The sequence below is a fragment of the Corvus brachyrhynchos genome, unplaced genomic scaffold (genome assembly GCF_000691975.1).
Source record: "Corvus brachyrhynchos isolate BGI_N302 unplaced genomic scaffold, ASM69197v1 scaffold14, whole genome shotgun sequence".
Taxonomy (NCBI): Eukaryota; Metazoa; Chordata; class Aves; order Passeriformes; family Corvidae; genus Corvus; species Corvus brachyrhynchos.
Window position 1 is genome coordinate 6,324,036 of NW_008239110.1, and position 72,089 is coordinate 6,396,124.

Here is a 72,089-nt window from a genome sequence, read left to right on the forward strand (position 1 = left end):
CAGAATTCAACTCAGTACATGCATTTATTGATACTTGTTGAATCTGCTGAAAGCCTAGAAACTTTGATGGAAAGCTTTTGCTGTTGCCTAAACTTACTGTGAGGTGAGATGTCCTTTTTGTCATAATCACCTGAGACACAATAAACTATTCATTCCCCTACAAAAAATCTATTTCATTGACAAAGTTCAATTTAAGAGAGTTTTTAGGAAAATGTTTCTCAACAGGTCAGGTACTTTTCCAGCAAAGGCAAGTTTTATGCCCTCACATATAATTATCTATTACTCAAAGTAACATTTATCCATTTTAGATTTTTAAAAAATCCATTTCTTATACATGCAATATAAATTAGTTCAAAGTTATAAATAATGATTGTACTGATTCTAAGTTTTCTTTAGATTGCCCAAGTCAGTTTACTCAAGGGAAGTAGTCTTTCAGCTATTATAGAAGTAGATATGAATGTAGTACTTGTAGACTTTGAATAATCCAGAAAATAAGGTTTTACAGGTCTGAAAATTATATCATTACCAAAATAATACTCTCACAGCATGTAAACACATTCTCCTTGGTCTCTCAGTACAGAACACTGCTCAGACAGTGTCCAACCTCTGTCAAATCTGTAAGCTCTAGTAAACAGTAGAATTGCCTGGAGTCTGCACTGTTTTCTTGGGGAAAGTGGTCAAATTAACCTAATGTGTTCATTTTCTAGAATCAGAAGGAAGTCAGGTATTTCAGAGCTAGTACAGACATGGGCAATGATGTGTTTGTGCATAGGTGCACTTACAACCAAAATATTGTTCATCAATTTTTTAATGCTCTAATGTATTTATAGAAGTTCTTCTAACGTACCACAGTCAGGATGTGACTATTTTGATTTTAAGACTATCAGAAAACATACTATATTCTGTTAAAGAGAAACATTATGCAATCACTGAAAGAGTCTCTTCTTCATCCTTAAATAAACAAAGTTTAATTACTGAACCCTTACTTAATGGACAGAAATAACTTACAGGAGCTGTAAAATACTTCCTGATCCTGCTCCTGCTCCCTGCAAGTTAAACATATTTCTTACTAAGGTGTACCTGAACACTTCCATGTGTTGAGAGCTGACAGAATGATTTCCAAGCCTTTTCTTTTTCAGATCTGCAGAAAAACAAGCAAAAGGTTTTGCCAAATCTACTTGAGGAATATGTTTGTCCCCTGATTTAAGCTGCCTGTGATCTAGAAGAGCAGCTAAAAGCAAGTCTTTCTTCTTATTGTCTACCAATTTTTGGGAAAATTGTGTTTTCTAAACAGTAGCATCAGCTGTAGAAACTGCAAGCAGAAGTAGGTCAGGTTAAGCCCCAGTCACCTGCTTGTAGTGTATTTGTTACATTTTTGTATATTCATAATGCTGTTTAAATAAGGTCTTGAATATATTCTTGTAGAGACCATATTACTCTTTTCTACCTACCCAACAATAAATGTTGGAAACACTTGGATATTTCCTAGGTTTTGAGGCATCAGTAGCCACTATCTTTAATTGTTTTCTAAATTGAAAGAGGATCATGTTATTCACAGTAAATGGAGCTCTCATTCTAAAAACTTACGCTGCTTCAGAAATGAGTAGAAAATTATATTGAATTTGTTGTCATAGTAAAGATATTTATGTGAATGGCTGCAGAGTATGATTCCTGTTTGCTGCTTTTACAATGCTGATTTTTGTTGTTCTTTGCACAAACCTATTGAGTTTTTATTGTACAAGTTATATTACAATTATTTTTTCTAATCTGTTCTGCTTGCCTGCTCCTCTACATCTGACAGTACCCCATCAGTCAAAGAAATATTTTCTGCATGTGCTGATAAGCCTTATGTCCACGCACCTAAACTGATCTGTGCAAAGTCATTCTTCCTCTCAGGAAGGTGAGAAAGAGCATCTCTTCCAACACAGGCAAGAGCAGATATATTGGGGGAAATGCTACCTTTGTACTCATGGTCCTGATCCATGGATACTGGTCAAACCAGTAACACATCACTAGTATTTCAAACTGGTCTTGTTTCACAACCAGCCACGGATCTACTCTATTTAGTTAATATTTAAATAGTGAAAAATTGAATTAAAGTCACTGCCAAATCCCAGAAGCTCGAGCAGTTAAGCATAATCACAGGTTCTAGAGTTTTATATCTATTTTAGAAATGAAAGTAAATTTAAAGTGTATTTCAATGTGGAACTAATGATGTTTCAGATCCTTTGCAATGTTAACTCTTGTTTGATCAAATTCAGAAGACTTGGTGTCTCAACAAATGGTGGGTACCCAACCTTCTGGCATTGTCTGTGACAGGAAGTCAGAGAACCTTTCTGGAGGAGTAAAATCCTTCTCTGTTGTTCGCTCAGCCGGGCTCTCCAGCCTTCAGAAGACACCCATGGAGCCTCCACTCCGGTCTTCTGAAGGCACACTGCTCCTCATGTCTTTTCAGAGTTCTCGCTCAGTTCTCCTCCCCAGTTCTGAAAGCAGTGTTTTTCTCTTTCCAGTTCCACAACCAGGTAAAGAAATCCTCATTTTATGACTTCCCTGCCTGCCCAGAAAGTGCCAGCAACCTAGTAACCCTTTACGGGGCTGGTGGTCTCACCTATTTATAGGCTGCGAAATGAATATTTCCAGAGGGCCTTGTTATGACTTCTGCACAGAAATTTCCATGCCATGCTCGAGTGAAATGGCATTCCATCACTCTCTAGCACAACACACTTTGTGAAATGCTGAACTGACTTTCCCAATAAAGCATATTATACTTACATAGTCACTAATATTAACTTTTCAGAAGTTCTCCTCCTCACAGAAGATTTCTTTACCTGGGGTACAGGCGCTTAATGTACAGTGCAATTCAGTGATTTCATGGGTAAAATCTGTCATCCTCAGCTGTGGCTTAACAGGTTTTTCTTTAGAAGACAGATTTTCTTGTTCTTATCCAAAGTCTCAGGCTCCTCACACTAAAGAAAAGCGCCTACAGAGAAAACAGATCCTACTGAAGATCGATCCTTAAACCGTAACTATGACACTCGCCCCACAACGCAGGTGGAGCAAAGGATGCTCCTGAAAATAAGCAGTAGCTGCTCACACCCCCTCAGTACACAGAAGTCCATCCCGAGCCCTTCCAGCCACATTCTCCTGATCTGCTCTCTCCACCCACAGCAACAGCTGCTGTCCACGTCCTGAGCTGGCGACACACAAAAGCACCACACGCATCTTTGCTCAGCAACGCTGTTTCTGCGAGCAAAGAAAGAAAAAGGCAGAAGAAAAACTAACCCATTCTTCAGAAGTTATGAGAAAGTGAGACTCCAGATTTTCAAAATTTTTTAGTTTCTAATTATTTCTGAAAAACACAGCTGAACCATTATAAAAGAGTCATGCAGATTCTAAGGAATGTATTTGATTACTTTAATCCAACGAAGTGTTAATCTAAGATTTAATTTATCAGGTTATTAGGGACACTTGCAAGTAGAAGAATCTGGATTTTAAGACCTGTTATTTAGAACATTAAACCAATGTACATCAGACCCTATGACTCGATGTCAGTAACATTTACCACAAGTAATTATTCATAATTCTTTTTAATAGATTTTAAGTCCCAGAGCAACCTTTATATGAATTCCAGCCTTTCCTAAACAGCAGATATTTTACTAAATTAAAGGTTTTTTTATAACCTAATAACCACACACGCTTGTGTAAGCATTTTCAATGACCTTATGCATTTTATTTCTGGTATAACTCTTCTAGTTTCAGCACTAAACTTTCTTATGACCACCTCCTAAGATGAAGAACTCTAATATAACAACTCATGTCTCCACAAGGTAATGGAAGTTTCTGGACAGCACACTTGCTTAAACCAGCATGCCAGGTGCAATGCCACCAGTAGTGTAGCCAGTAATAATGAATTACTGGGTTTTGACCAACTTCAGTAACATTATATTCTAGTTTCATCCAATTTTTGTTTCACTGCCCCCATTCTCCAAGAGCACTGATCAGCTGATGCACATCCTGACCCTTGTGTTGGAATGGATACAAAGATGTCCCCCTGCAGCATCTCCTGATGGAGGGGACCTACTGCTGAGGACTCCATGGAGATCCTTTGCTGTCAACTGGAGGACAAACTCCTCTTCCAGGAATGATGAGGGGATCTCTCTCAGCTCCCAGCACAACACCTGGAGGAGGTTCTCCAGAGCTTCCTTGTGCTGGCTTAGTGGCAAATGTCTCTTGGTCACACAATTCTGCCAGCATTCAACAGTGATAACCCTTAGAGGTCATCACAAAGGAGTCATAGAAACTCAAGCTGGGATTTTTGCTTCTGTGTCATGCCTATTTATATACCTACATGTCAGCTTCTGTTCTCATTCAAACCTATATGTTTGTTTTAATTTATATAAAGCAGCAGCTGAGGAAATAATTTTTTTTCCCTAACATCCAAAATTTAACAATTCACCCCAAAAACATACCACTTCATAAACACAATATATCTACCCAGAGATCTTCAGACTCTAATAATTAAAAACAAAAACACCCCACCAACCCCCCCACACCCCCCCCCAAGCACCCCTGCATGCAGACATATCTTCATTCCCGGTTGCATTTGGAGGCAAAACCTTCAATCAAGAAATGCTAGATTTCAGTGACACTAACCAGTCGACTTGGTGGTTCTCCTGTTACACTGTGGAATCTGTGACTATTTCTGTCTTTTGAGAGAGAAGGTACTGAATATATAAAGAAAGCTCCACAAGTGAGTAGAATGGTCTAATGATTGCAGAGCAATCTTCAAAATGTTTGTGCATGAAACAGATAACAGCATGAAAAGTGCATCACACCTATGTACCCTGGAGGTATGAAAAGATCCAGCTTTGTATGAAAGTCCTCAGTAACTGAGGACATATATACAAGTTAAGACAGGTTTGGTATTACTTACTCATCTCCTTTTCTAGCCTAAAATAAGATCCATAACACTGAACAAACATTTTCCTGACATCTTGGCACATAAGACAAACTATTCTGAGAAAAATATATTATGAACAAAGTGAAAAAATACAGATATAATCAATCATACTCAGTTATAATTTAATTCTCTAGCTCTCAGTCTTCTTTGCCTCTCCCCCAATGTTGGGATGATTATAAAAATCTCCAGCCCATTCAAAATCAACAGGAGATGCTTTGGGCTGTATCTGACCAATGTAGGATTTTCCAGGAAACAAACCCAATACACAGAATATTGTTGTTGAAACTCTAACTACAAATTCTAACTACCCCTGCTTTCTCAGGCAAAGTTGGCTCTCTAGTTGAGAATCCAGTAGACAGATTGCTTCCCCATCAAAATCTTACTTTTCCTGTGATTCCTTACTCTCTCCTGGGCCAACTGATTTGAAATCAACAAATGTTGTTTCAAAAAGTATACAAGAACCTAATTAATAGGTATATAAATCAAGAATTATGAAAAGAAATTAACAAAATTAGATAAGACCACATTTTACTGAAAATATAGAATTAGGAGACTAATGCATTTTCTTAGGTTACATCATTTAATGGATTTAAACACAGATTGAAAGCACAGTTCTTTCTGCAATTCTTTACAAGATTCCAATAAATTTTACCCCAAAGCTCACAAACTTTCCAGATTTCAAAATTTGAGTATCTAATCTTTTGAATTACTGCCACCAATAAGAGATTTGAGGACAAAATCATCTTCTGCTGGCCTTATTTGTGATATACTACTTTCTTCATATAGAAGCCATATGCTCCCATGTAACCACAGTGTGGGAGACCCACTGCCCTGCTGGCACAACACAGGAAGGCTCTGTATTTCAAACACTCTTCAGTAATAAAGAAATTCAGAGAAGTGCCATAAATGTATTATTTCCAGCCATTTCATGGCAAACTAGTTTTCTATTGCTTCCATTCAATTCTTTGCCCCAAAGTGCTTTCTTCATTAAGGTTTTGAGAAGATTACTGCATACCAAACCTTTGTCTATGCTACTCTTCCTACTTCAGAGAGATAACAAGGGAAGAAGAGGGGTGACAGAGTACCAGAAAAGTCTGTAAGATTTTCCAAAGCTTGCTGAAATTATTTCTCCCTGAAGAGAGTTTCCAACCTCATTTCACCATCCTACCAGTTTCCGATAACACTGTGTCAGCCAAGTAGAATTGCCTATTTTGCACAGGAACCACCTCTTATCTCAGTCTCCAGCACTTTTTGAGCCTGCCTTTTCATGTACTTTCAGTCAAAATATCGTTTTAATTTCAAAACGGTCAGAGACATCTTGAGAGATCAGACTCCTCTGTGCAGAAGACTTCAGCCTTTTGAAATAGTTTTGTCTCCAGCACAACTCAAAACTCTATCAGTATAAAAAATATTTAGTATCGCCACCAAATACCACCAAAGAACCTCTACTTGCCCAAGTGCCCCAGAGATAGGGGGCTTGGAAATCCCCAGGCTGTACCACTGGGTACCTAACAGAGGAACCAGTAAAACAAGTTGTCTGGAGTCAAAATAAAGACAAAAGCAAACCTGGTTCATAGACACCCAGGTGTCACAGGCACTCAGGCTTCTGGGTGTTCTCTCCAAGTCCAGCCAAACAGGGGGAAGAGGTTACTGTTTCCCAGGATTCTCCTACCTGACCACTCCCTCATTCATTTAAGCAGAATTTAAACAATCAAGCTCGTTATCCCCCATCCACCCCTTTGATTTGCCAGGATTGATTTTGCAGGACGGGCCTTAGGGAGCACTTGACCAGGAGCTCAGCTGGGGTAGCAGCCCCTGGCAGAGGAGCTGCAGCACCCCCTTTCATCAAGTACAGTGGTCCCAGGAGAAAATATCTATTTATAGCTTCCACTGAATCAGAACCATCTCTGCATAACATTTTAGTTTTGACTAAAAATCAGTAAATTCTGCTGAGTAGGTGTTGTATTGATTATTTTTTCCCTAACCAGCTGTACAATTGCTAAGAAACTGATGCACTGTCAGACATTTCAGTGACTAAGTAATGAATAATTGGCATTTAATTCAAGCAACTGTCACACTAGACAACCTCTGAAAGGCTGCTCACAGTAAATACTGGGTTTGAGTGGGAAGCTGCAGGTACAAATATTCCCAGTGTGAGTTTCTTGGTTCTTCCTGCTTTGACTACTGCCTCCAAAAAGCTCATCTCTCCTTTACCTATATTGCAGCATTTTAGTACGTGACATTTAAATCCTGTGAGATTTGCAGACTAAAATTTTAAATCCCACAACACTTGCCTGCAGAGGTCTTTATAACAATACTTAAATGTTTGATTCTGCCTAGAGAAACGTCTAGTAATAAGCTTATCATGTGATAAATGACTACCTGTCAGCTCTCTGCAGATCAAGTTGCATATGCTTATAGCCATTGATATATTCCACAGCTAGAGCCCACAACCAAATTTGTGGCATCATTTGAAACTTCCAAAGAAGAGCAAAGAGACACAGAATTAGAGTTTGGGTCTCTGAAGCCTTCAAATTCACTTTCCCAGGAATATATTGGGTTTAATATTCCTTTCCCTGGGTGCACTAGAAAAAGTGTTTCATGACAAAAAAAAATGTAGTACTGTATTGGAATATGAGTCCAAATGATTATGTGAATTATCTCTCCAGTTATGCCTAGCATGAAAGAAGATATTAAATGGTAAAGGAAAAAAAAACACCAAAACACCAGAACCAACCAACCTATATATCTTAGTTGGAATGATCAATAGTTCATATTCATGTAAAGTATTTAAAATGAAACAGTCCTTGTATGCAACAGAGCAAACTTGTTAAGGAAGAAGACTCTCCAAGTTTCTTAACCCAAGACAGTTCTCTGCCACGTATATCCAATGTATCTTAGGGCATAAAATTTGCATCCCTCCAGTTTCTGTAAGAATGAACAAACCTCACTACTAGCAAGACACTGGTCTCACTCCCCGCACACCTCCTCATCTCCATTATTTTTACTGCCAATGTTTGAAGCAGTTCATTGTAGAAAAAGCTATTAAGGAACAACTGCTCATTTCCTTTTAGCTTGTAAGATAATTAGCCTGGCAAAGCAGTTACAGTGTTAATTTATCCCTGGCAGATAAATTAAGGTTCTTTGCAGACACTAGAGGAATGACTCATATCATGAACACAGGTTTATTAACCAGTCTTTCTCTCTTTCCTACCTCCCACCTTCTCCTTTGGGCATAAAATTGAGACTGGAAGGTCAGTTTCACTGTGTTTCATAGTGTTTTCGTGGATTGCCTCTGTTTTCTATCCCCAGTCCCAGGGTTCAGCTGCACCAACACTTGGGAGCGACGTCTGCTCCCAGTGCAATTGGATCAGCTCCACTGAGAGCCTTAATCCGTTCATCATTTTCCACAGTCATAGCCATCAGCTAAATATCAGCAATACTTTCTACACCACAGCAGCAAGTCTGCCAGGAATGTTATTAGGATCTGATTTTTAGGTGTTTTTACACAAAACACAGCTAAGAAAGTTCCCTACAGACTGAAATTAGAGGGCTGGGTCCTTCAAGCAGTCATTCACACAAGCAGCCCTTACCTGCAAGCTTCATCAATGGCACTATTCACGTGAGATTTTATGGTTTAGAGGATTAGACACTGTATGTAATGTCTCAGGCTGAGACGCAGCCCCATACCCACATAAGGCTGAAAACAGGCCACACAGCACAGTTCTTCTACCCTCTCTCCATCAGCTGAGAGATTCAGAAATACGAATACATTTTTAAAAGTTGCCCTTTAAATCCTCAATTTCATCATCACTCAGAAAAATCCAACTGCTTGGGATATGTTTGCAGACTCCCTTTAAGCCCCCCGTGATGAATTCAGCCTTCAAACAGGCTTGTGTTGTAAATTGTGGTAAATGAATTGCTGCTAGCCCTACATAACCAGTGAATTCATTCTCTAGGCTTGCCAATATGACCTGTTTCAACAAGACTTACATTCAGTTTTTACAGGTATCGTGTTAATATGTTTGTATAATTTTTTCTCTTATACGAATCCTAGCATTTTTAAGGACCTCCATCATTGCAAATGCCTCTTTATCACGGGATCACTGTTTATCTGCAGGCCCTTTGGCTCAGCAAAATTAACCTCTCGCCACATCAAGAAAATGTCAGGTCTGTTGTTTTTTAGGTTAAACAAGATGCTATGGCAACTCCAAGTAGAACCTGTTATGCTGGCTCAGGTCTGCTGGCAAGGTACGCAAGTTTCAGGTGCTCACTTAAATTAACAGGGATGATGAAGGAGGCACTTGTACTTCAATTCTCTCTAATCCTTGTGGGAATAAAACTCCTAGAGCCTGCATTTTGCTGGTGATACTACCATGGCATAAATATTAATCCTTGGTAAGTTAAAATCTTGGTTACCATGTCTGTCGAATGATGTCTGCACCTCATCTGCTCTTGGACAAGCTTCTGTAATACAGACACCGCAGTGGGATTTTCTCAGTCCATACACTGCTCACTGACACCAGTGCCACGCCAGGTGCAAGGAACCTCTGACCAAACTGCCCTGCCCTAAATTAGGCCAGGGGAAAGAAACACAAAATCCCCTTCATTATTCACAGAAAAGCACTGGGTGCTGGTGTGAGCAGTATCCCGGCCAGGAGAGCCCTTTCCAGACCACCTGTGTGTGCTCTGTGGGGTCCAGCAGCAAACCAGTCCCTTCAACACATAACAGCCTAACTGCAAATCCAAACTTCCTCATACTCTCATCACTGCCCAGAAACATTGGTACAACCAGTGTTAAGGCTTTCTACCTTACCCTGATACCCAATTCCACCCCCAAATTGTAGTTCTGTTGACTTCGAATGCTAAAACAGCCCTCTTAGTCCCTGCTGTTGGTATAACCTGACTGCTAACTCAGCCTGCATGTGCTTTTTATTTGCTCATTAGCATCAACAAGAGAATTGGCAACAAACGAGAAAATCAATGACACTGACTATAATGACCTACACTTCAATTAAAAAAAAAACCCAAGCCATTAAGCTACAGGCTCCAAAAAGTCACAGTCATTTGGCATACTAGATCATGCTGGGGTAACAGGATTACTGCTTGCACTGGGATTAGGGATAGGTTAAGATTTATTGTTTAGGAGAGCAGAGAGTGAAGAGCTTGATTTGCACTAAAGAGAAGGTCATATGAATAGTGCATGGGGTGGAAGGTTTTACTTCAGCCTTGAGGTTGAGAAGGATTTAGGGTTACTGCCAGTAAAGTCCAAACTTTGCAGGTGGCTCTGAAAACTGCAAGGACTAGTGTAAGACCTGTGTGTGAGGACTAAAGGTTAACTCAGGTGTAAGCAGGTCTCATTTGCCTATGTGCTGGCAGGAGGTAACAGGGGCAGCAGGGACATAGACAGGATGAGAAGCAAGGGAAAACTGCTGCTGTTCCCAGGAGGGATGAGAGGGCTCCCCTCTTGCTAAGGAATTCGGGAAGGTTAAAAACATAGTGTGGAAGATGGGGGAGGTGATTGTATTGCCTGGCACCCTAAAGTAGCAGGAGTATCAGGGCAGAGAATGGCCATGTAGGCCATTCAGTGGTCCATGTAGGGGTTACTGAAGTCAGTCTAAGGATATTACTGTGTAAGTCTACAACAGATTTTAAAATCAGAGCTACAACATGCTTTTAAAGGTAATCCACTAATCATTCCCACATACCATGTACTGGGCTGTACCATAGGCAGCTTTGGTGCACGCAAACAAACACTTTGCAGTCAAAACAAATCTGAAAGGCCACCTCCAGGTGTATTCTCACCCTTAAAGGGGTATCTGGTTCTGTAAATCTGTTTTGCTAATGCCCCAAAGTCTGCAGGACAGTCTGTTGTTGGAGATTCCTAAACAGGTTTTAGCAGAGGGTTGCCAGCCACAATGGGAGGCATTGTTATTCACGTGTTATTGTGGGTTCCAAAACAACCTGGCTAGATAAACTGCTATGCAAGGACCTGAGAAAAAATGACCTTGTGCAAGAAAAGGTCTTACTTTTATTTAATCTAGCTCAGTAAGAACATAAACTGGATAGAGGCAGCTCAGAGACTGTAGCAAGTTAAAAGAAATAAAAATCAGAGTAAGATATCCACAGTAGATGCGATAAAACCTCTGACTGGGTGTAAAAAACAGTTTTGCATAGTGCAAAGGAACTTGTAAAGAGAAATTGATGAGAAAAGATGAGTGGTGAAGAAAACTAAGGGAAGATTATCAGCATCCAACTTCATGGACCATTGCCAGAGCCTGAGAAACAGCACAAGAACCTGGGATACTCTGTGATGATGCAAAAAAACTGATCAGCCCTCATTTATCTACAGCTTTTCTTGCTTCCAGCAGATACAAAGTTAATCTAACATGTCCTGTAGTCGTTGGTGATAAAGTTATCCCCTAGGTGATGGGTGGCTGTGTGACACTGTATTTGCACTTTGAAGTGTGATGGTGCTGCGACAGCTCTTCCTCCCTCTAGGGATTCTCTTGCCCCCTCTCCAAAGAGTTGGCAGCTTTTGGCTCATCTGCCTGGCCCAGCTGGTGAGCCACAGAGGCTGCAGCACAGATGGATGCTGATGTAGCTTTGCTTGCCCCCAGCCAGGCACCAGTTGGACTGGATACCATGAAAAGCACCATTATTTTCCAAGTACTCAAGGAAAGCAAATACCTGGATAAGTTCTTACTCATTTTCTGCTCTCATTACCCAGAAGGAGAGAGTTTGGACAACAGCTTCAGAGATCTTTAATACAAAGACTACCAGGAACTCATTGTCCTTGTCTTCTTCCTGAAACAAAATAATGTCCAGGAGGTCTGTAAGTAGTTAATCTTGGGTGTTTCCCTGCAACAGCTGCTGTATTTAAAGGATTGGACCCACCATTCTCTCACACATCTTTGACCAAAGAAAAGCTCAGAGGTAGGCAAACAACCCTTGTGTCACTTGTAGGGCAGGAAATAGAATGAGCTGGAACAGAGATAAGGCATGAACACAGGCAGCAATGGAGGCTCGTTTCTGCATGGTCCGCTGATAAGGAAAACAAATGTGGTCAAGCAAGGAACAGAATAACTTATACTTTTTTTCTTTTTTTCTTGTCCAGGTAGATATTTCTGGGTTATTGTTAGGTTTACAGCTAGAACTGGTGCTGGAGAGAGGGTTGCAACGTGCAGGTGACCAAAGATTACAGTAAACTAGAAGGCACTCTGAGTTGGAATAAGGATAAATGCTGAAAATAGATTGTTGTTGCTGTAGCAGGAATCTCTCTGGCCCTAAACAAGACTAACCTCAGAATGGACTCAGATGTGGAGCTCTGAACTGGAAGGATCAAATTTCTAGGACATTTTCTGGGTCCTGCTTCATTTTTCCTTTATTTTCCAATTTCTAGAACATTTGTGAAAAAAGGTTAGGCTACTTCTTATGATTGCAATTACTGAGAGCAGGAGCATCTTTGTCATGTCACATGCAGAGGAGTGGGATGGAATTCATGTTGTAAAGAAACTGGTTTAAAGCTAGTCATCCATTCATCTCTGTAGCTAAAATGATCTTTATATCTCCTGAAAAATTATTTACACCTAAGATTAAGACTGGAGAGGGGATGAGAGTTAAGGACAAGGGGCTGAAAGTCTCAGTTTAGTGATGCGAGGGCCACTCCTGAGGATGAGATGTGGGGCCATGTGTGTTTTCTTTGGTACTCTAAGTTTAAGGGAGAACTGCAGAGAAGAGACAGCTCTGGGCTATATAATTAAGACAAGATTCAACTGAAGAGCTAGTTGGATTCACAGATACTGAAATGCCTGTGGACTGGACTGCTACCAATAGGAAAGTATGATCTTTCTTCTTGTTTGATAAGTTGCTTATTATTATTAAGCCTGTGGCCAGGGTTTGTGGTTATGGCTCATTTACGGAGAGCAGAGACTGGAGGACTAGGATCTTGTCAGGCCTAGCAGATTAGGATGAGGACTGATACCAAAAGGAAGCACACTCCTTATACTCCTTATCCATCAGCTACTGGGATGTGTCTCTTGGTACAGCTACTATCTGGAGTGTGGTTACTGCACAACAGTGGTGGGGAAACAATTCCTCTCTACTATTCACTGTTAAAGGCTCACTGACAAGACTTTGGCTTAGACTAGCCCTGCATACTAAATGTATATAGTTCAAAATACAAAACCTTTTGACTTTATTCCCACCCATAAAGTTAGGCTTTAGTCTTAACACAGAGAGAACTATCTGGACACAAACAAACAAACAAATCCAAAGTAAGATATTTTTCCCTTCTAGCAATGGTTCTCACTGTGAGAGATAAAGCCTTGAAGACTGTAGCCATAAAACCTGAAGTCTTCAGGACCTGCTGTTAATAACTGTACCAGTCCTAGCACAGGGTAGATTATTAACCCTTTACACAAACACAGAAAATCAATTAATAAAGTATACACACACATGGATCATTTATATATGTGTGTATAACCTTCTGAAGATGTCAAAGTAATATGAAAACCATCCAAAACTACCAAGATTTTGCACAGCCCTTTGTCCTAGACAGAGTCTTCATGTTCTCAGATTAAGCCAAACTTGTAAGGACCTGGTAGCCAAAAGTCCAAATCCAGTTGGAATAGTTACAGACTGGATTAAGAGGCTATAAAGCCTATATCTGCTTGATTCCTAGACACAGCACCTCTAAGGAGTCAAAGAGTCAAACTAGTATTTCAGGCCGTAAAATTGATCATATCTTTGAAACCCTTCTGTAGACTGTAGAGAAGCATGAAATATTCTTGCCTCCTGGCACAAGCCTGTATCTTAGTCCACAGTGCCTACTGTATTGCACCTTTAAACATTGGTCTTCTGGCCCTGCTGTCTATTTCCCTATCATTATGTCTGGCCATAGTTAGAGTCCCAAGATACTTATCATAGCTTGAAAAGAGAATGAGGTCTTACCCTCTGGCTACCGGTCCCAACCATAAACTGCCACAAAAATATCTACTTTCCATCAGGCCTTGCTAGCTGTAACCTCTGCCTTAGCTGAAGGCCACAGAAAGACACAAAATAGGCTTCTCTTTTGCAACCAGCCCATAACTCAGGCCAGAGAGACATTCCTTCTACAGATGAAAGCCTGATTGTCCAACCTAGCTGTCCATCACCTTAAGGGGAGGCTAAACTTAACTATAACCCCTGAAACTGCCATTGCAACCCCACCCAAGACTCCCTTCAAAAGTAATTTTTGACACCCAGAAGTACCTAGCATTTGTATCTCTGACAGATCTGAACAGTAAGCAAAGCCAAAGCATAGCCTCAACTACACCCGAAGTGAACACTACCCCACAGATACTTTACATCATTAATCTGTCTGTTTCAGGCACCATTCCTTAGTTCAGAACATGAGTACTTGGCCAGCGATAAAATAACCTCTTCAGCACTCATCTTCCAAACCCAGACCCTGGTCTCAGCTCCAACGCTGGCACCACACAAAGCTCAGTGACTATCAACATCTTCACAAGGGTTTTCAGTATCTGCCTCCTCCTAGAGAACCACCCCTCTATACATCACTGTAAGCCTTGTAAAGTCTATCGGTGGAAACAAACTACTCTGGCCCATACATCCAGAGCCATAGACTGGCAGTATTTTTGGAATATGAAGGTGATATTAGCTATATTATGAAAGCCAGCAGATTCTAACTTGCACCAAAACCAAGCACAAATCTGTGATTCTGTCTCAGCATCACCTTCAGCAATAGTCCAGTGAGTTTTTGAGGGTAAGCAGTAAAGCTGAGCATTTGGTACTTTATAGTTAAAAACCTCAAACCCAATACTTCCATTAATGTAGTCAGAGACCCCTCACAACAGATGTGCTCCAAATGAGGCCTCCTGGAAACAAACATTTCTTGTGGGGGATGATGAGGAAACAGATGTCCAAGCAAAGAAGACTCAGCACAGCTGCTTGCTAGAGGGATTGTTTGCACTTACATGTGGTTAGCATTGACTTGGCATCGGAGGAAAAAGGGGTGTTGCAGGGTTTCACAAAGTGGCTTTGCTTCTCCTGAGTTTGCAGCGCAAATATAGGCAGTATCATAGGGCATCCCAGCACTATCACAGTTTAGGTTGTTTTGGTATTTGAACCAGGAGTGATTCCCAAACATTTTTGTTATTGTGGTTGCAGGCAAAAATTTGAAGTCACAGATGACGGAGCACAATTTACTTTAAGTCAGATCTAGATAATTACACTGCAGATGTCTAAACACTCTGGAACTCCTTTGTGTCTGATGGAGGACAACAGGTACTCAGAAGGAACAATTCCTCTTGAGCTAAATTTCAAAATCTCCTCTGTGATGCCATGAATCATATTCATCATGAACCTATTACATTTTCAACTGAATCTCTGTGAAGACAGCTGAAGGTGAGTAATTCATATGTAGACATCTACATTTAGTCAGATAAATCTTTTAAACTTTCTTACTAACCTGGAAGACCAGGATCTTGAATAATGGGCAAATTTTCATACATGCTGCCTTTATGTCATTATGATTTATTGCTTCGTGAAAAGAACTTTCAAGAGTATAGCATAACATGGGATTTCTTGTATCTGTTCTAAGGAAATTTTTTTTTATTATTATTACCATTATCTTCACTTCAGAGTTAAATCTACCTGTGAACTGAAAGAGAATTCTGTCTATGTAAGTGCTTGCAATAGTTAAAAAATTTGTTTAGGTCTGTTGGTCAGGTGGCAAAGACTGGCCTAGCGAGGCTGAAACTCAGCAGAGCAGTGAAAATTTCTAATGTATGAGCATCTGGTCTGGGTTTGTTTCCTCTCACCTCTCAAGAACCAGAGGTAGGAAACTGGGAGATTGCCACTACCAGCAGTGGTTATGTTTCCTAAAGTCACATTTGGGGAATGCTCCTCTTTTCATCTGGGAACTGTAAAATTGTTCCTCTACTCTTTGCTAGTGTTTAGTCAACTGCTGTATGTAATACACACTTCTTACACGTTGTACTTAATTACTTAGCTGAAAAGAGCCATCTGCAACACTAAGATCAGGGCTTCTCAGCTGATTACAGAAAGTAATTTTTTCTATGCTCATCCTTTCCCAGACATGGTTGATTAAATGATGAGATTCAATATAATGTATGGGGGGAGCACTGACTGCTCCTCCTTGCAGAGTGTCTGATTACAGGACATGCAGCTGTAAGAGTGAGCTATTTCTGACTGTAAACTTGGTGCCTATTCATTTGCCATGGACCATTCAAGAGGTTGATTCACAGAAATAAGTACAAGTAATGCAGCGATATTTCAACTCCATTATTCTACCAATGGCATGTAATTTCACTGTCAGTGACAATTAAGTTAGCCAACTGTATTTTTATTTAGTCCTTAGTACCCTAGCACAGCTTTTTGCTGACTTTACCACCAATTTAAAGTCCGCATCATCTCCAAAGATTGTATTCATATCGTCATACACAGTGCTCCAAGCCATACTGTCTAACTGAATATTCAAGAGGGAGGGTGTTTGTGTGAGTGATTGCCTGTCACTGAAGCCAAGAGTCACACTCCATTTAGTATCTGGGAGGCAGAATTAGCTCCCAATGAATATTCAAAATGCTACCCATAAAACAGATGCTATGTCTATGTGAGTTGCTCAAGTGCAGTTTGAGTAGATGTGCCTAAGCTGGCTGGATTAGGCAGGTGCCACATGTAAAACACCTGAAGTAGTATTGAGGACAGCACAGGCTGCAAAACCTTCTTAGGCCGGGGGTAAATGACTTTGCTTCAGTTCTGTGCTGCCTCGATTATATTATCAGCTATGCCCAGTTAACTACCCTGAAGCTGAATTTATCTTATTTCTGCCTTCCCATCCCAACCTTCTATTTTTTTTTTCTAGTTTAAGTGGATTAAATGAAGAAAATATGAACTAAAATAATTGCACTGTTGCACTGTTAAATCAGACCCAATGCTCATTGAGGAACTGATGTTCTCTATTCTAAACATCCATCTTTTTTCCTTCAGAAGAGAAATCAATCCCTTGGAGAGAAGGTGGTCTTCTCCATGTTTGCTACATACAAGAGGACTTTTCTGGCTGACAATGACAAGCAGGAAACATTTCCTCTTCCTGAACCCTTGTTAACCAACTTCAAACTACTCTCCAAAGGTAGGCAGAGACAGAGCCACTTTGAGATCACCTGTGGAGTATGGTATGGAGCTTGTGAACCTGAAAAACAGCCATTATCTTATCTTTTAAGATTGCCAGAAGGATTTTAAGAGATAATTACTTTAAAATCACTGTAAGGAAAGCAAGGTTAAAATAAAAGCAAACTAAGAAAATAAAGACATCTGTTCACAAAATACACACAAACAATACAGGTGAACAGTTTTTAGGAGAAGATACAAAGGAAGAAAATAATGTAAATATCCACCCAGAGTTTGGATGATGCTTAAGGATGCCAGGCCCTCCTAGATCTGTATGACAGCTATCAATGATGGGTAAGGAGAGGAGCCAGGGCACTTCTATGGGCCAGAGAATGAAGTGTAAACAAGGAAAGGAAAAGGACTAGAACACAAGCAACTGGCAAAGGCCTGGGCTGCAGAGGGAAATCCTGCTTCCCTTCTATAAATGGATACTGAATGATGTCAGAGTACTGAGTACTCCTCAGATAGAGCTGCTGTGAAGGTTGTCTACCATGTTACAGAGACAGTGAGACCTTTAGAGTTAGTTCCAAGTACACTGAGATGTTACACTAGTTATTTAGACTGGGATTTTTCTCTGTGTTCAAGACCCATTAGGAAACCACTTCTCTGTTTTGTTCTGCGTATAATGGAAATTAAATTACCATAATCAGGTCATGGTAACAAACATTTTGGTTTAGAGCAAGTGCTGAGGTAGAAGGTTATTATCTTCTCCAAGACAGAGTTCCCGAAACATTTATTTACAATGTATTGATTATAATTTTTTGAGGAAGTGCTGATTACAGCTTCAGCAGGTCCTCTTTATTTCATGCTGTGCTCTGAAGAGACACCTTCTATTAAATTTCCATGTGACCAGCTTTCAAACAGTCTGCCAACATCTTTAGTGAATACACCCCATTTCAATTTCCCTGCTTTGGGGAAAAACACTGAAGTGCCCGGGCACTTGTGTGGTTCAGAGATTATCATGATAACCAGGAAATAACTTGATGTTAACTTATATCTCAAAATCACTCTTATATCTCAATATCACTCTTTGCACAAGCCAGGATAAATACTTTCATTTTCTTTCATGATTAATTGCAGAAGCCAAAATTAATAAGGCAGTTCAAAGGCTTTTTAAAGTCAGAAATGAAAGAAACGTATGTTTTACACAATTAATGTCTATATATCTATCAGACAAGCTATACCTATTTGTCCTTTTCTTGCATGCCTCAAGATATGAGCTCAAGAGGGACTCTCAAGTTCTTAATCCTATTATTTTTTTTCCTTTCATTTTCCAGGTCCCTTCTTGAAGTTCCCCTGAAATTCTGTTTGCAAATCTCTCCCTTGCCCTGGAATCATATTATTCTGCACTTCATTCAAGAGGTAGCTTTGGTAATGTGTCTCCCAAACCCTCACCTTGATGATAATCAGAGAAACATCTATTTACAGCCTGATTCAAGACATATTGTCGCAGTCATACAAGGGGACACCGTTACTGGATGGCTGTGAAATCACTTATCCTGCAGTGTCTCTATTGCCAGTTGTTTGGATAAGCACAGCAGCCCATCTCCTCACAGCAGTGGGGACCATTTCTGCAGGGCCATGCTTCAGGTCTCTTACTCATATTTTTCTTTGGCCTAAGCAGTCATGGTAGGATCACCTTTCATGTGAAAGTATTTTCCCCACTTTACTATGAGCTTTATCATAGCTATTCATCTAGGTCTTTTTTACATATCATTTTAATAAAAAAAACAACTTAGTGAGTAGTATCATTTTAAAATTCAAGAAGGGTGTTGATAGAGAAAAAGCAGCACTTAAAGGCAAAGTGGCAAAATGCCATTAAAAGTTAGAATTTGCATTTACTTTCTAGAGAATATAATTTTTTAACTATACAGTTTTCGATCCTACTTTAAAATCTCTTCAAAATTTGTAGTTTTTAAAATTCTACCTATGCTTCTTTGTCTTATTTGAAGTATAAAAACTGAAACTGTTTGTGGAAACACTAACATTATTAATTTTCTTTTTTTCCCTTATGCGCTACTACATTCACATTTAAATATGAGCTTAAAACAAAAATGCATTGGAAGTGAAACAGAGCTGAACATTCACCCTTGAAAACTGAACAGAACTGCTTATAGATAATTTAAAAGTGCATGCATATTATGTTTGGCTTCCTCGGGAGTTATCAGAGAGATGCCAGCTCGTTTGCCGACTATTTCAAAGTAATTTAATACATAATGCATTCTAAATGTATGACACAATGTGTGGGAAAACTGGCACTTCAGTAGTCAGTTACTATCTAAAGGAAGAGGAAAAAGGAATTATGACAACTGCTTGTCAAGACATTTATTCCAGTGACACCTGCCAATGTGGAAATGAAAAAAGAGCAGCATCAATGGGGTGTTCTTAAGATGTGATTTGGAGTGTGGGAAGTGATGACAAGTAGTAGAAGAAATTTGCTTCCATTAATATTCCTGATATTTTTTTTATGACAAGTAGTAGAAGAAATTTGCTTCCATTAATATTCCTAATATTTTTTTTTTTAAGACCCATGATGCACTGACTTTTACTTTAAGCTTGAATCCATTTTATTGAATAAAGCCTTCTGCAGGCTTCAGATGAGATTTTCAGTCATGCACACTGCACACCAAACCGTCCTTCTGACCAGCTGCCCTGAGTTACTCCACAGAGATTGCTTGATAGGAATTTTCCAGCACGGGCCAAAAAATATCAAAAACGTTTCTGCACCATGAAGGAAAAAGACAGAATCCCACAGTATCTCCTGCCTTGTCCCTGCTTGGTGTCTATGCTGGTCCTGATGATGGCAATGACAAGGAAGAAGACTCTACCTGAAGAGGTGTCCAGGAAGTGACCGGAATAACTTGTCAAAACCTAGAATCTTCCACTGTGAAAGTAAATAGCAAATGGAATATATCAGCTTTTGCATGGCAAATACAAGAACTGACCTCTGGGAAATGATGGATGGGCGAGAGCTTTGGATGAAGTGACTGGCATGTATGAAGAGTACAGCAGTCCGTGATAGGTCTTGATGCACAGAGCCAAATCTGGCATTAGCTGTGCTGTTTATTGTGCAAGAGTGAATGCAAGTCAGCAGATAAAATGCCAAGGTAGAGGGAAATGAGAAACACTGGACCTGTTCCTACTTCTTGCTCTGTGCAAGTTCATCAACCTTTGTGCCACAATTTATTTTTATATAAAAATGGGGGGAAAGGAAAAAAAACCAAACCAGCAAAAGATCTTCTCTTACGCTTCTTTATAAACCAGTGAGATCTATATAAGATCTTAGCAGTCATCTCAGGGTAAGAATCATCTCATATAAAACACTGGAAAAGAAGAAAGGCAGGAAAAAAGGAAAAAATACATCACAAATTGATCTGTAACAAGTTGTTTTACCAGCACAGCCTGTGACTGTCATTTGCAGATGACAGCTCTGTATCAAAATCCCCATTCTCAGTTGATTTCTGCAATCTTCCTGGGTTGCTGGAAATTATGAAAACATTTGTAGTGAAAACCTTTTTTGCTTTTACGAGGAAAACTGCGCTGAATACCTAACTAGGACTCCTCTCCTTTGTTACTCCAACAGGAAAATGAGCTAGACCTCCAGTCCTGTCTTACAGTACTAAGAATCCTCCTCTATTCTCTGCAGCAAAGGTCTGAACCATCTGCCACAGCCACTGAAAATTGTGGCCCTGCTCATGAACCAGGATTTTAATCCCAGGTTGCTATTCCTGCAGCAAAGCTTGGCTGTACATGAAGACACTGAAGGGGAAAGCCTGCAGTTTTCCCCAGGATATGGCTTTTATTTACAGTTATGGGGTGCTTTTTTCAGGTTTGTTTTTCAGCCTGTGTTTAAGGCTTCCAAGAAACAGATGCCCAAGGAAGTAGTATGGGTGTAGAGTTCAACTTGATGTAGCTTGTGTGCACAGGGAGTCACTAGCTGCTGCCCCCAGAGAGGGTCTGCTGAAGATGAAATGCACATTTAGGAACTTGGAAACAGCTACCTCAGCTGTAGAGGCTGCTCCATGGAATAACTCTCACATGTAGTATGGTGGCATGTCAATTTTAAGTCCAGCTTGAGTATTGGTTGCTGTAGCTTAAAACTGGTTTAATGTAAAACAAAAGTCTGGGCTTAACTTTTTTAAGAACTGCTGGATTTTTCATTCTTCCACACCTGAAAGTATAAGAAGGCAGATCACCACAGATTTGGTGGATAAGGATAAGGTAAGGAGGGGGAGGGGGGGAAAAAACCCTTTATGATACTTCTTTATTACTCAGCTTCACATCTTACCTTCTTGTACACTCACCTATAAGCCACTTATCAGTTGAATTTGTATGCTGTGACCTTTTAGCTTTAGCAGGGAGAAAAGCAAAAGCTCTGCGCTTTCTCTGGCTCAGCTTGTGAAAACTGGTAGACATTCAAACTTAATATACTAAAATTTCAGTTCCAGAGACACGCTGCACAGTACTTGCCAAATAGAATGCCAAGATAGTCACAGGGAAATTATCTTTTTGACAGCACACTGTATAATGTCTGCTGGGGTGACTCCACTTCCAGCAAGTCATAACTAGAGGTCACACGGTCTGGATGCACTCTTGTGTCCAATGTCTGTTTTCCACCAGGTCTAATCTCCAGTGAGAAACAAAGGCAAAACACATTCATTGTTTTGGCATTTTTCATTATCTGAAGACTGGAAGAATGTTAACATAAGAACAGAAAAACAGTCACACTTGGGGACCTCACGGGTTCATATTTTCCACTGCTCTGTCTCTGTCAGTGGCCCACACTGATGTCCAAGAGCAGCTGTGTTTGCACTGAGCTTCCTTGGTACATATCCCAGTCCACCATGCAAGGGTCTCTGGGGTCAAACCTGGCACCTCTGAATATTCTTTTTCAATAATTTATCCAGTTGCATTTTGAAGAGTTATAAACCTCAGACTCTCACAAATTCCTGTGTCAGAAGTTCCACAGTTTATTTGCATGTTTCCTAAAAGTTAGCTGTTTTGTCTGTTTGGAATGTGCCACGTACAAGTTTTGTTTGAGGACTCCTAGCTATTGTGCTGCAAGAGACAACAAGCATTTCTCCCTAGCCTTGTTCTTTGTACCCACTAGCAATATTATAAATACCTTCCAGACTCTCTCTCAGTCACCTCGCTCCCAGGTTGAAAAGTGGCTATTTAGTCATTCCTTGTTTGATTTCAGCCCTTCACTCCCTCTTCTCTGCCTTTCCCAGTTCTATTATACCTTTTCTGGGAGCTGGAATGAGGTTAGTGGAATACAACAGGAGTATGCAACAAGAAAATGGCCACACCGTCCCCCCCTCCTTCCCCCCAATCTGTTTAGTTCCCACTTCCAAAGTTTCCTGGCATCGTCTGCAATAACCCCAATGTCTCTTTTCAAAAAAGGCAGCTCAGATTCCAGCAGTGTGAAATTAGAAGGGGTTTTGCCTCCCTTGATATTTATCTATGTTGGATTTTACCTGCCATTTCATCACACAGAATGAGGAGATCCTTCACATTTAGCCCTCACCTTTGCTATCCTGAATATCTTACTGCTTGTTTGATCACTTTGCCTGTTCAGACCTTTCATTGACCTTGAACACCACTCTCCCCCAACATAAAGCTGTATTAATCTCTGCTGGCTGGAATTCAGTGTGAAAACTATCCACAACTCCTGACTTCTCTTTCCTCTTCGTTTAGCTAGTTGTATATCTCAAAGATGAATGCCCACAGCAGCCTGGTTTAAAGCCTTGTTGCATGCCTTTTGTTGGCTGAGCAGCTGCGTCTCCTATACCAATATCCCCGCTGAACTCTTCAGAAAAGCAGTTCTGATATGTTTCTGAGGAAGAAGCTTTGGCAGTGTTTGCTCATCCCCTATATATCATATTTAGCCATGTGTACGCTTTTGTTTGGTGCAGGTCCTAGTGATTTGCCTGCTACAGACATAGCAGATGTATTTATCTCTTTATCTGTAGTATTCCAGATCTCTTCTGAAGCACCTTCAAAAATTGGTGTTGTAGTTAAAACCTTCAGTTCTCCAAGTACATAAACGAGAGGTCATGGATCACAGTTAACTCAGTTTTGAGCTCCTGCAGAAAACACAGTGTGTTATTAATAAACATAAGCTCCCAAATTCCCTTCTTGGAACATTCCAAAGGAATTTGAAGTTTCTGCTTTGTGCCTTACCAAACACCATTTCTGTCACTGTAGATGCCTTTCATTAGGTGTTCTTCACTCTCTGCCACTTTTGCATTGGACTACTTCAAGCTCCTATTTCATCAGAGTATTTTTCCTAGGAAATTCACCTGCATTAGCAGAATCTGAATACTGGTACTTCTGTCTTGTGCTGCCCCGTGCTTTTAGTTTCTTTTCCGCTTTCCTCTTTTTTTGGCCAAAAATCAATTAAAACATTAAAAAATATTTAGTGCTTTTGAAAACTGCCTGGCTAAGAACACCCACAGTATTTATCCACCAACAAAGATTGTATGGGCAGCACCAGTAAATCACGACTTGACCTGAAGGAACCTGGAGAGGAAAGTGAAATCCATCAAGACTTTCAGAGCCAGCATCGCAAGTTTCAAGTCAAACTCCTAGCATAGCTGATGTCAGCTGGCGTTCTGATTCACTGCAATCTTTTAATCTGAGTTTCTGCATTTAAATGCCACTTTACAGCACCAGGATGATGCCAATCAATCTGCCCTTCCTATTCTGTGTAGTCTTTGCTCTGATTCAGCAGTCACACAAGTGGGACCATGTAGTTCCCCATGTACAGGACAGCTATTGCAACTTGCTTTTTTAAAGAACCCTTTCTCAGTCCCATTTCTCATTTCCTAATCCCTGGGGATTATCTGGTATTCAGGGTTGGTGTCTGAGTTGTTACAACCTTAGAATCAAAAGCAAGATGCAGCTCTAGTAAGACCAGTGGAGCTGACAGCCCTATGGAGCAGCAGTAAGTGTGCACAGACTACTTTGCCCAAGCTAGATCCACACTTCTCATCCCAAGAAATTCTCATTTACCTCTTCCATAGTTCAAACTCGCTGGTTACTAATTCTGCACACTGGATCAATGGGACTGGATTCTGAAAATCCCATTAGAGAAAAACAAATGTCAACAACAGAATTAGGGCCCTTTCATTTCTCCCCAGAAAATAGAAAACAAACCTTGTAAATTGCCCATCAATTACTCAAATGCAAATGCTTGAAGTTCTTTTCCCTGTTGCAATTATAGAAGTTGTTCCATGCAATAAAAGGTTATTAAGGCAATACTTAATGGCCTTATTCATAATTCTAAGCAAGCTTCATTTAAAATTTAAACCTACCAGGCTGTTTGAATGTAAATCACAATGCTCTGGAGTATAAAAAAAAAGAATGAGAACACCATAAATTTCAAGTGTTTTCAGGCATGTCTCTTCCCATCATTTCTGTTTCTTCAGCTTTACCGCAAACTCTTTCCTTCTCAATTAGACCATTCAATACTCTTCTCGCAATGCTCTCAGTGTGGTTTTCCCATTCTACGTTGAATAACTCTCCAAACACTGCTGTGGCAGTGGAGGAGGGGTTGCCTTCCTGGAATCTGCTTACTTATAAGTATGGACATCTAAATGGTCTCAGAGCAAAAATTAGTGCTATCAGGCCATTACAAGAGAGCCTTCTGAGCTCATTAGGCAAAACCTGACCACAGCTCTGCATGTACAGAAGCACTTGGTTGTACAGATACTCTCAGTACAAGCACCCTTAATTCTTTCCTGTTGAAACTTTGGTTGGAATTACAAAAGAGGTTGAGGTGTTTTTCTTGGTTTTGGGTTGTTTTATTTTTTTAATGGTGTTGTGAAAGGCAGAACTCAGTTTATGATTAACTTAGCCAGACTGTAGACCTTATCTCAGCCCATAATTAGCATGGCTATTTTTTTGAATACCGCCTGGTAGCAAACCTGTGCACACAAGTAAATAATTTCTCCCACTCTGAAGACTTTGCCAACTTCGCTTGAGAAGCATCTAAATTATTTGAGCTAAGAGATACCAGCATGTGAAAAGGACATGAAAATAATAAACCTCTTAATATTTTCTTTTGATCTCAGGAGCAGAAAGGTTTCCAGGAACAGAGCACGATAGGGTTCACCAGTTTCAGTCTCACATACAGCACATCTATAGTTGGAAAAGGTCTTTTGATAGGTTCCATGACAAATCAATAAGAATTGCTCCACAGGGGGTTCACCAAGTACTGGAATAAATCCAATTAGTTGCTAGGTAAATGCATTTATTTTTGTACTCTAAATCAGTTTTTTCTTTCCTGAATGATCTTTCTGGACAAGGAGCAACATGAATGAACAAATGAATGCTATTGCAGCACGGGCAATCTTTTGATTAAGATAAGTGTGGGCTTCTTCTCACCTCTGCTGCTACATACTGATGAGGTGAACTGTGCTGTAAATATCAGTGCAAAATTACTTTATTTCTTCTGTCCATTTCAAATGAAATACAGAAACTGAAGACTGGCTGCAGAGTGTCTCCAGCGTGCATGTGAAGAGAATAATTAAGATCTTTTACTGAGGGATCCCACATTCAGGGCTCAGACTCTAAAAGAAAGGCCTCAAGGATCAGGGCTGTTGTTCTTTTTTCCCTGTTTATTAACCAGCAGAAACATACAGACAGATAGAGGACAAAACCTGCATCTCACAAAGAAAAAAAGAAGGACTGCATTATTTTTTACTACTTAGAGTAGTTATTATGCTATAACACAGAAAAATACTATTATTAGATGAGAAGTACCATGTAGGACCCAAATTAATTTAGTTTATCTCTAGACCAAGAAAAATGTCTTTAAAATAGTTTAAGAAAATTATTCTAATTCCCAAAGCAAGTACCATGAGGTCTTGTTTGGGTACAGTGATAAATATCTGGTCCTTTGCTTCAAATCATTCTACACTGAATGACAAAAGGGATATGGATTTCAGGGGTTTTTTCTGCCTGCCATAGTATTGCTACTGCAATCACATTCCTTTTGAAAAACCAAGAACTTAATTCAGTTTATATGAAGAAGGAAGCAAACATTACATGAACAAGAGCATACTTTGGTCAGGATTTTATTTTTTCTATTAATGATCCATGAGATCCATACACGCGTCCAAATGATTTTGAAAGCTAATTGAAATCACTTGTCCAGCAGGGGGCCAGAGAGATGATGAGGGATCTGGAGCATCTTTCTTATCAGGAGATACTGTGAGAGCTGGGCCTGTTTAGTCTGGAGAAGAGAAGACTGAGTGGGAATCCCATTAATGCAGATAAATATCTCCAAGGCAGGTGTCAAGAGGATGGTGCCAGATTCTTTTTGGTGGTACCCAGTGACAGGACAAGGAACACAGGGAGTTCCACCTCAACATGAGGAAGAACTTCTTTACATTGAGAGTGGCAGAGCACTGGAACAGGCTGCCCAGGGAGGTTGTGGATTCTCCCTCTCTGGAGGTATTCCAAAGCCCACCTGGATGTGTTCCTGTGTCACCTGCTCTAGGTGGCCCTGCTGTGGACTAGATGATCTCCAGATGTCCCTCCCAACCCTAACTATTCTGTGATTCTGTGTTTCTGTAAAACGAGTAAATGCCTTCAAAAAAATGTCCTGTGGAAGAGGAAAAGAACTTGCAGGATGCTACAGCCACTGTGCTACAAACCTTAAGCATGTCTTACCTTTAAGATTTTAAAAAGCCATTTTTCAGATGCAAAATTAATGGATATTCAATTCCATAGAGGGATTAGGAACATTATGCAGAGAGCTTTTCTAGTAAGTAATATTACATTTCATGAACGAAGACCTCTAAGCACTATGTTCAATTTGCTGGTTGAAATGCAGCCCCAGAGATGTGTGAGGTGTTGTCTAGCACATCTCTGATGTAGCCTCACTCCTCCCAGTTCTTTCCAAGATCTAGCCAAATTTCAGAGCTCTGTTAGTCACTATCCTCAGAGAGGTATGTTTATGTCATGTCACTCCCTGACTCCTTCGAAGGACATTGCCACATGGGCGTTGGTTTCAAAGGTCTCATTTTCAAACACCTCCACACTTGTGAGATGATGGCATTATGAGAAACAGAGCCAGAAGATGGAAAATCGAGTGACCCTCTTCCTTCCCATGACACTCCCTTTCCTTACTGCTATGTACAGTGGGCGACCCCGAGAGATCTGAGTGGTGAAAGTGTGGGGCTGACAAACATTTCTGGGAAGGTAATGTTCTCTAAAGTACCAGAAATGGTTTTTACTTTATTACACACACACACACTGGAAGATGTTACAAACCAGACACTCTAGACACAAGTTTTAAATCACAGTTTATACTGCATGTGACAGCAAAGCTGAAGATTAAGGCATCTTTCACACCTGACATATTCGCTGACTTGTGACAGTGAGAGAGGAGGAAGAGGGCTCCAGGACACAACCAGAGACCTATCTCATGCCAGGTTGCTTCAGTATGGATTTTCTTCTTGGCTGTAATGAAAATCCTTCTGTTAACTTGTCAGAGACACACGATACCCATGTGGGGGTGGTCAGAGCAGTTTGCCTGCTCTGCATGCACCAGAAACATCTTCAATATTTAGCAATAAGGGTATCCTTGCTCTTGTTTATCCCAATTACAGGACTAGCAGTCCAAAGAGTAGCATGTCTGGCAAGCTAGGTAACGGTCTCACTGCCATCCGCACTGCCATCTTGATGTGTACCCCATCATTCATGACAATTGGAAGGTCTGGTTGGCTCACAGCACACACCAGGGCAGAGGAAAGAAATACAAATGGCTCCTCCACCTCCATGTCCCTGGATAGCACTGCCATCTTGATGTACAAATGGCTCCTCCACCTCCATGTCCCTGGATGTGGGTGGGTAAGTCCTGGAAGTTTCCTTGTTTGCAGGAGAAATCTTACCAGAACTTGCCTCCAACCATTACTTACTCCACAGCTTTAATTACTCAGTTTTGCCATTAAGCCATGGGCCATCAAGTTTTAATGCAATCTTACATTGTTGATTAAAACATTGTGCTATTTCCTGAATGTCAAACAACATATGACAATAAAGTAGGCATAAAAGATCAGGAAAACAAATGTTCAGCTACTTCTGTACTGAATGAAACGCATAAATGACTGATCTTTGAATGTTTTTGTATTTGCTCGAAGCTTTATAACATTAAAATTGACAATAGTAATTAGTTTGCCTTTCAGAAAAATGAAATTTGAATATTCCTGAATTCTCCTGGGCCCAACAGCCTGCAGCTAAAGCATATTAACTTGCTTTCATTGGTTCTCCTATTACTGTTGGTAATGTATTTTTTTTTAAAACAAAGATTGAAATAGCCCCCAAACTCTTACTATTTCTTAAAGCAAGTTCAGACATGCTTAAAGAAGAGTTGTTTTTTATAACATGGACATCTTGAAGTTATCCACATCATCCTAAGCTCCACGCATACACAATAGAGAGCTAGAGATACCTCAAGAAAATGACCCACAAAGTGATGTAAATTAAGTGGGTCTGATGAATTACCTTCTCGAGGGGCCTATTTCTCTCCACTGATGTAAATAAAGCTTAGGATAACTAGCTTAGACTTAACAAGGTGATGATGTTCAGGTAGACACATTAAATTACATCTGTTTTCTGATTTTCTTATAATACGTAGGGTTTATACATTAGAGTACTTCAAATTAAGAATAGATCTTCAAAAGCATAGGAGAGGTCTCTGACTTCAAATTTATTATCTCAGTCTGTTTAAATATTTTAAGTATATTGTTATCTTTGCTCCTGATATTCTTGCAGTCATGTCTGCCCCAGGTGAATCCCTAGGTTTAGGAGGAATCAGAGGCCTGGGGGAACAAATATACCACCAATTTCCCTGACTTTGATGAATTTCTGGATATCACCTATAAACAGGATTGAGAAAGTAACCCCCCAAAGAGCAGAGCAACTCAGGTCTTCCGAAGTGCAAACATCTCTGGAAGGCTTGTGTCATACTTCTCATTTTGTGCCTGCAAGCAGCAGTCAGCAAAAAGAAAGACTGCCAGAAGACTCACCTTCTCACAGCAGCAGTTCTTTGTAAGTTTTGCTATGTATCATGCTACTACTATCAGCTTGTCAGAAACACTGCTGTCATTACAAAGCCTAATTCTCCCCTCCCCATTTCTCACGTCCCTGAGGTTATTTCTCATCTACAGCTGGGTTATTTACTCTGACCAATCACTGACCTTCCCAGAACTGAGGAAGATGTGTCAGGTTTTGAAACTCTACGAGACTCTGAGACAGCACCCAGCCTTCCCCAGGTGGGTGGTTATACATGAGCATGTTTCATTACAATATGCCGTGCCAACAAAACCTCAAATCACTACCAGTTATTCTCAATACTATGTAGAAGAGAGGAGAGATCTACAGAAGGCAATTTTGAAACAAAGAAGGACATGGGAATGCCAGAACAGACTGACCAGTATCCCAGGAAAACAAGGGAACAGTCAGTCCACATGTACCCACAAGATGACAAAGGGATCAAGCAAACAGCCCAAATAGTTCTGTTTTGTCAAAAACTTACACCAGATGAATCTAGTGTCCTTTTCTGACAAGGTAACCAGGCTGGTGGCTGAGGGGAAAGCTATATACTCGAGTTAAAATCATCTCACATGACATCCTCATAAACAAGCTTTAGCAACATGGTCTAGCTGTAACCAGACTGAGGTATGGGCAAAAAACCTGCTTTTGACACAGGGGCTATTGGTGAGTCACTGTCAGATGGGGAGAGAGACTGTCAGCTCTCCTTCACTCAATGTTTTTATTAACAACTAAATGATGGTTCGCGGAGTGGATAACAACAAACTGTAAATTGCAAACGCCTTGAAGGGCAGGGTTAGAGCTAAAAGTGACCAATAATAACTTGGGAGGAGGGTATGAAATCACTGTGAAGAGATTCAGCAAGGACAAGTGCTAATGCTACACTGCAGAAGGAGAGAAATCAAGTATAAAACAAGGACTGACAAAAGACCTGGGCTGTAAAATGTGTCCAAACTTTCTTATGTACGAGTAGCATGAAGCTGTATAAGCCTGGGGCACACTGAGAGGGTTGCCACTTGTGAGAGACAGGAGAAGGCATAATTTCATTCTTTCCAGCACTCTATTAAGTCCCTTTTGGAATGCTGCACTTAAAGGCCAAAGGGGAGGCCAATCTGGAGAGATTTAATAGGGTAATAACTAGTGCTGAGAGCATCTGATCCGTGAGGAAGGTGAATGGTGAGGCTCCATTGCCCCGGGAGAGCACGGTCTCAGGCTGCGGCAGCTGCAGGTCCCCTCAGGGACTGTCTCCTTCCAGAAGACTCAGTCTCTTTCTTTATAATTCACCTTTCAACACTGTTCCTGACTTTTAAATTGTTCCTGTTTCTCATTTGGCAAGGAAGGACACACTATATCTTCCTCCTGAGTAAGGGTTTCTAAACTCATTTGGTGTTCTCTCCTCTGGGCTTCCCACTGGCCTTTCCTTGCTCTTCTCACCCTTTGCTGGAGCACCCCACTGCCCAGAGTGAGCTCAGGTCACCTTTCATCATGTTCTTGCATCTCTGCTTCTAGGGCACCCATCACTTCTCATGTTTCCATGCCCTCCTTCTTCTGTTTTGGTACATGAAGAAAAGGATCAGCAAGCCTGTGGCAAAAGCTGGGTAAGGCAAAACATCAGCCTAAGTGACTGATGACTTGAGCTGACTTTAAAAAGTGTTTCAGTATTTGTGGGGGAACAGCTTCAACAGCATCCACAACAGCATGAGCTATTAGGAAAGGGGATAAATTTCCCACTCGAGACTGCACCAAGGACTTTTGCCTCTCAAGTGACCTATATGCTTTTGGATATTACATCTTTCTGGTCAACTTCACAAATACTTTCATGTTTCTAAATTGTGCAGTATGGGTTTTGCTCACATGTGGTCCTGTGTATCCGTAGCTCATTGACACTGCTTCCTGCACCACCTTAGAGGCAAGGGGACCTCAGGGGGCACCACCCTGGGCACCAGCTAGCTCATAGCCATGTCCCTCCCTCACCTGGCTCCAAAGGAGACCCAAACACAGCCCTGGCAAGCCCTGTGCCAAGGACATAGTAGGCGCATGGGAATTCAGCCTGCCTGTGTAGGGCAGTGCCTAGGGACCACTGCTTGCTTCATGCCACCAGTGGTTTGGCATTCCTTGATAGGGAGAGCCTGGCATTAGAGGTCTCCAAATGTGGCTGCATTGTTGTCTGTAATCCACAGCCAAAACCACCCCAGTTCCCGTGCTCGACACAGGCTGCGTATGAGGTAGGTTCCCACACCTTTCCCCCAGAGCTGACATCTCTGTGCCATCCCAAGCAGCCATGGCACTGCACTCATCACAAGAGTCCTACCTGTGATGGCTGTGCCCGGACAGAGATGTTGGGGCTGCAGGAGGCATGACACAAAGCAGAGGCAGCAAGAGGATGACATGTAAGGGTCAGTTTTCCTTAACGGACACAGTTGTTTTCTTTTTGTCGGCTTGTACTTTGAGAAAGTCACAGAGCTTCCTCATTTCCAAGGCCACTTTATCCTGGGGAGAGGACAGAAATGAAAACAGACTCACGTGTTTGTCACTAAAAGGCACCTTTACACAATGTTCCTCATACTCAGGGCATGCGTCAAGCGTTGCTCCTTGGCTGGAGCCTAAATGTACTGTTCACGCAGCTGAGCGGGATAATGGCATTCGAGTGGGGAAGGAAAGAATGAATCATTATTCACTACACAAGTCCTGACCCCACCATCTCCCCAGCAAATGAATGCAATGCTTTCCAGGGCTCTTGCAGTGATACTTTCGTGAGCCATCAATTATTTACGTACCTGGTCAATAATTTAAATGTCCTGGAATGTGCATATTACAAAATAACTGCCTTTGTTCTTCAAATTTGCAAGGATACCCTGCTGGCACTAGCACAATTAATGACTTAATAAAGTCTTAACAGCAACATTGAAATACTGGATTTTACTGCTTTGATGGTAACTAAACTGAATTCTAACTTTGAAAAAGTTATCCTTGAAAGAACACGTTAGGCATACACAGAAGTTTTAGTGAATTGGCAGTAAGGTACCTGAGGGTTTAAGTGAAGCTGCTACATCAAAATAAAGAGAAATGTCACTTTCCCTTAAATAAGTCACACAGAGAGTAAGAAAATACTTTCAATGCTGCTCTTGCTAATGAACATAGCCATTTGCATGTGAGCCTCAGTGACAGTGGAGATGCAACGAGTGCAGTGTGACCAAAGATGATGCTATTCCAATGAGGCAGCATCTGCAGCAGGTACAGGATTGCAGTAGGCTTGGGCTCAGCCCTGAGAGGGGCACAGCCCATATGGAGGGTTCCTGCAGCCCCCTCTTTCCTCCTCTCACGTCCACAGCTGGATGCAGGAGGTGTTCATGTGATATTGGTAATTCACACCAATTCACTGCCTCTGAAGAGGTGTCCAGGTGACCCTGCTGTCATTTTCACAACACGCCTGGAGAAAGGGTGGCTTGTGTTTGCTCACAGGACTTCTATAACTGCTCCATTATGATGTATAACAAATAAGTGTTTCAATGTAATTGAAGAAATAAGTCTAGGTAAGCATTTGCCCTAGAAAACGAATCAGCTTGTCTTCATGAAGGTGTTGGGGACTGGGATTCGTGTGACCTGAACTCCCTTTTCTTTTCAGGGATGCTAATGAATACTAAAAAAGAAACTGTAACACATTTGTAACAGCATCTTTTCTAAAATCTTGCAGATGGTAGATCAGCTTTCCATGAGCAAAAACAACCCTCCCACACTTCATCCCAAAAAAGGTTATCCATGGAGCAGATGAGTGACCAGCCCACCTCCCCAAGAGCTTTCAGGGTAGAGTGCTGTAGCATAAATATTAACAAGCACCAAAAATGTTTACAGACAAACTTAACTACACCCTTTCAGAAATATTTTTCAACAAAATTTCTCCTTCAATGAAAAAGGGTCAGTGCAGTTTTGTGTTCAGGTCCAGGTAAATGAAGGAATAAGCAGAAAATTGTTCCATCATTAATGTTTTAGATTAAGAATCATAGGATGTGGAATAAGCAAACAAAGCAAGACCCAGCGTACTGTGCTTCATGTCCTGAAGGTAAACAACAGTGTGGACTCTCTGATGGCTAACAAGGATGTGCATGTGCTGCACCTTCCATCAGACCTGGGATGGCACCTCACAGCAGCTCTTTTGACAAAGTCAGTAGGAGCCTAATTTCTCAAATCTTTCTGTCAGACAAGGCTGGAATTGGTCAATATGTTTAAATTATCAGGGACAAGAGGAGGAAAGGGCTGGTTTCCAGGAGGAGTCTACTTTCCTGTTTTCTGAATTTCTTTGTAAAACCATTTTTATTACAAAACCAAATTTACCTTTGGCTGCAGAGCTTTATTCCACTAGTATGCTGTTCCTGGGTAGAAAACACAAAACTGCTCTGTTGTCTGTTTTGTTGCCCAGGTGAGGAAGATGAGGTGCCATATCAGGAAGACAGCAAACCATAAAGGATCCTCTCTCTCTCTCTCTTCCTCACCGTATATTTATCCCTCTAAACTGTACACCTGACCTGCAAGAAGCGCATCTGAGGGCTTGGGAAAGATACCTACAGAGTGACATTATTCCCCTCCAGGTGCTGCATGACTTCATTTTGTGTGTTTATCACAACAGATACGTGGCGGTAGCACAGTTCCTACCCTGCTGATCCAAAGAACTGCAGGCTGCAATGCACCCTGAGGGCTTCTTGGTACTTGCAATACCATTATTCACCTTCCTTTGCAAACCTGGTTGTTCACATCATCTGCCCCTCAGCGGGAAGTCAGCCACGAGGTTGGAGTATTTCCTAATCTCCTCTCATTCCTGTCCATCAGTGCTGGGTAGGTTCCCCAGGAGTCCTTTCCCTTCCAGGCAGGAAACACTGAAGCTTCTAAACTCAAGTGCAAACTCTTCCACGCTTCTCTCCTGCTGGCACTTTTCTCCCTCTCATTGGGAACAGTATCTCACAGCAAAGAATCTCTCTGCCTTAATCCACATTTGTTATTAAGCAAGTGGGATATTTTGTATTTCCACTAACCTGATGAGGATCTTTCTGACATATAAGGCTATGTTTAAATCTTTTTAAGGGTATACAAGCAGATTTCTACTAGACGACTTTGAAAGTACAGGACTTTTGGTCACTCATTATCCCTCTATAGGTTTATACAAATATTCTGTTTATGTCTTCTATTCAGATAACTTTATTTGACTTACATCTCCATTTTCTATATTGGTTTTAAAATAGTTTTGTATCTTTTACCTAGGAAGTTAGAGTACAAAAGTTCCTTGCTCAGTTTCAATTTGAAAAAAAAACCCCTCAAAAAAAACCAGATGGTACAGTTAAACCAGAGGCTGGTAAGAAGCTTTTTTATTTCATCTGTAACTGAGAAAGATAACAAATAGTTAAATCTAAACAAAATTTAAATTTTTTTTTTTAATTCTAAACCTGAAGCAATGTACCCAAATATCAAAAAGTGTTGGTCAAGAAATTATACAAATCAGACAATATGTCAGTTTTCAATAGCTCATTGAATATTAGAGAAGTTCAAAAGGTTGGAAAGCGTGCTAATATTGTGCCAAGACTCACCAAAGGAAGTTAAAATAAATAAATACTGCATCAGCTGGGCAACATTCCTAGTCAGTATAACTGATAACCTGACAGGACAGATGGTTATTAGGATGTAAAAGTGGATGAGACAGGTAATGCCAGTAATACAGTTTTATGGAAAATCAATTTTGCCCAATAAATTTGATGACCTTTTTGTAATATTACAAGTTTGGTGGTAAAATTAATAGCACTGGTATATTAACTTCTTGTATATGTAAGGTATTTTAATATAGTAAAAAATATTGGAGGAAAAAAGAGTCAACACTGAACACCAAATTACAAGCACGGGTGCTATAAACAAGGTATCGTAATTGAGGAGGTGGGTTTCTAACAGGTTCATGAAGACATTAATTCTGCAGCATTTTTAGCAGTGAAATGGAGGTAAAAAGCTGATACTGACAAAAGTATGCAAGTGACCTGAAGAACAGAGAAAGGGAGCAACTCAGGGGACAGGGCACAAGAGTAGAGAGAATAAGATACAAATATTAAGATAAAAAAAACTTGAAGTCAAACATCTAGAAACAAAGCATGCATGCCACACTCATAGCCTGAAAGCCTCTCTTCCAGGAAGAGCATCTCTGATAAGAAATTGGGTATTGCTGGGGATGATCAGCTGAGCCGGATCCCTGATGAAACCAGCTGAAAGAGACAGCACAACCCCACAGTGAGCAACAGTAGTATAGGGCAGCATCAAAGATGGCATTTTGCCTCTGTGTTTTTAATGGGTATTAGAGATCTCTGACTAATTCTAATGCCCACAATTGTGGAAGAGGTTAATAGAGGTTAACACAACCAAAGAACTGGAAAATATACTTCAAACACAGGTATCCGTATCCAGAGATCTGTATCTTTATTGAGTAAGTCCCATCTGACTACATATCTGTAATGTATATTTGACTGTAAATACCAACCACACAGAACAAGAGGTACAGAGATACGTTCCATGTAACAGGGTGGAACCCAAGGGCACACAAAATAAAAAGATAAAAAGTTTTAATTTTACATGCTGTCAGATACTGGAGTAGACTCTCGGGTTTTCCGGTTGCTTCTCTCAAAGTTTTTTTTAAATTCTGAGCTATAATATACTGACTCAAAATGGGAATTAAGGAAGGTCCAGGGTTGGTGGTATCTGGAAGATCAGAGTAGGTGAATGCAAAAGCTTTTTGCAGTTTGATAAATATTTTGCCTCCCATAGAAGAATACACTTCTTTTTAAGCCATTGGCTCTAGAAATGCCTCCACCTCTAATCCTGAAACCTCCCTTTCTTCTCTTTCCTTCCCTGTGAGCCTGTCTGCCTTTGAGGTGGGTGCCAGCAGAGGGGTCCATTACTGCTGCAATCCAGTCTGGCCAGATGCATCAGTCCAACCAAAGGAACCAACACAAGAGAGTGACATTTTTTGGCAATTAACTGTACAGCTTTTCTATTTGATGTTATTTTTTTTTTTTCCCCCAAAGAGTTGACCACACAAATTGGAAAAAATTCTATAACTGGCTGTGGGCTCTTACTGTGAATTGCCCATCCCTGGTCCTGGATTGACAGCACTCACTGTATGTACCCCATCCCATTAAAAAGACCAGAGGGGCAGACTTCGGACTTGACATCCCAGATGCAGCCCATGTACAATGCACACAGCAAGCAGCTCTTCACAGACATTTTGACAGAAAATATTTTCTTTCTCTCCTCTCACACACACACTACAGAGAGTGAGCTCTGCAGAACTATGCTTGCAGTCTCATCAAATTGCTTAATTGGTTTTTTTAAAACTAACTACTGCCAGTCTCCTAGCTCTGTGATTAGTAATGTCTCTAAATCCTCTTAGGAACTTTGTGAATCTATTAATCTTCCTAAGAAAGTTTATTAAGCCGATTAAATGACAGTTGAAGTGTTCTGTGCAAAACATAGCAATAAGACAAAAAAACCCTCTGAAAAGTTATGATATGTATATACTCACATGTTCAGCCTCCTAGAGAAGGGAGCTAATTCTGGTACATTGAATATCTTAAGAGATTATTTCTCTCTAAAGTTCCTTTTTCATCACAGTATTTTTGTTTAAAACCTATCAGTCATGGAAGAGCAGAATGGAAACAGCTTCATTAAGGCGAACCCTCTGATAGTTCCCTTATTTCTGAAAGTTAAATTCTCTTGAAAAATTAATCACAGCGAATCTGGCAGAACTAATTTTAAAATGTGAGAACATGAGAGATGCTCTACTTCTAGCCTCAAGTGAGATGAGATCAATATGTTAAATTAAGTCTACATAAAACCATACAGGAGAATTTGTATAGGCAACATTTATTCCCATACAGGAGAGTAATTGCAATTTAGAGAGCAGTGAAGAGAGATCTTGGCAAAAATATCACTGGCTAAAATTAATGACAGAAAAAAACTGCACTGAACTCATTCATTGCCAATCAGAAGTCAGTATCAGTTGTATTCACTTTAAATCTTCTGAAAAAACCCAAACAAATACCCAAAAAAATAGGGCTGTGAAACATGACCTGGCAAGTACATTAAGAAAAATTCCCCAGACTGTGATGCTGATTCTAATTCCTAAAATATTTCTTCCTACATCCAAGAGAAAAATAATAAAAGCCACAAAGATTTTGGAAAAAAAGTACAAAATTAGTAAAATCCTTAAAATTCTATTTCATTAACATCCACCTTGTACACAAATTATTTCATTTTATACACATGAACACGCAAAGAATATACAAATTCACTATTTGGGCTTTCAAATCTTCAAGGAGAAACTAAAGGCTTGCATTATTTTTTTGTTGGGAGTGAAGAGAGCAAACAGACTCATTATTATGTTCTTCCCTGCTGCAGTTTTGCTCACATTAATTAACTATTAATTGAGCACAAGTGGCATTAACAGCAAAAAAGCCAGCAAAACCAACTCACAATGTTGCAGAAAGCAGTGGTGTTCAGGCTTCCAGAAATTCTCTTATATCAGCAGTCCAGATATTTTGATGCTTTAACCTCTGCCCCACTTCAGTGTCTGAACAAAATTTCCAAGCTTCCTGGTTAGCTCACTTTTCCTCACTGAATCTAAGTTCTTCCAACAAACTGGAGACTATGCCACGATCTGTGCCCCCCTGTAACACATCAGTTACACAGAATAACCCTACCTGGGCTGTGACTTTGTGAAGGTGAGAGGATTGCTGCATTGTAGCTCAGACCAGACTGGAGAGGTACTGCCAGGGTGAAAAATTCACTTCACTTGAGGCAGCAGAACACCACATCATCACACAGGACTCAGGATGTACACTGCACTGGTCACCAACAGGAGACCCCAAAAGGATGCTACTGATGATTTCTAGTTACACACCCAAAGACTTGAGAGGACTTTTTATGTGCGGCCAACAGATCTTCTTTTCATCAAATAGTTCATCATTATGTTGGTTAGCTATATTTGCAATTTTCAGATCATTGCAACTTAAATTGGTCATTATCTGGATACAAAATTTTTAAATGGAAGTCAGTACAGGAACCATGCATTTCACCAGAGTCTTCTGGGGCTGGTGATATGGTATTAAACAATAGCAACAGCAAAATAAGGTGGCCACAGTCATTCTCTCTTCTTTACCTCTCTGGAAGAAGACAATAATACAGGTTTCATAGACTACTTTTTCTCTAAATATCTGATATTTTTAGTAATAACATTCATTAAAAACCACTCCCTCTCTGGTTTCTAGCAAGCAAGCCAACACTGTGTCTCCATTGTGTCTCCACTGAGGACCACGCCAAGACTGCTGTTGCTGCCCATGCCACAAGTGCAGCATTTCCACAGCCTGCAGCCCCCTGTGCCAGCAGCCTTCAGCTACAAAAAAATCTAGCTACAAAATCCCTACCAATGGCTTCATGGCACTCACTTAGAAAAGCAAATCCATGTATGCCATGTAATAGTCCATGTGCAAGGTGATTTCTGGCTGATTTTGCACCCCAGAAGGCTTTAGGGAAGCTAAGCAAACCAAAACACAGGTGGGAAAAGTGAGCTAACAAGCATCGACTGCTTACTTTGCAAGAGATTTTTCTTAGGGAAACGTTCTTTAAAAGGGAAGGCGGCTTTGTTTTGAGAGAAAGTTGGAATGTAAACACTGTCTTTAGAAGTAGCATCTGCTCTTTTATTTTCTTTTAGCATATGCTCTTTCATTTGCAAAAGGATTTGTAAAACTTTTCTAAGCTTTTAAAATTCATGTATTCAAAATTTTAAGACGACCATCAAAATCAGAACAGTTTTATTTTTGTTTCCTTTTGATTACTTTCTCCTTTTTTCACAGAAAAATAATTTTTTTCTTTTATTCTAGTCAATTTAGTAACAAATAGAAGGTTTGGGAACCCTGGGATTTTCTCATAAGAGGAATAATCCAGCTCCTGCCTAGATCTAGTCATTATCGAGGAGTACAGCCTTCAGCACAGGCACAGGGGAGACGAAAGACTGAAAAAGATGTTAGGTACTCATGGTCTCAGGCTTCCTTTTGGGTTGACAGATGATACCTGTACTTTCATGACACAAGCCTTCACTTGGAACCAATTGGATGTAAAGACAACACAGAGCACTCTACAGTAAATCACATATCTCCTTCTAAAAAACAATAAAATAACAGCCCCCCTAAAGTAACACGGTTTTCCGTGCTCAGTGAAGTCAGTGAGAACATTGGCTTTTATTTTGGCGATGAATAACAGCATAAAACAGTGCTGGTATCCCTGGCCTTTCCTTTGAGGAAGAGGGCTGAAATGGGAAGGAGGCAGGCAGTGCTCGGGCTCAGATCCAAGGCAGGCAGGACAGCGGGAGGCCAGGGCTTTTGCTCCCAGGTGAACAAAAACTCTCCTACCCCACATGAAGAAAATCGATACAGGAAGAGGGGCAGGGCGAGTCAGAGCATGATGAGTAAAATTTAATCCATCCAACAGTTACAAAGACCTAAACATGGCACTGTGTTTACCCAGGCCCTTTCAGCCTATCAACCCCTCAAACCAGTAAGTGGCTGCACTGGGAAGCAGTGCAACAGCAGGCACTCTGCCTGTGTTACATTCATTGCAGGTTTTCCAGAAATCTCCATGCTGTCTGGGAAAAAGCTTGGGGCCCTTTTTCACTAGTGATGCCCATAGATGTTTATGGCTTCCTAGCACCACATCTAGCTGCATGTTCATGGATAAAACTTAGACATGATACCATAGGAAGAGCTTTCTTGTGGAGTTGCTCAGTCCTTTGGTGTTTGCAGGTTGCTTGAAATGGCCGGAAGGAAAAAAAATCTCTTTGCTTTATAAAATGCAGCTGTTCCATGAATGGGAGTAATAGTTACTGCTCACATGAGAGCATATGTCACAGTAAGACCTGGGTAGCTTATTTTCAAAAAGATATTGATAAAATACAGATAGTTCAGTGAAAAGCAACACAAATTGTGTAATGCCCTAGAGAGGGTGATTAAACAGGAAAAAAAAAATCCAGAAAAAATCTTGAGAGTATATGAGCAAGGACTGGTAACACTACAAATATCTGGGAAAGGGAAGAAATGTAATATGGTATAGTCAGGAAAACATGAAGGCAGGGAAATAGTGGTTAATAAGTCCATACCATGATCGAGCACTAAAGCTTGGGTAGCTTGTGAAATAATTCCCTTGCTTCCTCATGATGTGTCCAACAAGCTTTCTTCAAACCCTAGGAGAGCCTTCTCTCTGCCTCAAGATTTTCTAATGGGTATGAAGGGCTCACAAACATCCTAAGGTGCAAGGCTGTCCCTTCACATACTTTTTTTGTCTAAATCCCTACAAACATAGTTGACCTAATATCTCAAAGCCTAAGGGCACTGCTTACAATGTCATGCTTAGCAGATATCCCCTCTTCATACCAACTTCAGCTTTGTGAAGGATATGAAAAGTCTGTCACATTTCTATCCTGCCTAATACCACTTTGATTGCCATGCTAGTATTAAGGCATTTTACTGTATCTGGAGATTTTGGGGCTGCCTTTCTGTCAAAGTTATATTGTCTCTCTGCTGTATTTTAATCTTTGGATTAGAAAAAAGGGGAGCAAAATAACCTTAACACTTAGGCCCTAGTTGAGGAAGGAAGATTATTTACATGCACACAAACACGCAAGCAGGCAGCTCTGACTTACTGCTGCTGGCATTTTCCTAACATTTGATCATCTGGTTGCTAAGCACACTGCTACATTACCACTTGACATTTACATTTTATTTTCAGTTTATTACTAAAGGTAGGAAATGAAGCACTCTCCCACTCGCTTAAATTATAGTCATCTTGCTAATAATACTGCTAAAAGCCCCATTCCATTTCATTTAATGAATTTAGAATACCTGATAAACATTCAGATACTGCCAAGCAAACCTATTGTCTTTCCTGCCTGAGGAGGCAGGGCCTGCTGAGAGCATTTTCTCATCAGAGAGGAGGGCTCCTGAAGTAATCCTGCTCTTGCAATCTGCATGGAAACTCACTGGAGCCTTCCAGAAGAGTTAAAACCATAGAGTAAACCAAACCTACAATAGCCTCGAGTTGCAACATCAAAGAACTCAGCTCCTGTAATCCTAAAGAACTAGTAGGGTGTTGTGCAACTGAGGAAACCAAAGCAGAAATCACCATGTGTTTTCTCTGCCATCAGTCAGCAGGGCAGTAAATAGCAGAGCAGTTTAATGCAATACACTCCTGAGCACCTGACTGTGAGGCCAGCCTTCCCTGCAAAGGTAGTTTATCAGTCTGATGAAAGATCAAAAGTAAATTTTGCCAAACTCATCATCTCTGGAAGATTTTGACTCACTGGTGGCTGCAATATAAATCACTTAACAGCTGAACCACCCGGGTCTTCTAGGCCAGAGGAAAACATGTGAAATGAGAGCTTTATCTTATGTATAAATAAGTGACTAGGGTGACCAGCTCAGGTTCAGATGTCTGACTTCCAGACTCCCCAGTTAGGCATCCCACGCCTCAGGGTCCATCTAGAGAAGTGATGAGTATCTCCAACTCTGGCTGATTACAATGGCAACTATAATTTTCCAGCCACTGCCAGCAGTGAGAAAAACATTATACTCTGATAAAGGCCTCAGAAATAAAGTTGAGACCTTATCCCAAACCCAAGCAGACCAAGGGAGTGGCGAGGATAAGTCTTGTACCCCGGGAAATTCCAACTGTAATGAGCAGCCAAAGCCAGAATATAAGCATGTGTCCATCCCCAGGAGAACATGAAGGCACCAGCTCTTCCCCATGTTTGAGTGGGAAACAGGCAGCAGGAGCAGCCCAAGGGCCATGGACACTTCTGTAGCTCCTCCCTTGCTTGGCAGAGGTGCCACACGCTGTAGGGACGGGTGCAGGAGACTGGGAGGCAGTCATAGTGTGGTTCATGCCTTCTTCCAAGCTCATAGGAGATGTAGGAGCTGGGCCAGTTTGGGGCAGGGCTGGAAATTATTTTGTAGAATAATGAGTTTGCCTGCCCTCTGTTCCCCTTTAGTCTCTCTACACTGGTTTACCCAAATCAACACAAAACTTTTCAACCCCCCTCTTTTTCTGTCCCACAAATCCTCATAGCCTTCATGTCCCAAGTGCACAACCACAGCCCTCATTCATCCTTGCCCACTCCCCCTCTCTCCCCTGACAACCTCCAGTTCTCAGAGGTCTGACTCTCATGCTGTTTCTGCAGGCAAGCCCCAGCCTAGGAGCAGCTGGGGTAGCAGGGAAAGCTCAGGAGCAGCTCTCTTTCTTGCGGATAAACAAGTTACCACCTGCCAGCTGCTCCACTGTGACACACGCAGCAGCCCACACACAGGTTCTTCTCTTCTGCAGAGGAAAAATAGAGTTTACCCCTACAAACAAAAATAAACCTGCAGGGAAAAAGCCTGCAGATGGGGCACACTTCTGGGGCACACACAGCTGGGGCTTGGCACAGCCACCGTGCTGTGGGAAACAGAGCAGGAGGAACTGCTGGGTCACAAGTGTTCCCTTGGATGGCAAGGAGCGACCAGAGATGTTTAGAAGAGAAGTGGGAGCACCAGCTGAAAACAACAGCACAGAGACAAGGATTTCTCCGAGTGGGTGGATTATTCTGGAGGAAAATATTCGCTCATTTTCCAAAATAATCAGTGTTCTCCTGAAGAATAATTTCTTTTCTGGTAGAAAATGTCACTTCTATTTAGTATTAGTGGGCCTTGCTGAGAATCTGCCTGGCTTAGCTGTTCCAGCTTTACAATGTACAAACATCTTAAGCTGTGAAGAGGTCTGTACTCAGTATCGTGGCAGAGTGACCCACTGCCATCAGCACAGAGAGCCAAGGAGGCTCCTCTGATAGCATTAGGGTGTAGATAACCAGCAATCAAGGTTTCAGCAGGTAAAGCTGCAGATCACTCTAAGTTTAAGCACTGCAGTGATCTAAAAATTCACCTGTCACTTCTCCTGCCGGTGTTGCTCAGTGTGCAAGCACAGTGTGAAGCACTCATGTGAGTTGTGCAGAGCTGTAGGCATAGTTCAGTACCTCGTGGTCCTGAAGAGGTGCTGCAGCCATTCTGATTTTTCTGGTATTCATGTGAATTACAAGTATGGCCTAAAAACCAATTTTAAAATAGTTTATTGAAAGAATAAACATTACATCAGTTACCAAACTGCCAAAACCTTCTGTATGTCTATAAATGAGGCAACATAAAGATCTCTCATTTTCTCTTTTGGAGTTTTAACAAAAAAAAAATTCCTTCTTTATTATATGAAGTAGTGTTGTTGTTTGGGAAGGGACAGTTGTCAATCAGCTGCAGTTTTTGTCTGTATGGAAATGCCTGGTAATACCTGAATGTGCAACTCTGATTATTTCTGAGCTAATTGTCCAATATGTGTTGCAGTTAGTCCTCATAAACACTAGGTTTTAAGAAAAAAGAAGTAGCATAAAGTTCCAATATCAGTGTGTATCAATAACACTGCCTTTGCCTACATGAAAAGCTGGTACCTGATCATTTCCTGTCTAAAGAAAAGAAATTAAATATTCAAAGTCCAGAATTTTTTCTTAGATTTCTATCTCATGTGGCCTGAAATACAGGTTGCAAATGTGACAGCAATTTCCATCCTTCATCCTTTCTGTCGAGGGCTTTCTAAATATCTCTTAATTATAAGGCACGCTTTGGACTGTAAGATTTTAGGGGGAAAAAAAAGGCTTTGTTCATGATTTTTCTATATTTCTGCCTAATTAGATCTGCATGCCAGAGGAATCCCTGCACTTTGCAACTGCAGTAAAGCCAACAGCAAAAACCAGAACAAATCCCTTAAGAACTGTGAAGAAGATGTGCTCGTGTTGCAGATATCCAAGGGCTCCAACACTCTTGTGCGGCTCCTGGTTCTTGTCAAGGAGTGGCACTTGGCAGGCCCATCCAGACTGCACTTTGCTAAGTGAAGCAGGTGTATGGATTCCTGCAACAGTAGCCCAACTTTTCTCCAGTAAATGTTTAATCTAAGAAGAATGTATGAGCCTCCCCTACACTCCTACAAGTTTCACCAGTCCAGTTACCACAGTAAAGGCAGCAGAGCAGTGGGCAGTGCCTCACAGGCAGCTCACTCACCCATGCTGATGAGACACAATTTAGACACATGAGAAGGGAGTGTATCTAGCACCTGTTTGAAGAAAGACAATAACAAATGATTAGGGAAGAAAGTGAAACTTCACTGAAGCCAAGAAGTAAGTTTAGCTCCACATGTACTGACTCCTGAGGCAAAAGGTTCTAATTAAAAATTTTGTTGTGGGAATACATTGCCAGGCACCAGCTAGAGGGAGGAGAGAGTCCCTGTGTGTTAAGTGAGCTCTCAGGAGTCTCCAGCCTTCCCTCATCACAACCCAGAATAACCAAGGCTGGTGGGTGTGGGGCCTCCTGGGAGCAGAGCTCCAGCACATACACGGGATCCACAGCCAAATGGAAAGTGGTGCCACTTTCACAGCTACTTTTGCTCAGTGGTTGCCCATGGGCAACGTGGAAACCAGTATTTTTCTGAATTAAGGTCTCATTTCAATTGCAAGGTGACATTTTCCAAATGGAAATATTTTACATCAGAGGAGCTTGAGGGTGCACTATGGGAAGGGATAGTTTCCTTCATTTCCACACTGTCTCTCTCCATCTCAAGGACAGGAACACACTGTGTGAGTATCATGCCCCAGCAGTTGCGTCTATCGTGTACCATCTACAGCTTTAACCAGACCATGACTGACTTGTGGCCACTGTGGTACAAATATTAATGAGACCCAGCATTCCTGGGATGCCCTAAACAGTGACTCCAGAACAGAGGCAGTTTTTAACCCTTGTTTAACCTAATGCAGAGAGGTAGAACTAGGTCTGAGGAGCAGGAACATAGTTGACAGAAGGCAAGTAAATATACAAAGGTTTTGCATTGTCCTTGGTTTTTCTTTACCCAAGTTATCCCACTTCTTCCTCATTCTCTTGTTCTCTGCGATAGCAGAGGAACAGGTGGAGATAAATTGAGAAGAGTCAGCAGAAACTCCCATGTAATCTAACATATACAAATTTGACATCAGTGTTGTTAGGAACAGACTGAATACTTCAAGCTTGTGTTTAAGTGGCATAAGCAAGAAATTACACTAACAAACCTGTTATTTATGAGTGAGAAAATCTTATAGATGTATTCAAGCACATTTCTGGGCAGCAATAGCACTTCTGGGCAGCACCAACAAAACCCCCTAGGCAGGCAGCAGGAGTGCGTCAAAGGAGGGGACAGTTACTTCTCTTATAAAAGGATAAGAGCCTATAGTTTTAAGAGAGGTGATCACATCTGTGGAACAGTGTTCAGAGAAGTCCCAAAATGAAAGTGATCCCACAACTGCAATAACAGATGGACTTTTCATTTACAGAACTAAAAGCCAGAGTGCTTGCTGACTTCCCATGATAGAGAGTTCCAGGAAGGAGGGACAACAGGGAACACTGCTGTGTATAGCACAGGGATGAGGCTCAGCATGTCACAAAATACAGATCTCTTGAATTCTACCACCTCTTCATTGCTACAGCACCTCCTGGTCAGTATGGATCCTCTCACCACCTGCCCAACACCCACACCTGAAACCTGCATATCACATTACAATCTTTATCAAACCATGCTACCCCTCCCAGTGTCTCCAGGATATGGCCCCATTACCTAGGCACCAAAACTCTGATGCAAGAAGAGTTTCTATTCATGAAAACTCTTACACACACACACAAACACACACACACTCCCTCCTTCCTGTTTCAATAGGGTCTCCCTTCTTCTTTCAGGTCAGCCATGAACATCTGAGCCATTGGAGCGGCCCAGGTGAAGAAGAAGGCTATGAAGAGTTCCATTTATTGAGATTTTTGCTTACATTTCCAGTGTGACCATATCCACCTCTAAAAGTTCAGACGTTTTGTTTTCGTAGAATGGTTTGAGTTGGCATGGACCATAAAGATAATTTAGTTCCAATCCTGCTGCCATGCACAGGGACACCTTCCACTAGACCAGGTTGCTCAAAGCCCTGTCCAACCTGGACTTGAACAATTCTGTCTCCAGATTTCTTTTAGGCCCCCTTTAAGTACTGGAAGGCTGCTGTACGTCTCCCTGAAGCCTTTTCTTCTCCATCTCTCTCAGCCTGTCTTCATAGCAGAGGTGTTCTAGCTCTCTGATCATCTTTGTGGTCCTCCTCTGAACCTTCTAGTTCAAAGACTCTCTTAGATTTTGCTGCTCTTCTGGCTTTTATGTTGGGGGCTGCAGCTCCCTATAACCCCACAGAAATCTCCTTCCTTCTCAGTCAAACTGTCCTTTGTCACTGAGACTGCGGGGCACTCACACCAATTGTCAGTGATGTTTTCTCTTCACAAACTCAGCATAACTTTATATCCTTGATGGGAATTCCATGTCTTCTTCACCTGCAGCATGTCTTCCCTCCTCCGTCACCAACTCCTTTTTTTGTTTGCTTGTTTTAGTGATTGTCTGTATTTCAAGATCAATCTACTCCATCAAATGATAAGTTTCTCTGTTTTGGGTGGTCAACCTTCTCATTAAACTGCTCATGCTCTAGGTGTTTTTGTTGGGCAAACTTTGAGCAGCCTATGCAGCTGCTCTTCCCTTTCCTTCAGCATATCTACACATTTCTATCTGAACTCCAGACTTGCTTCCAGCATCATGTCCCTAATACTCTAATCCTTGTTTTCAAGACATGCAGAAGGCTGAGTTTTATCAGTAAGTAGATCTTGGCAGAGACTCACTCTAAAGTAGCACATGGCAGAATGTGCTTACACAAGTACCTCTGACTGCTCCTGGTCACTGTCTCCCGTTAGAGTCTTCTATTCCTGGCCCCTGGCCCTAAAAAAGAAGAGGACAGAAATCCCACCAGACTCCCCTAGATTTCCCTCTTCCTTGCTCAGAAGAGATGTAGGCACAAAAAAAAAAAAAGAAAAAAAGAGTGGCTTGCTTATCTGAGTGTGCATCATATTACAGAAACCTAATAAGAAACTCTGTCCCAGGCTTCCCTGATCACTGACACATGAGCCTGGTGCAAGAAAGGTGTCAGCATTACCTTTTCTCGCTGCTGCCTAAAGGATACTGCCACCTTTGGAGTCCTTTTTGTAACCATCTTCTGTGCAGAATCTTGCTCAGGCTGGGCTTTCAGTTAACTAGAACATTGCCAGAGCACACAGACATAATTTTAAGACGTAGAATGAAAAGAAATTGTTGCCCATGCTCTCTTGTTTAATACTAGCCTAAAACCAACCAATCAACCACAACTACAACAACAAACCGCAAACAAATTATTCCTCAAAATTGTAACAATACCTTTTTATTCCCACCTTTCAGAATGTGCTTTTTTTTCAGAATGTGCTTGCATTTTCAGAGAGCAGCTTCATTTACTTTAATTTTAAATTGACAGCCAAGGTTGCTCGTAAATTCACAGCTCAGAAATCCTGAGCTGTGCCACCAAAACAGCAGATTGGTGTGTCCATCTGTCCCAGGCACCCGGATCTCTTCTTCCTTTTCACAGCTGGCTTAGAATTATTTTCAGTCCCATATGACTACAATGAGCTAACAGACATGTTTTGGTGTCTTCAGTTCTTAATTATGAAAAACTTGATCTCTTTGAAATTTGGAGGCTGGGAAGGAAGTGTATCATCATTTTACTTCCAAAGTGTTCTTATACTTCCACCTGAGACTTCCCAATTGAGCAAATTAGCTTGTATTGAATACCCTGTGTAATACTGTTCAGCAAGGCCTCAAAAATGTGGTTTATAGACACTTCCCTTGATGCTTTGCTAACACCTTTCTCCTTTAACTTTCCTCAACAGCTTGGATCTAATCACTCATTATTTCTGGTGCAACTAACATATTATGCCATACTTTCATGATTTTTGTCTCCTCCCCCACTTTTTTTGCAAATGAAAATTTAATTCAAGTAGAAAATGGGTACTGACTATTCCCTTCCCTCTTATTTTTCCATCCTTTTCTAGATAGTACTTTGGAGAAAATGTGGAAACCTATTTATGTTTAGGAATGATGGCCCATTTATTCTAGGCACGATTACTTTCACCCCCTTATGCATCACTCAAGCCTTCATATTCCCTGTCTGCCTTATCTGTTCTCCAGCCTGGACAATGGACAGCATGTAGGACTGCCAAATCTTGCTCCAAGTTGCCACCACACCTCAGAGGACCCTTCTCACCCACACAAAAAAGCCACCTCAAACCGAAACCAACAAGTAAACCCCCAGACTTTTACGTATCAAAATAAATCTCCAGTTCCACTCTTCTTCTCAAATTGAATTTTCAGTCCTAAATTCAATCAGTGGAGGAAATGGACTGTGCTCCTCTGGACAGATGAAAGGGAGGGCAAATGGAAGAGCTGGATATCTGCTCTCTTTCAGTAGTACTTAAGGAGATTCCAGTAAGAGTTGTTGCACGACAGCAAACGGCATTTTGTTCTTCAGATGCTGACAGTTTTCCAGACATTTTGATTAAATTAGGCAGGCATAGCAGGCCTGTACCATAGCACTGGACTTGAAAGTTTACTTCAGTTTCACAGCAGGCTGTTAACTAAGGTCATAGATGAAGCAGCAATAATATTTCAGTTATATAGCTGGAAAGACAGTTATTACACAGACATGTCAAAATAGCAGTGGCAGAGGCCTGGTTTACAGGCACCAGTTGGGATAATACATTCTGAAGGGATGCTGTCAACAGCTTGCTCCTTGCAGAGAGGCTGAGTAAAAGGGCTTCGCCATTTCAATGGGGCTGTGAAAAGATTTTCTTTCCAATGAAGAAAGTCCCATTAGCTCTTTGCAATACCTGTGGTGCCTCAGTCTTTCTTTAAGCCTCCCTTAATCTTCTGCTGCACTCCATGGGTACACTGACAACCAGGATAACAGCAAGTTGTTCGGAAACTAATTCAGTGACAAAGAAAGTGCTGTGTGTAAGGGTGGCAAACAGAAAATCTGTGCCATGGTTACTGGTAGCTACAACAAGGTTTTCTACACACACCCATGTGTTGGAATTATCCTCAGACCCCCCCAGGTGCCATTCCCTCTTTTGTCATACTGAAATGCTGGCATGAAAAACGAGTCTGCTCAGTCAGCCCCTTGCAGGCATCTCCATGGAGCACAAACAGACACTACTGAAGAGTGAATTCTAGTACTGAATCAGGCCTTTGCTGAGAGTCCTGCAGGCAGCAGAGCTGGAGAATACTCTATTTCATCCCCAAAAACCTTCCAGTTCTTTCAGAGACTTCAGGTGGGTTCCAGGGTCTTCAATTTCCCCTGAGATGTTCAGCAATTCATGAAGCATGTTCCACTGCCTTTTGAGGAGGACAGTGGGTGAGGACAAACGTGTCACACTGCCTCACAAAAAAACCCCCAGCTCTGTGTCTGGAGTCTGGAGTCTGGAGGAGACCCCTCAGGGCAGGCAGCCAAATGTCCCACCACGATTGTGTCAGCAGCTGCACCCTGGCAACACAGTTACATCTACACAGCAGTTTGCACAAAGCATTTTTTGCACTATTAATAAGCTTTGATAAATAATGATAATAGAAGAAATCAAACCAAAGCAAACTATCAAACCAAAACAAGACCAAGAAACCCAACGGGAACACTTAGAAAAAGATTCTTGCAGTCATCAAGCATGTTAAAATAAGGACTGAGAAAACCCAGACAAGGCTGATCCTCAGAAAAAGGTTAAATCAAAATCTTTGGAGCTCAATTCTGCCTCTCTCTGCTCTCAGCTTGGATGGTCTGGTCTCTTTTCCCTTTACCAAAGTGCAGCTTTCTTTTTCCTTAGACTGGCTTGGAAAATGCCCTTTTCAACCAGCAGCTACCCATGTGTTTTAGTAGTCATAGAAAAGCCTGTTCTAGTCATTCAAGAGAACTAACCTGAGTGAGTTTACATTTTTTTACATTCAGATTTCATCCACTCTCTTTGTTATTTTTTAGTTTACATCACCTTTTCCAGTTTTACTTTTCTTCCCCTCTTCATCCTCAGCAGGATGGTGGTTCAAGCTTTTTCTTCTTAAAGAAAGCAGAGTGCTCAGGAACAGGCACGCTGGACTTTCCTTCCTTACTTTAAATGAGTAATTATTTTTCAGGACACTTACTTTCGGACAGAAAGAGAGAAGTCAGCTATGTGCCTGAAAGCTGGTTTCCCTTCTTGCAGCAGAGCACTCCCAGGCAAGTAGATGCAACATTTGCATCTCCATCCTGCCCTGAAACACGTTAATCTGCCCGTTCCCAAGGCACCATTTGCATAAAGAGCAATCTACAGGAGAGCCACCCAAACAATCTTGCCTCTGCATCAGCAATATAGCTTATTTTTTTCTCAAACGAGTGAAGCACCTTTATGTGTTAAACCATCTCAAGTAGGAGGTATCCCAATAAAACATTAAAGGTATTCTAATGGGAGGGCAGCCCACTGGAATTTTAACTACTATGAGCAAAGTGTGTGCAGAGAAGCAAAATATACAGAAGCACAGGGTAGAATATTCAGTCAACTTTTTAAGTGGCGCCTGTATCAGAGAGACCTGAAAATCTTACATGACCTGCTCTTATGATAATAGACTAAAAAATAAGACAGGAGGAAGCACGCACAAAACATCATCAAGAGACTTAAACAAAACACTATGCATAAAAAAGAAGTATTGCTGTAGGTTTTATTCTTACTCTTTGTTTTGTTGGGGTTTTTTTAACTATTGCTCCCCCTTAACGCTTTCTTTGACAGTCTCTGCCCATCCACCTCCCACTCCTCCTTTTGCTTGTGCAGGAGCAAACCCTGGGTGGTGCAGTAAACCCTTCTCGCATTTCCTTCATCACACCAGAGATCAGAAACTGGCCTCAGAGCGCCACCCTTAAAAACACTGGCTGTGGTTAAAGGGGGAGGAATTTGTAACACCCTGATACAGCCATGGCACTAACGGCATGTAGAAGCACAAATAAAGAGTGGGACAAAACTCACAGGGGAAATACCTCTTTGCATATTTTCTAACAGTCAAACAACTGTCTCAGCGCCCTTGATACAGCCTTGATAACGTTTATAAAGGATGAACTGGGGCTTTCTTCTCTCTGTCAATCTACCCTGTGCTTAGGATACAATATTTGAACTGACTGCAGCAATCAAGCAAAACATTAGTGGGGCCAAAGTAAGTCCAGCACTAAATACTTCCTACTTCCTCTGTCCAGTGTTTGTTTATTCTGTTTGCAGCCAAGAAAACTTTGAAATCCATTCTCATTTGTGCATTTGGATGGCTACTCTGCATCACCAGTGGCAATTTCAAAATCCGATGTTATTTCCTGCAGTTCAGACCTTGACCTGCATGAAAAATCCATACTTGTGATCTTGTTTTCCTGTATCAAACTTAGGAAGTGTGTGAACAAGAGGTTATTTCTTTAGTGGGTGCAAATGTCAGGACTGGTGTTTACTACACATGAAGGGCTTTAAGCCATTTCAGCTGAATAACTGTGCAACAGAAATTGCCTTGCCGTGCATCCCAAGATAATACTTTAGCCATCTGAACGTTATTATACTCTTTATTACAAAATTAAGGGCATGTAGGAATTACCTGTCGTGTCACACAAGTAACATCTGCCTTTATTAAGGTCAGGACCATACGCCTCTCCAAACTGCCCTTCTGCGACACCTCGTAATTTCTCTTGGCACAGTAACCTATATAAACTTGCACAGAGCCTGGTTTACCTCCCCCCCAGCCAAACCACCCTCAGCGTATGAATGAACAATAAACACTTTCTGCTTTCTCCTACTATTGAGATCAAGTGAAACATTGCCTTGGTTTTCCAAACAGTGCCAGTGCCTCTTTTTGCACATTTTCTTGGAGAATTTACTTCTAAAGAGCTGATTTTTTCTCTCTCTCTCTCCTACACTCAGCGCTGGCTGCAGCCCTGCGTCGGGCAGGGCGTCACGGTGGCCCTGCCTGCCACCTGGCAACCTTCCCCACGGCATCCTCCGCACCGAGCTACTCCTTCCCACCACGGTGAACAAAGGAGCCATTGTGCCCGCACCGAGCAGCAAGGCTTGTTTTCGAGCCCTCAGCCCCCCGGGCAATGCACCCAGTCCCTCCCGGCTCCGCACACACCGGCACCAGAGACACGCACGGCTCATTTCCCTCCCTGCTTCCCCAGGGCCTCCCACCACATCCCACCACACAGCCACTGTGATTTGGCTCTAAACTGGCGGCTGTCCAGGGGCTATGGGCTGCTCTGGGTCCAGGTGATCTGCCTGCACACCTGAGAACATGATTCTGTGCTTGTGAGCACATCACGTGTCTTTGTCAAGCTGTAGCACCCATACTAAAGCAGGGAAAATACAGGAGGACAAGAACCGATGGCCAGGTATTCTCCTGAACAATGGTATTTTTCCCTTCCAAACATTATCACCCCTAGATATGTCTAAGTATGAAGGGATTTCGTTTTTTACAAAATGTTTCCTGTCTAGCTTTTGTTTCTGACTGATTATAAATTTACAAGGAGTTTGTTAGGCAGGCCATCAGTGTAGCTTCAGCCTCCCATCTGCACCACAGAGAGGATACACAGCAGTGTGCTGGAGCAAGAACATTTTTTCTGATGAAATATAACTGCTAGAGCACTTCAGTCAAGGACAGCTCTTTGATACAACCCTGTGTACTCCTGTGGGCTGGCCAGAACCCCGTATCTCTGGGTACAGCAGGTGATTCTTTGCTCCTTGCTCTTGATTTCTATTGACACCGCTTAAATGCTTTCTCTCTTGCATATATTTTCTTAAATCATATTTCCAATTTTATTGTTTTCTGTGTCTCTCTCTCATCTGCTGTTTGCTCACTGGAGAACACTGCATGCACCTGGTTAAAGAATTGATGCCTTTTCCTGGTCTTAAAATCAAGAGTCATACACGGTTAGAAGGGGAAAAGGGATTTTACCTTGGTATTTTTTTTAAAGATCCTTAGGTGCACACATCCCGGTCAAATGCACCGAAATGCACACCGCAATGCACACCCCCAAAATATCTGGTATATCATTATTAGTCTTACTAATTAGCATATCTATAAAAAACTTCCCAATTAGAGGCTTGAATGAGTCCCCCCCTTCCCAAAGAACCTTCCCCTGGATGGTTCTGTCTCAGTTTACAGAATATGTTCTGGAGAGGACCTTGGGGTCTGGGGCACACTGATCCCTAGCTACGAAGCTTCTAAAATGTTTAGTCTCTCAGCTGAACAAACAAGTCCAAGAATGTAGGCAAAAAGCACTGGGAATACAGAAGTTGTAAAAAGGTATAACAGGGGTATAAAAGAAAAGGCAAAAAAGTCATCATGGCATCACAATACCCTGGGAAATCCCACCAAAGCTCCATGCTTTCAACTCCTCTGTGAGCAGCTCAAATCCAGAGTTCACATACTGAACAAGTCCTGTTTTCGTTCCTTTTTTTTTTTTTTAATCTGCCTAGCTCTGTGTTTGTTGAATTTATTCATAACAGAAGGGCAGCCATTTCACTCACCAGTTCCAGTCAGTTTAACCCAACCCATAATACCATCACTGAAGTCAGCTTGCTGAGAGCTGGAAAAATTAGACCTACCTGTTTGTAATGAATGCTGATAATTACACAACAAACAAACAACAAAGCAGTCTGCTAGACCCAATCACTTCCTCAATTTGGAGACATTAACATTGATAATTGCATACTGTGGAAACCCAGAGGCACTGAACAAGATTGCATCCTCCCTACTCATCATAAAAGACATCACCAGAGCAGAGAAACTTACACTCTAGAAGGGAAAAGATACATGACACTGCTTCTCCAGATGAGGAACAGGGTACAGAAGTAACCATTCAGCCAAAGATGGAATATAGGGTAGAGCTGGAACCAAGTTAACTGAATACCATAAATACCTGCCACTAGCTTTGGCACCAAGCCATCTTTTAGGACAAACTTCCAGACAAAACTGAAAGATCTTGTGAGAATGTACAGGATCCACAAATACCATCTGTATCTGTAATTCTTTTGAAGAGCAGGGTTTTTTAAAATTTTCTAGTTTACTATATATGAACCTTAAAGAGTAATAGAGCTTTTATATTAGACTGTTCCTGTTATGAAAATTAAATATTTTTACTCTCTATAGGGAAGGATGCACCACAGACAGTGACATTTACATCCAGATGCTCCACTTGTGTGTGTGTGGTGCAACACCTTCAACAAGTTTTTTCTGGGTTCCTGATTTGCTGTTATCTGAAAATATGATTCACAGAGATATGCTTTCTGATATAGATTATTATACCTGGAACAGCTGGAAATCTGTTTGGAAATCCAAACCTTACCAGCTTTGACACTTTTTTTTTCTTCTTCCTAACACTGAACAGGTATTGCAACTGCACTAGACCGGAACATGAACATTCTTCTGTCCAACATTTAATTCCTGTGAAGACAGACTAATAGAACCGGGGTTGCTCAGCCTGGAGAAGAGACAGCAGTCTTCTAGTACCTAAAGGGTGCTTGCAAGAAGATTGGAGAGGGACTTTTCGTAAGGACATGTATGATAGGACAAGGGGAAATGGCCTGAAACTGAAAGAGGGCAGTTTTAGAATAGGTATTAGGAAGGAATTCTTGACTGTGAGGGTGGTGAGGCACTAGAACAGGTTGCCCAGAGAGTTTGTAGACTCCCTGTCCCAGGGGTATTCAAGACCAGGCTGGATGGGGCTGTGAGTAACCTGGCCTAGTAGAAGATGATCCTTAAAGTCCCTTCCAGCACAAACCACTCTATGATTCCATGATTAATTAGATTTATACCTCCATTTCCACAAGAGTCCATTTATTTGTATAATACAAAAATAACATAATCAACACAAATACAAATACCCTTTAAAGCAATCACTGTATTCCACACCCAGCACTTGCAGCAGGATGAGGTATCACTTGTGCTGCATATCACGTCAGCTACAATTATGAAGGCACATCAGTATGTTTGCAGGGCAGCAGCATACAAAAAGCCTGATCTTACCACCACTGATGCTGGAGGCTGAAGAATATAGAAACAGATTTGCAATAAAGAGGTGTAATAAAGACCTGACTTCAGTGCTCATTTTACACACTGCCGTGCAAAAATCCCTTGTGCTTTAGATCCCTTGGCAGGACACTGGCCAGTCCACCTGCCCTAACTGCATACATTTCCAGCACATTCTCTGGAGATGTGCAGGGAGGTTTTCTGTGCATGAAGCTGCTCCTTTCTACTGTGAGTGGAAAGAACTCATGGGAAGTGCAAGATGTCTCCATCCTCTCCTGGTGATAGTATTTGATAAAACAAAAGGCATGATTTCTAAACGCTGCTTAGCCCAAGAGAGATGGAATTTAGGCTTTCTACACTGAAGACATCTCTCTAAACCCTGGGCCTTGGAGAATTTGGGGGAAACCCCACTCCAGACACTCAGCGTGAGGACTTGGGCACCACAGCCAAGCCTGACTCATCCTCAGGAGCAGGGTGTCCAATCCCTCCGCCACACTGACCCGTCAGCCAGAGGAGTCACAGCCTCAGTCACACCCAGGACTTCAAGCCACGCCAGAGCAGCCATGCCATGCAGGTGCCTGCCTGCCTGAACCATGGCAGCTTTGGGGAGGGGGAGTTGCCTGTCTCTTTTCTAACAGGCGCTTTTAGGCGTGAATAGATCACTACAGTAAGTGCCCAGGAAGTTTTCAGGCACAGTACAGAGGCACCTTGCAGTGCAAGAAGCAGACAGGGTGGGTTACTGTCTGAGCCTTAGGCTTTGGGCTCCTAAGTCTCAATTTAAGTAGGCTGGATCCTGCACAGAGCTAACACCTTATTATGTGTTCATGTTCCTTTTCCGGGTCTTTCATAATTCCTCATCTATCTGCTCTCCCCACTTAAGTTCCTCTCATCCTAGCACAATGGCACCTACTACGAACACTTTCAAAGTGGTACTTAGCCAAATATCCCACTACATCAAAGATGAAACATCTCAGAAGAACATGAACTTTTCAAGAGAGTCTTGCTTGTGACCAAAGTGAAAACCTCCAACTGGAGACCTGAGGGCTTTGATCTCAAAGTAGGCATGTCAACGCAGCTCTCTTTCACAGAAGCATTTGAAAGGGGCTGCTTTGTATTTTGTTCCCACAAAAGATACAGAAAGACTTCAGAAACCTCAAGAATTTTCCATGGGATGGAATGGCTGTTCTTCATCCACTTCTGCTCTAACACCTCACAGGAGAGGGCATTCAGGTAAGGGCATTCATGCAAACCATGTTGGTCGTGGTTGGTCATGGTCACTCAAAAAAGAGTGACACTGGGAACATGCTGCAGGTTCTCATTTTTCTTCAAAAAAAAGAAGAAAAAAAAGCATTAAAATTATAAAAGAAATCACTGAATGTTTTGCCTAATTCTCCTAAAAAAGCCAAAAGAAGAAAGAAATCACTGTATTAAAGTCAGCTTCAAGATTACAAATTATCTGGGATCCTCTTATATCAGTTTTTCTTTCTACACTGTGTCCAATTAGTCTTTAGCCTACTTCAAGCTTTTATATAAGGAATAGGGTAGCTTAGTTCATGTCTTTTTAAAAGACATTTAGTAGACATTTTGTGCAAGTAATTACTGAAGTTGCAATAGAAGAAAAAAAAAAGGCTATTTCCTACTCCATTACTGTACATTAATATATCTTCCCTGACATTTACTGTCAGGACTCAGTTTTCCTTACCATCAATCTACTTCACACAATTTAGTCTCTTATTGGATGGAAACTTTTCAGACTAAGAATATCCCACAGTCCTTCTGTTGCGTGATGATTCCTACCACTTTAGGTGTCTGTTTTATCAATCACAGGAACTAGAGACTATTCTCAACAATAAAGTCAAAAGTGTGAATAAGATTCAGAAAACGTTGCCTTTGCATGATGTGTACTCTCAGGAACAAAGAATTTTCATTTTCTATCTACCATTTGGCCTTTCACATTTCTTGAGCATAATTTGCATTTGAAATCAGGACAGAATACAGTTTGATGCCACAATTTCTTTTTGTTTTAAACAGATCATGTGTTATTCTTCTGCCAGGTGGGCTCTTGAATTACTCTCCCAATTCCTCATTACACTGCAGCCAGTTCATATGGTCACATGAAATTACGGTTAGGATAAAAAAAAGTGTTTTATTCCAAGTTTTCTGAACTTATTCATCAGTAGTTTTCTGCTTTGCTTGTATCCAAATGACTCTCTAATGGGAGTGAAGGACAAGTTGGATTGTTTCAGCCCAGAAGGGTAAAGCCAGATTGCAAGAGAAAATCATTGCCTACAGAAGGGAGTCAGTCATGCAGCTCAGGCACCACTGCACTGGGCCAGAGAGGCCTCTGAGCCTGCTGGGCAGACTCAGACCAAGCTGCAGTAATGGCTCTCACACTTGCAAGTGTTCTAGCCCCATACCTGAAGCTGTGCCAGCGCAGAAGAATCATTTCTACATCCTCCTTCAGCTCAGATGGCATATTTATGTATCTGCACACAACCAAAAGGTATTATGGTGAATGATGCTCAGCAAATGTCTGAGAAGAGCTGTCATATAAAGGCTTCATCATTTTTAGCATCCTCAAACAGTTTTTATTAAGACAAAGAAATGGATGGATGTCACTGGTTGAAGGGCTCACTTCCAGCAGTGAAATAAAAGAAGGCAGTAACTAAGAGGGTGCTGAAAGTTTCTGATATTCTTCATGCTGTCCGAAGATGAGAAGGATACTTGGACACATCACAGTTTTCAAAGCAAAGGGATAATTCCTATTCACAATATCATGAAAATCAAGAATACTCATTTGATAATTCTTACAAAATAATCTGTCAGATATGAGGGATTGAGATAAAATTGAAGACCGAAAATGAACAATGAGGTACAAAAAGGCAGGTATCTGCCTTAAAGCATCAACAGCAAATAGCTTCAAGTGTAAGGTCTTTGCAGCAGGGTCATCTTGCTTGTTGCTTATGCAAGAGGTAGCAGGGTTATAATCTATGTGTAGTGCTCCTAGTGCCACCTTGACTAGTCACAGAATGGGCTGCAGAACTGGCAAGTCTGGAAAGTGAAAGAAATTGCTAGGTTCAGCAAAAGGTTGTCCAATTCCTGTAGAACACCACTTCCAAGCCCCTGAGAAATGCTGCTGCTATCTCACCTGATCAAAGGACCTTGCGTTCCATTGGAAATAGCAGGTGAATAATCATACCCCACCTGAAGAGAAGGAACTCCGTCAGCAACCAAGAAATTTCTCCTCCTCCAAGCAATGCAAAGTGGGATTCCTGTGAGGAAAGCAGCTCAAAGGTTGTGGTATCTCCCTTGCTTAAGCCCCAAGAGGAGCTGCTCCAACGTGTTGAATTGAAAAAAAAGGAAAAAGGTTCCAGTCTAGAAGGTGCAAAAAGCAACTGTGCACCAAATGAAGTATTTTATATCCTTGATTCAGGTGTCAGCACCTGACTTCTTGGTGTCATCGTGGTATCACTCACCACCACTCCCCGCCCACCCAAAAAAGGCCAGAAAAAGTCTCTGCACTGTGAGGAAACACCATGGACAGAAGCTTAATCTGTTCATTAGTGAGGTACAATATCTAATAGGTAACTAGGCCTTCCCTCATACTCTCATGGATCAATGCAAACTTCTGGTTATTTGTAAGGTAAAATATCATGCCATTAGCAGAAGCCATTCATGACAAATAACTCAGGCATTTGACTTCCCCAGAAGAGTAGATGTTGATTTTTGCTCTAGCTCCAGCAAAACAGTGGTTAATTGGAAGCTATGCAGTGTTCCAGTGCCAGGGTGGGTAAAAAGCACCAAACAACACCTTGTGAACCTCTTTGCTCTCTGTTATTAAAAGAAAATATTGCACATTCACAATGGCTGTCACAGTTAGTCCTGGTGACTTCATTTCTGTCTCTCTTTTCTAGGCACAAGTTAGAGGTATTTGATATAACACCACAATGTGTTTCTCTATTTAAGGGTGTCACAGAGTGCTTCCAAAGCAGAGCTATGTCATGGGCTTAAACTCAGAAGGAAATTCAGGTGCATGTTCAAGTAGAGCTGTCTCCAGCTTCTGGCAGTTGTTCCTCAAGGAGCGGAGCAAAAGGAGGCACACAGCACTGCCCCACACCAAGCACAAGCCTCTGTCACCCCAGGAGCAGCTGGCCAGGGTCTGACCAGAGAAACCCCCACTTCTCTTGTTCTCCAGCTGTCTCATTCTCCCCTGGGCAATGCTTGTGACAGAGAGATGTAGATAAAGCTCTTTCAAAATTGCACCAAAAAAAAAAAAAAAAATCTTGTGGTTGGAACGTATGGGGGGGAAAGAAGTCAGGTCACATGAGAATTATTCTGTCTTCTAACCTGGCCCACAGCTCCTGTCTTGTAAGCAGCCTTCACTTAGAGCTCCTCTTGCACAGATTCAGACAAGTCTGAGGACTCATTTTTCTTCCAGGGATATCTTAAGCTGTATTGGATGTTTTACTATATAGTACCATAAGTCTTGTGGATGAAAGGAGCAATGTAAACTTAAAGAATTTACTAATGAGGATCATTATTAATAAATATAATTACAGAGCTTTTGTAATGATTCAAGATCTTCAGAATATTTCAACATCTGCATTATCCATTTGTGATTTTAAAACAGAGGAAGATAACAGAATTTTTACATAAATCTTTGAAAGAGATGAATTCTGCCCAATTATTTAAAAGTAAGAATTTCTCCTGGAGGTGAAAAAAATCCAGGGAATGGAGAAAAAAAGAAGGGGAACAAATCTTTAAAGTATGGTGTCAATTTCTAGGCCATAGAAGTGTATGCACAATTTAGGACTGGGAGGGAGGAGGATTATGGCTAACTTGAATAGAGTAAAGATCAGCCACAGATTATGGCAATGAATATCACAAGGAAAAAAAAATATGAACATTTAAAACAAAACAAGAAAATGGATGAAAAAAAAAAAAAAGGAGATTGTTTCCAAAGAAAAATAAAAAGAAAATAAGAAAGGGCACATAAACCAACTAACATATAGTCAGAGAACTTTATATCTCATTTATATTCCTCCTTACATCATCACATTCTTGCTTACACAAATATGTTGAATGTTCAACAATATAAAAGCAGTGGTGTCACTCCTCCTTAGAAATCTTCCAGGTGCAGTTTCCTTGACTTTTCCAAATTATTTCTTCCTTGGAGATGAAAAGGTTTTCATTATTTTAACCACTGCACACATCATGAGTCAAGCCTTATTAAATAAGCATACAGCCGTACCGAGTATCAGAACTGAACAATTAATTGGTCCATTTCTCCTCTCCATCACCTTTTCTAGCACCACAATCTTTACATTTCCTGATAAATCAGAGCTTTTTAGAGAATAAGAACCACCTCCCCAACAGAATTTTCTCACAATAAACCTCTGTGATATCAGGTTTTTATGATCTCTTCCCTTTCTTGTCAGGATATATTCAAGGTAGACTTTTCACCTCTGTTGATGCATTCTAAAACTGGTAGTACAATGTAACCAAGAACAAGATGAATGGGAGGAGTCACAAAAACTTTAATCAACCCTACATATGGCAAATAATAAAACAATTGCTTCAAACAGAATTCAGTGCTGCAATCTTTGACTTCAACAAAAACCTGAGTTAAAATTACAAAGCCAGGCCTCAGTAATACTTAGTCTTCAGCAGACAATGTTATTTCTCACTAGAAATCCAACAGGTGTTATTTTAGCTTGCAATTAAAAAAAAAAAACCCAACGATTTTGTCCTATTTAATTTTGTAAGGTTTTACAATTAACACTAGTATATAATGATTGCCATAAGATTTTACAAAAAGTCATGATCTGTTGCTTGTATTCAACACAAGTATCCTCTAGAGAAACTCAAGTTGATATGCTTGCTTGATGTTCACAAATCATTTTGAAGATGAAAAGTAAAAAGTGCTAAACTTTAAGCTAGTCTGACCATCTTCTCATTACAATACAGATAGACAATCTCTCAGAACAAGAAAAACGGGACACAAAGCTGGTCTGGTGAGGATCCTGTTTTGCCTTTGAAAAAATGTTAAAGTAATTGATAGTTTCAATAATACATAGTTTCAAAGTATTAAGCATTCCTTTGCTCCGTGCTTCAAAGGGGTCCCCAAATGCCTAGAAAAGCAACTATTTTCCTTTTCATGTTTGATAGGAAAAAAGTATTAAAAAGACTCTTAAAAATACAAATAAAGAGATCTATCCACTTTTTGATCCACCTTTATCTGAAATTAAAAAAGAAATTTCAGTGCTTTACATGTCCCCCTGTAATGAAAAGCCCCACAAAAAGACTCTGATGTGGAACTAATTTGCATTTTGAATGTGCTGAATGGACTAGAGAGACTATAGTAACCTTTAGAGAGTCTTTGCTGCGTTAAAAAAAGCAATTCGTATTCTACCTCCTTCTACAGAAAATGAAAGGTTGAAAGATGTAAATTAGACAAAACAAACAAACCTTTCATAGTATATTATAAGCTCCAGGTTTCCTGTGCACTTACTAAAATTTCAGTAACTCCTCTTCCAATTTCAAGCACAGTAAATTTGAGGCATTTGACAAATGCCTTATCATCATTTGATTTAAGTGTTGCTCATACAGAAGCATATTTCAAGGAATAAAGCATTAAGAAACAACTTCTTTGAACTTCCTTACCGTCTCCCTCATGCCATCAAAGGAATGATAGCTTTTTTATTATTTAAAGCTCACATAATTTCTAGCCTGGCTAACTGACTTTAGGCTTACATGACCACGTGGTGCATGCACATCTTCACAGAAATGTGTGGCACATAGGAAACAGAGAACTATATACTGGGCACACAGAAAGGTGAAGTCTCACTCAGGTCCCACATGTAAACTTGTTTGTGTTATCCAGCTGACAACCTGAATTTTCAATACTGAAGCAACTGATTGAAGGAGGCAGTACTCACAAAAGTGGGAAATTAGAACAGCTTAGAATTATTAATTCTAAGTATTTGGTTTAAAGGGGTATTTTGCACAGACGAAAATTTCTGTTGAGAGGAAAGGAGGGATTCTGAATGTGTACTCTTCATGCTCTGGGATTGCATCAACACTATTATCCTGGAATCAGAGGGGAAAGAAGGGCTGTGAGAGGCCCTCCAGCCTTCCTCTTGCCCAAAGGTATGATCAGCTAGATCTGAATTATTTCAAAATGGTGTTTATCTAACCTGCTTTCAGAAACATCCTCCACCTTCCCCAGCAGCCTAGGTCAATGCTTGTGAACGTGACTTGTTATCTTCACAACACACAGGAAGGAGAGGCTCTGCCCCTGTATCTCAGCAACTGTCTTTCACCTACAGCTTTCAATGCTTCCTACTTCTCTTTTTGTACCTAAATATGCTCCACTCTTTCTACTTTTTTTCATCTACAGCTGTTGTGACTTTCATTGCTCTACTCCGAATTTTACCAGTTCATATCTGCTAACTTCAGTGTCCAAAACTGGACACAGGACTTCTTATTTGGAGCTAGTAAGATTTCTTTTGAAGGGTTTGCCTTAAGCATTTTTCAGAAATTTCTTTATTTTTTACCGTGTCCTTTTCCCCAGCAAATCCACTACCTGCTAACCCAACCACTGCCCTCTCCCCGGCCTCCCTGATGCCCCACCCTGTCATGTGCAGGACAGCAATTAAACCCCATTTTTTCCTCCCTTCCCCAGATGGAACAAACCCAGTTCCCCAAGCCTCTCCTCCTGACTTGTTCCAGTACCAAGACCACCACTATGGCTTTCCTCGGGCCTCTCCCATTCTACTCTGTGGTCTCCAAACTACACATTTTATGGCAAATGTGCTCACAGAGAGATGAATGAAGGGTAGCAATCATTTCCCTCAGCCTGTTCATCACCTGCTGGCTCTGCTTGTGCAGCCAGGGAGTTCAGGAGTGGGTGCCACGGCGATGGGCTCCCGGTTCCCCACAGGTGCAGAGGCAGGATGCTCCCTGCCCTCCGCTTCAGCTCCCTCCCTGCATAGGGTGGCAGCCGCTGCTGTTTGCCCCGCTCCTTATCCACAGCCAGCAGCTCCCTCCTGCCCCAGGGCAGTGCGCCTCGCACAGGAGCCTTGCCTATTCCAGGTGGGAGGTAAGGAGCCAAGGGACCACCCATTGCCCTCACGTCCCAAAGGCTAGGGTGTGCTGGGTTTATGAGGAATCACTTTTTTCTTGTCAACCCATCTGCTGTGTCTGTTTCTGAAGTAAGACTGCAAGCTCTCCAGGGCTGAAACCATTTTAAAAGGCACTTAGCTATAAATTATTAGCTATAATTTGCTATACTAGATATATATGTCCATATTTATATGGACATATAATACTATATTCACTATAATTAGCTATACTTAGCTGATAAGTAAGAGTAAATACAGTATTTCAGTGCCACTGGAAATAAAATTTGAAGGGTCCAGCTGGAAAAGAATGCAATTTTCCATATTGTCAGTTCATCAGCCTTTCACTCAGCCCCTCCTTCTTTCTTGTCAGAAATCGATATAAACCCACCATTCTGGTCTTCAGCACAATGATTGGCTCAAGCCCAAAACTGGGACTTGGCTGAGGCCCTCAGCTGTCCCTGGGTTGAAACACCAAAGGAGTGTGCCTGATCTGGAATGGATGTGATCCCCATGTAGGAAATCCTGGGACGGGAGTGCAGGCAGACTGTGGAGACTGGGCAGCTCTGACCTCATTAAATCCTCCCCATCCAACTGCAGCAGACATGAAAGACACCACCTTGGTGGAACAGAATTTACAAACACTCCTTCTCCCATAGCAGTCAGAGGTTCTAGAGTACAGGAAGCAACACAAGCAGGCAAGGGAAACAGAAGAGAAAAATAAGCAGAGATCCTGTGAGATCCATAAAACCTTTCAGTATTATACAGTGATTTTACACTGAGGGCAGTCAGACTGCAACCTGCAAGGACACTGATCTTAACAGAAATTCAAGTCAGGCACCAAATTACCTTCGAAGACCTGGGCTTTAATTGCTGCTGTTACAGAAAGTGGGGTAAAACCTGCTGATGAATGGCTAATGCCTACTAGGTGTTCTGCAAGCTCTCAGCACAGACTGCCTCTGCTCTGTGGAATGCTTCATATCAGACTGGAGGGAAAGAAAAAGGAATGAAGTAGAACTTGAACAATGTCAGCCTGCACTGCTGAGTAAGAACAGACCTGCTAAACGTAAACACATTGAAATACTAATTAAAGTCACAGACCCCCATCAGCTGCCTAGCAAAATCCACCAAATCCCTCGTGGAATGAATCACACGTTTTGGGATCAAAGCTGACATCTCAGTGAGGTCACAGGAGTATGTGTGGATGCTTTACCTCTCATCCTGTTCCTCCACCATGCTGGCAATGTGCTTTTGCTTACAGTGAAACTGTGTCAGAGGCCTCGGATCGGTGCCAGTTTAACAGGCCTACATTACTGTGGAGTTTGTGTTCTGAAAATAGCTGAATGTTCTTTTGATATGTTAATTTCAGTAAAAAAACAAACTAGAAGGGAAGATGATTACCTGTCTGTCATCCTGCTAATGCTTCAGTTTGGCTCATTTACTGATGGCATTTTGCAAGAGGGCACATCTTACACAAGCCTGAGAATTTTGGAATGGAGACTAATTCCAATGTGAAAAAAATTGCTGTGTTGCATGTAATTTTGTATTAGTTTCCTGAAACAGGAAAACCAACAAAATCAGAGTAGTGACATCAGTTTTAAAAAAGTAAGTTGAAGATACTGTTGGAAACATAAAAGGACACAAAATTCCAGCAAGTTTTAGAAAATATATTTTAAAAAATGTAGCTAGTAGATGCATGACAGCAAATGTCATTGTCATGTCTCAGAATAATGATGTCATCTCTTCTTTGCATTATTTGCACAGCCCTGCCAAAGGACTCTTCTTGCTCATTGTTCAAAAACTTCTTTGTACTGAAGCATTGAAACACTGAAACTGCCATGTTTGAGCAAAGACTCCAACAATTCTATATTCTGTATCATGTTTTATGATTCAATGAAGTCCATTTTCATTCTACTAACATCCCTCAGACTGTCTTTGTAACTGAACAGCTACCAGATAATTTGCTTTCAGAGGAAATTCTCCCTGACTCCGAAAACAAGGAAGGTTCTCACAACATGTTATCAACCCATTCTAATTTTTGTTTTTTAAATTCTTGCTATTATGGCTTTAATTGCTATAATGAGCTGTATGTACTCAGTTTTGAATACTACTAGTCCAAGCAATCACACAATATGCATTTGTTATTGTACTTGGGTATGCATATCCCTCTGAACTCAAGGTTCAGTCTTACGCCTCAAAAACCATCTGCATTTTATACAACTCACTAAAAAAAATATACAGTTTTTGTCATGTGAAGTTTACATATTTCAGCATGATGAACACAGACTTTAAGTCCAGGCTATGCACACTAAGCAATCTGAAAAACGTCCACGCTGTGCTTTCAGTGAGAGGGGTTGAAAAGCGGGAAGCAGAACAATTGCTTTACAGAGGCGTTGCTTCCTTTAATAATTTGTGCCACATAAAGAATACTTCTCACGCTAGGTCATTCAAGAGAGATTTTGGTGGAATGTGATCATTCAGTTTATGCAGCAAAACCAAGCTACCACGATTTAATTCTGCTGTGTGCTCAAATTTTATATTGTACACCCATCAGTTGTTAAAGCATAGCTCCTGCTAAGCTGAAAGCATAAAAGAAAGAGTCTCGTTTCACTTCTGAAAAGCCTGAAAATGTTTTATTCATGTATTTGTAGCACATACATTGCAGGGAGTATTACTGGATTCAAGTGAGAATTGAATGACCCTTCACAGACGAGATTTTGTTAGTTTAGGATTTTGATTGGAGAGTATGGAATCTATCAGGTTTTTTCTTCTGCTCCAGGTCATTCATTCTGGAGGTTTTGATGAAGTCTAAACCAGAGCAATTATGCATTCATGAGCAGGATGCTGAGGGCTTCACTTGGAAAACTGAAGGCTGATAACCAAAGTAAGGATCAAGTATCTTTCCCGAGGCTACTGCATAATGATGAAAAGACCACATCTCAAAGCACGTACTGCAGAAAGCCTAGTGCTGCTCTTCAAACTGCTGTAGATAAACTGATGGATTTAAAATAACCAGCCCCTTCATCTGTCGGGGCTCAGTAGACCTGTTCAGTGCCTCAAACATAATGTGTGTCCTAGAATGAAGAGCTTTGTGCTGCTACAAGGCAGAGCTGACAGCTCCTGTTTCAAAGTTATCTTTAATGCAAAAACAAGAAACATTCCCAATTGTATCCATTACAATCAAGATGCTGGATGATAAAGTCTGCTACCTAAATCATTTCAGTCGTGTATGGGAAATCAACTCCCTATAAGCCTGAATGCACACAAAATGCAAATCACTCTGAACTGCCTCTAATACAAGCACATTCACATACATCCTCACTTTCAGATACAAGGTGTCATTGTGAGCTCACTGCAGAGCCTGGTGTAACCCGAGTGCAGGGAAAGGCTGACTTGGAAAGATGCACGACAAAGAGGCCCAGCCCCGCAAGTGTTTGTTCCCATGAGCCCTTCCAGCGGCCAACAGGCTGCATAAGAACGACTCTTGGGAGAAATTACTCCATATTAAGCAATGTACTAATACCATTAGAGAGCATGCCGCTGTCTCCAGCTAGCTTGAGAGTATTTGCATTGTACGGGCAAACCCTAATTTGATGGATTAGGCTAAGAGTTGGGAATGGCTTGTCAAAATAACCCTGAGTTCATTTATTGAGACATTAACAATGTCCCATCCCCACGTGGACAAAGGGGGACTACCCTCAGTACGACACAGCATCGCATGTACACTGTTCTTGTGTGGAGAAAGGCTCAGGGGACAGGGCTGCGTCTTGCTGGAAACAAGGAAGCCACTAGCAGTGGTGTTGGATCTGGCCCAAAATACTTCACCTTGTAGAGATTTTTGTTGAATGGAAGTTGTTCATTCAACGTCCCCGTGGATTTCTAAACTAGCTGAAAACTGCAATTTGGAAAAATTTAAAGGCTATTCAGAGTATGATGCTGTGAAGGAAGGAATAGTAAGCTGCACACAAACTCTAAGTGCTCATTTTAGGTATTTTCATTCAAATAATAACACTATACTTTATTCAGGACATATGTGGCTAGCATATGTTTACAAAGAAAGCAGTGCCATGCATCAGACAGAGCAGTATTTTTTCAGAGTCATTGCAATATACATATCCTTCAGCTGGACAGATCTGTGAAAGTCAGAGGCATAGGTAAGAGCTGGCTGTAGTTATTGTAGGTGTCATTTAAAAAAATTAAATAGTTGTGAAGTGCATAGGCTCCATTCTCCTCCCTCCCCGCCCACCTTCCCCGCTTTGTTAAATACATCCATCACATCCTCATTCCCTGGCTGGATTTCTTCATCACTGATTCCATTGTCCTGTGATGGAATGGAACAGAACAAAGGTTACCATATCATTTTTCTAAATCACTCATCTGGTCCAGTGAAAACTCTAAAACTCAAGAGAATTTAAGTAGCTTAGACACTATTAAAGAGCAATCTGGCTCTATTTCTCAAATTTAAAAAGTTTTTAAAAAGCATGGCACCAATTAAGCCAAGCATCCCATTTTGTTTGGTGATTTCACAAAAACTTCAGACACTTCTTTTGGCATATCACAGAATTAAGGCCCATTGTTGCAGCCTTTCTCCTTGTCTGCCTGACTTTGGAGAGAGGTTATTTTTAGTTTTATGTTTTTAAGAAAAGGTACACAGCCAGGTTGGTTGGTTAACTTCCTGCTTTCTCCTGGAGCATTTGGAGAAAAGCTAAACAAAGGAACAATGTGCTTTGATACTCCCTGCACGTTCCAAAATTTAGTTAAACAGCGAGCTTTGATAAACTTATCCTGCTCCTTGGGTTTGTTCAGCCTACTGGAAAAGTAAAGGAAAAGAAGCAAAAGCCTGCCACGTCGCATTCCCTCCCGAGCCTGGGGAGGCCTCTCCAGGGGCCTCATTCCCACTGACAAATGCAGACCCATGTGCAGCATGCCTAAGTGCTTAGGCACTTTAAAATGTGTTTCTCCACATCTAGGGAGTGAAGATAATCACACAGAATATCCTTGGGCATTTAAGGGGTATTAGAAAGGAACATACCTGAAAAACAACACAGACACAGATTTGGAATGCCATGAACTGCAACTATTTGTTACTGAATGCTCATCTAGTTAATTTTGGCTTTTCAGAAAAATTTTGCATAAATTCCTACCTCTTCCAGCGTCTGTCCTTCATCAAGCATGGCTCAATTTGTATTATTGGGATATGCCTATTGTGTTAGTGTACTCTGTGGGAGTCAGAAACTTTTAAGCAGTTAATTCACATTGCTTGATAACCAGAAGCTGAGAAAGAGCTTTAGCCATCATAAGGAAAGTTGCTTACTGCCAGCAAAAGAAATAAAGGAAAACTCTGTCTAAGCACTGTTTGTCTAACATGAAAATATAGTCATACTTTGAAAGGGAAGAGGCTGTAATAAGTATGGAAAACTTACTACAGCTACTAGAGATGCTAATCAAATCTCACTCCCTGGTTTCAAAGTGAAATCCAGACTCCCAGTGGCAGAAAACCTTCCAGAGAAATAAAACTAATTACACTTCAGCATTTCTAGACCTTGAGGTTTTTAATCACATATACCATCTTGGTTAACAGTTCATTCACTTAACACAGGCAAGGTACAAGTTTTTGTAGAAGTGTCTGGAAGTGCATCTAGAATGCATTGCCTGTCCACTGTTTTATTTACAGGTTTTTCCAATGAAAATCAGTACCTAATAAATCAAAGCATTATTACACAAACACAAAATACAATCATTAACATTTTACTGGATACAAATGATAAGCATAAGGAAATGTCCATGTACACTCACTGACATGAATTTGTGTTAGCTTGCTACTAATATATGATACTGTGAATTGGTGGGAATGTAACTGAAAGACAGATGTGTATTAAAAAAAAATTAAGAGAGCCACTCATGTTTGACATGATCTTATACTGAGATAAATATCTACAGACAGTGGTATGGTCATGTACACTCACATGTGATCATATCAACATAGTTAATTTTTTTCTGACAAGGTATCATCATCAAGGTAGTTGAACTTCCTCAACAAAGCTTGTTTTGATCAAGTACCAGATACTATTTTCTAAAGTGTTGGATGATACAGAAACAATCTGTGCAAGTGTAGCAATTTTAATTCAGAAAAAAAAATTTAAAAAGTAGTATTTACAAATGTAACTTTTAAATTCAGTGATTAAATTAAGACTCCAGTCTTCATATTCCAAACACCTGTTCATTTAATTTCTTTTTCTTTGGCGGTTTGCTCTCCTCTCCCCATTCCTTCTCCCCACCACAAATATTAGCCCAGGTTTAAAGTAGACTATCACAATTAAAACTCTTCAAAAACCAGTAAGTTATTCACCTTGTGCCAAAAAAAAAAAAAAAAAAGCACTATAACTTTACTCATAAGATTTCATAAATCCTTCATAATTAAGGAAAGTTCCAGGAGCAAAAAAACTTACACAACTTGTAGAGCTTGGGAGGAGAAATAAAGGAAAGAGGAGACATACATCCATTGACTTTTTTGTTTGTTCGTTTTTTTCTGAATTTCATTTACAAAAAGCTCCTGGTACTTTTTCTAATGTTTCCACACCTCCTTTCTCTGGCACATATGGTTTAATATACAAACAATTTAAATAAAATGTCAAATTCAAACTCCCACCATAAATAATTCCACTCTTATGAAAACTGGTGGGGTTTTAGCTATTTCAAAACTAGCCCTGCCTGGCTAACCAGTTGGTTAGGAATCAGGGGTTAAATAAGAGGATGCTTACAAAAATTTGTTATTCTATTTTAGCCTTGTAACAATTTCATACAAATGAAATCTAGAAGAAACCCTTCTTACTGATGTTTGTTTTTCATGCACCCTAATATCCATAAGTTATAACCATATAGGCTGTGCAAGAAACAGAATCATTTGAGCTTTTCTGTGTTTTCTAGGGGTTCTCTGAGCCTGTTGACTTTTTGGAACCTAAACAAAAAATAAAACTCTTCAAGTCCTTATTCTAAATGGTAGATAAACTCTTTAGCCTTTTTTCTTCATGGAGTGTTATCATCCATCCTTATTATAAGATACTGTATTTCTTCTCAGCTTTAAATTTGGTTTGTCAGTACTGTCTCTTTTTGCTTCCATCTTGTTTTCCAGATTCCAACTCATTTGGTGAAAAATCTCATAATTTTACCTCCTTGCTGAAGCTGGTCTTTTCACACTGGTCAGCTTTGAAAGTCAGAATACTGAGTGCTTCTCTAGGTCAGACTGGTACTAATTTGAGTATGGAGTGGAACCAAGCTGGTTTGATGTGGAGTTTGGATTCATTTCTTCTCATGCTGGGTTGGAGATCTAGCCATCTCAGGTGGTTCAGGAAACGGGGTGGGGAGTATTAGCCATTTCCATGCCAGAGTCTCTTAACAGCAAAGATACAGAAGCGAAACTGAGAGAATGAAAAAAAGACTTGTGGTTGAGTGAAGAGAATTTCCATGTCCGTGAGTGGTGGTATTGTTCACTGAATTTGTGACAGCTGACAGAGAAGTGGAACTTGCTGAAGAATTGTTTGAAGGTGTTGGACTTGTTCCATTGGGACCACAGTAGATCTAAAATGTGGAGAGGAGGGGAAGTAACAAAAAGGGTTATATTGTCTTTTTTTAAAAATCAGAAATAGATTCGTAGCAATGAACACCGTGTAGCCCCACTCAGTCACAGTACTCAGATGATATATACAAATGCTCACGCCTTTCATTGTGCAGTTAAGGACAAAGACATTTTGAATTGCATGCATGGGATTTGTTAAAGAACTAAATCTAGTATTTTTCTAAATCTTTTTACATAGCTATTACTTTACGGAAATCCTTCCCTAAATTAGAAGATAAATAGGTTTCAAAAAACCTCACCAAAAAAAAAAAAAGTGCAAATATAGAGCTATGTAAAGACAAATCTTAGGATAAGAAAGACTTTCAAACAACTGCATGAATTGCAGTCTGCCTTTTTAGACTAAGCCACAAACAAAAAATGAGGAAACGATGGTCAAGAATCTATTGATACTGTTTCTGGGGCTGGTTTGTGGCTTCTTTTGAAGCAATGGTGGGGCTTTATGTGAGTGGGTTTAATATTTCAGCCTCTCTTATCTTGCTGTGGTAGCACTGAGCTGCAGAAGTTAGAACAATGAAACCATACTGATTAAATCACAACCTATCAGCATTCTAGAACACACAAAAAAAAGGGCAGTGAAAAGACCATATATTAGCAAATTTTAAAAATGCTGATAGAAAGCAAAATAAAAAAAATACCCTTTTCCCCTCATAAGTCTTCATTATAGGGCCAGAATAAAAACTGTGCAACTTCAATATCAAATGATTTTCTACACATGCACAAAAAAACTTTCAAAGATAACCTAAAGTATTTTTATTCCCATGAAAAAAAGCACGTGAAACACAAGGATAAAAAACAAGAGCAAGAATCCCATTATCTCCTCCCCAGAAATGAGCATAATACAGAAAGATTGGCTTCAGCATGGCAGCAAACTTGTGTTCTACCAGAGCATTCTGGTAAGCTCTTAAGAGTTAATTCAAGTAAAAACATTTTTTTTTAAGAGGTTAGTTAGTTTAATAAGTAATTCTGTCTACAGAAGGTGTTCTTATTTTCTCACATTTCTAGTGCTGCTGAGAAAATAGATCAGCAGAAAAAAAAAATCCCTCAATACTGAAGC